Raw genomic sequence first — 71,038 nt, 5'->3', positions numbered from 1 at the left:
GATGGAAAGATTCATCTCAAGGGTGCATCAAGACCATTCTATGAAGTTGTGGCCTTGAAGAAGGTGATCCCCGAGGTCCCTTTTTCACTCAAAAAGGGTGAATATCCGGAGATCCGACATGAGATCCGAAGAAGAGGTTGGGAAGTTCTTACCAACCCCATTCAACAAGTCGGAATCTTGATGGTTCAAGAGTTCTATGCCAATGCATGGATCACCAAGAACCATGACCAAAGTGTGAACCCGAATCCAAAGAATTATCTTACTATGGTTCGGGGGAAATACTTGGATTTTAGTCCGGAAAGTGTGAGGGTGGCGTTCAACTTGCCTATGATGCAAGGAGATGAACATCCTTACACTAGAAGGGTCAACTTTGATCAAAGGTTGGACCAAGTCCTCACAGTCATATGTGAAGAGGGCGCCCAATGGAAGAGAGATTCAAGAGGAAAGCCGGTTCAATTAAGAAGGCATGACCTCAAGCCCGTGGCTAGAGGATGGTTAGAGTTCATACAACGCTCAATCATTCCCACTAGCAACCGGTCCGAAGTTACTATAGACCGGGCTATCATGATCCATAGCATCATGATTGGAGAAGAAATAGAGGTTCATGAGGTTATAGCCCAAGAACTCTATAAGGTGGCGGACAAGTCCTCTACCTTGGCAAGGTTAGCCTTTCCTCATCTCATTTGTCACCTCTGTTATTCAGTGGGAGTTGACATAGAGGGAGACACCCCCATTGAGGAGGACAAGCCCATCACTAAGAAGAGGATGGAGCACACAAGAGATCTCACTCATCATGAGATCCCTGAGATTCCTCAAGGGATGCACTTTCCTCCACAAGACTATTGGGAGCAATTGAACACCTCCCTAGGAGAATTGAGTTCCAACATGGGACAACTAAGGGTGGAGCATCAAGAACACTCCATCATCCTTCATGAGATTAGAGAAGATCAAAGAATCATGAGGGAGGAGCAACAAAGACAAGGAAGAGACATTGAGGAGCTCAAGCACTCCATAGGATCTTCAAGAGCAAGGAAGAGCCGCCATCACTAAGGTGGACCCGTTCCTTAATTTCCTTGTTCTTTATTCTTCTGTTTTTCGAATTTTATGCTTATATTTATCCATGTGTGTGTCTTGTAATCATTAGTGTCTTAGTGTCTATGCCTTAAAGTTATGAATGTCCTATGAATCCATCACCTTTCTTAAATAAAAACGTGCTTAATTGAAAAGATAAGAATTGCATGAATTTTGAATTTTATAACAGTTTAATTATCTTGATGTGGTGGCAATATTTTTGTTCTCTGAATGTATGCTTAAACAGTGCATATGTATCTTGAATTTGTGGTTCATGAATGTTGGCTCTTGAAAGAATGATGAAAAAGGAGACATGTTACTGAGGATCTGAAAAATCATAAAAATGATTCTTGAAGCAAGAAAAAAAGCATTTCTATTAAAAAAAAAACCGAAAAAAAAAAAGAAAACGAAAAAAAATAGAGAATAAGAGTTGTGATCCAAGGCAAATAAGAGTGTGCTTAAGAACCCTGGACACCTCTAATTGGGGACTTTAGCAAAGCTGAGTCACAATCTGAAAAGGTTCACCCAATTATGTGTCTGTGGCATGTATGTATCCGGTGGTAATACTGGAAGACAGAGTGCTTTGGGCCACAGCCAAGACTCAATAAGTAGCTTTATTCAAGAATCATCATACTTTACTAGGAGAATCATTAACACTATCTGGATTCTAAGTTCCTAAAGAAGCCAACCATTCTGAATTTCAAAGGATAGAGTGAGATGCCAAAACTATTCAGAGGCAAAAAGCTAAAAGCCCCGCTCATCTAATTAATACTGATCTTCATAGATGTTTTTGGAATTCATTGCATATTCTCTTCTTTTTATCTTATTTGATTTTCAGTTGCTTGAGGACAAGCAACAATTTAAGTTTGGTGTTGTGATGAGCGGATAATTTGTATGCTTTTTGGCATTGTTTTTAGTATGTTTTTGGTATGATCTAGTTAGTTTTTAGTATATTTTTATTAGTTTTTAGTTAAAATTCACTTTTCTGGACTTTACTATGAGTTTGTGTGTTTTTCTGTGATTTCAGGTATTTTCTGGCTGAAATTGAGGGACCTGAGCAAAAATCTGATTCAGAGACCAAAAAGGACTGCAGATGCTGTTGGATTCTGACCTCCCTGCACTCGAAGTGGATTTTCTGGAGCTACAGAAGCCCAATTGGCGCGCTCTCAACGGCGTTGGAAAGTAGACATCCTGGGCTTTCCAGCAATATATGATAGTCCATACTTTGCCCAAGATTTGATGGCCCAAACCGGCGTTCAAAGTCACCCTCAGAAATCCCAGCGTTAAACGCTGGAACTGGCACCCAAATGGGAGTTAAACGCCCAAACTGGCACTAAAGCTGGCGTTTAACTCCAAGAAGAGTCTCTGCACGAAAAATGCTTCATTGCTCAGCCCAAGCACACACCAAGTGGGCCCGGAAGAGGATTTTTATGTCATTTACTCATTTCTGTACACCTTAGGCTACTAGTTTTCTATAAGTAGGACCTTTGACTATTGTATTAGAAATCTTTTGATCACTTGAGATCTCTAGATCATCTTTGGACATTTTAGTCTTAGATCATTGGGAGGCTGGCCATTCGGCCATGCCTAGACCTCATGCTTATGTATTTTCAACGGTGGAGTTTCTACACACCATAGATTAAGGTGTGGAGCTCTGCTGTACCTCGAGTATTAATGCAATTACTATTGTTCTTCCATTCAATTCCGCTTGTTCTTGTTCTAAGATATCACTTGTTCTTCAACTTGATGAATGTGATGATCAGTGACACTCATCATCATTCTCACCCATGAACAAGGTGACTGACAACCATTCTTGTTCTACAAGCGATCTAGGCTCTAGTGAATATCTCTTGGATTCCTGATTGCACGATGCATGGTTGATCGCCTGACAACCGAGTGCTCGTCTGAGAAACGAGCCAACCATTCCGTGAGATCAGAGTCTTCGTGGTATAGGCGAGAACTGATGGCAGCATTCAAGAGAATCCGGAAGGTCTAACCTTGTCTGTGGTGTTCTGAGTAGGATTCAATGACTGAATGACTGTGACGTGCTTCAAACTCCTGAGGGCGGGGCGTTAGTGACAGACGCAAAAGAATCACTGGATTCTATTCCGGCCTGATTGAGAACCGACAGATGAATTCCGCTATGCTGTGACAGAGCATATGCAATCGCTTTCACTGAGAGGATGGGAGGTAGCCACTGACAACGGTGAAACCCTTGCTTAAGCTTGCCATGGAAAGGAGTAAGAAGGATTGGATGAAGACAGTAGGAAAGCAGAGAGAGACGGAAGGGAAAGCATCTTCATGCGCTTATCTGAAGTTCCTACCAATGAATTACATAAGTATCACTATCTTTATCTTTTATGTTATTTTCGTTCATCACCATTACCATTTGAGTTTGCCTGACTAAGATTTACAAGATGACCATAGCTTGCTTCAATACTAACAATCTCCGTGGGATCGACCCTTACTCGCGTAAGGTTTATTACTTGGACGACCCAGTGCACTTGCTGGTTAGTTGTGCGAAGTTGTGTAATGCCATGGTATTGAGCCACCAAGTTTTTGGGGTTCATGACCGGGGATTATGAGAGTTGTGAAAAAGTATTGTTCACAATTTCGCGCACCAAAAGCTCTATGTGATCTAGGGTCAGGGATAAATCTTATGCCACTCTCTATAATGGAGAAGCTGGGGATCATTGAGGTACAACCTGCCTTGTTCTCATTGCAATTGGCAGATAAGTCATTGAGACAAGCTTATGGGACAGTAGAGGACGTGTTAGTAAAGGTTGAAGGCCTTTACATCCCTGCTGATTTCATAATCCTAGACACTAGGAAGGAAGATGATGAATGCATCATCCTAGGAAGACCTTTCCTAGCCACAGCAGGAGCTGTGATAGATGTCAACAGAGGTGAATTAGTCCTTCAATTGAATGGGGACTACCTTGTGTTTAAGGCACATGGCCACCCCTCTGTGACAAAAGAGAGTAAGCATGAAGAGCTTCTCTCAGTTCAGAGTCAAGAAGAGCCCACACAGTCAAACTCTAAGTTTGGTGTTCAAACTCCATATCCAAACTCTAAGTTTGGTGTTGGGACCACACTAACATTGACCTGATCACCTTGTGGCTCCATGAGAGCCACTGTCAAGCTATTGACATTAAAGAAGCGCTTGTTGGGAGGCAACCCAATTTTATTTATCTAATTTTATTTTATTTTGTTTCCTTGTTATTTTTGTGTTTAATTAGGTACATGATCATGAGGAGTCACGAAAAAATAAAAAAATTAAAAACAGAGTCAAAAACAGAAGAAAAAAAATTGTTCACCATGGAGGTAGCGCAGACTGGCGTTCAACGCCAGTAAGATGCATCTGGCTGGCGTTCAACGCCAGAACAGAGCACCATTCTGGCGCTGAACGCCAGAAACAAGCAACATCCTGGCACTGAACGCCAGGAATGTGCCTGGAGGAGACAAGCTGGCGTTAAACGCCAGCAACAAGCATGAAACTGGCGTTCAACGCCAGAAACATGCATTACATGGGCGTTGAACGCCCAGAACGTGCACCAATGGGCGTTTGAACGCCAGAATGATGCACGAAGGCAATTTACATGCCTATATGGTGAAGGAATGGTATTTCTTTTCACCTCAGAATCTGTGGACCCCACAGGATCCCCACCTACCATATTCCCACCTTCTCTTTTAATCCTAATCACAGTCTCCTAATTCTAATCTCATTTCACTCCTTCCCATATCACACTTCCCAAAAACCTTCACCAATCACTTCAATTGCTCTTCCCAATTACCCCATTCACCATTCACATCACCCCACTCTTCCCCATAAACCCCACCTACCTTCATAAAATTCAAATTCACTTTCCCACCCATTCCCACCCAAAATGGCCGAATACCCACCCTCCCTCTCCCTATAAATACCCTTCCCTTCTACTTCATTTTTCACACACCACAACCCCTTCTTCTCCCACATAGCCGAACCTACTTCTTCCCCTTTCTCCCATATTCTCTTCTTCTTCTTCTACTCTTCTTTTCTTTCTTGCTCGAGGGCGAGCAAAATTTTAAGTTTGGTGTGGTAAAAGCATAAGCTTTTTGTTTTTCCATTACCATCAATGGCACCTAAGGCCGGAGTATCCTCTAAAAAAGGGAAAGGGAAGACAAAAGCTTCCACCTCCGAGTCATGGGAGAAGGAAAGATTCATCTCCAAGAGCCATCAAGACCACTTCTATGATGTGGTGGCAAAGAAGAAGGTGATCCCCGAGGTCCCTTTCAAGCTCAAAAAGAATGAGTATCCGGAAATCCGACATGAAATCCAAAGAAGAGGTTGGGAAGTCATAACCAACCCCATGCAACAAGTCAGAATATTGATGGTTCAAGAGTTCTATGCCAATGCATGGATCACTAGGAACCATGATCAAAGTATGAACCCGAATCCAAAGAACTATATCACAATGGTTCGGGGGAAATACTTAGATTTTAGTCCGGAAAATGTGAGGTTGGCGTTTCACTTGCCTATGATGCAAGGAGATGAACGCCCCTACACTAGAAGGGTCAACTTTAATCAAAGGTTGGACCAAGTCCTTATGGACATATGTGTGGAAGGAGCTCAATGGAGAATAGACTCCAAAGGCAAGCCAGTTCAACTAAGAAGACTGGATCTCAAGCCTGTGGCTAGAGGTGGTTGGAGTTCATCCAAAGATCCATCATTCCTACTAGCAACCGATCTGAAGTTACTGTGGATCGGGCCATCATGATCCATAGCATCATGATTGGAGAGGAAGTAGAAGTTCATGAGGTCATCTCCAATGAACTCTACAAAATAGCCGATAAGTCCTCCACCATGGCAAGGCTAGTTTTTCCTCACCTTATTTGCCATTTGTGCTACTCAGCTGGAGTCATCATAGAAGGAGATACCCCATTGAAGAAGACAAGCCCATCACCAAGAAAAGGATGGAGCAAGCAAGAGAAGCTCCTCACGGCCCTCAAGAAGTGCATGAGGAAGCTCATCATCAACAAATTCCTGAGATGCCTCAAGGAATGCACTTTCCTCCCAACAACTATTGGGAGCAACTCAATACCTCCTTAGAAGATTTGAGCCATAATGTTGAACAATTAAGGGTGGAACATCATGAACACTCCATCATTCTCCAAGAAATAAGAGAAGATCAAGGAGCAATGAGGGAGGAGCAACAAAGGCAAGGAAGGGACATAGAAGAGCTTAAGAACATCATTGGTCCTTCAAGAAGAAGACGCCACTAAAGGTGGATTCATTCCTTGTTCTTTATTTCTTTCTGTTTTCGGTTTTTAGTATTGTGTTTATTTATGTTTTGTGTCTTTATTTCATGATCATTAGTATGTAACCATGCCTTAAAGCTATGAATAAAATCCATTAATCCTTCACCTCTCTTAAATGAAAAATGTTTTAATTCAAAAGAACAAGAAGTACATAAATTTCGAATTTATCATTGAATTTAATTTAATTATATTGATGTGGTGACAATACTTTTGTTTTCTGAATGAATGATTGAACAGTGCATATGTCTTTTGATATTGATGTTTATGAGTGTTAAAATTGTTGGCTCTTGAAAGAATGATGAACAAAGAGAAATGTTATTGATGATCTGAAAAATCATGAAATTGATTCTTGAAGCAAGAAAAAGCAGTGAAAAAGGAAGCTTGCGAAAAAAAAAATGGCAAAAAAAAATAGAAAGAAAAAGAAGGAGCAGTAGAAAAAGCCAATAGCCCTTAAAACCAAAAGGCAAGGGTAAAAAGGATCCAAGGCTTTGAGCATCAATGGATAGGAGGGCCCAAGGAAATAAAATCCAGGCCTAAGCAGCTAAATCAAGCTGTCCCTAACCATGTGCTTGTGTCATGAAGGTCCAAGTGAAAAGCTTGAGACTGAGTCGTTAAAGTCGTGATCCAAAGCAAAAGAGTGTGCTTAAGAGCTCTGGACACCACTAACTGGGGACTCTAGCAAAGCTGAGTCACAATCTGAAAAGGTTCACCCAGTCATGTGTCTGTGGCATTTGTGTATCCGGTGGTAATACTGGAAAACAAAGTGCTTAGGGCCACGGCCAAGACTCATAAGTAGCTGTGTTCAAGAATCAACATGCTTAACTAGGAGAGTCAATAACACTATCCCAAATTCTAAGTTCCCAGAGACGCCAATCACTCTAAACTTCAAAGGAAAAAGTGAGATGTCAAAACTATTCAGAAGCAAAAAGCTACAAGTCCCGCTCATCTAATTAAATTAATATTCATTGATATTCTGGAATTTATAGTATATTCTTTTCTTTTTATCCTATTTGATTTTCAGTTGCTTGGGGACAAGCAACAATTTAAGTTTGATGTTGTGATGAGCGAATAATTTATACGCTTTTTGGCATTGTTTTTAAATAGTTTTTAGTAAGTTCAAGCTACTTTTAGGGATGTTTTCATTAGTTTTTATGTTAAATTCACATTTTTGGACTTTACTATGAGTTCGTGTGTTTTTCTGTGATTTCAGGTAAATTTTAGCTGAAATTGAGGGATTTGAGCAAAACTCTGAAGAAGGCTGACAAAAGGACTGCTGATGCTGTTGGAATCTGACCTCCCTGCACTCGAAATGGATTTTCTGGAGCTACAGAACTCCAATTGGCGCGCTCTCAACGGCGTTGGAAAGTAGACATCTAGAGCTTTCCAGCAATATATAATAGTCCATGCTTTATTCGAAGATTGACGACGTAACTTGGCGTTGAATGCCAAGTTCATGCTGCTGTCTGGAGTTAAACGCCAGAAAAACGTCATGATCCGGAGTTGAACGCCCAAAACACGTCATAACTCGAAGTTCAACTCCAAGAGAAGCCTTAGCTCGTGGATTGATCAAGCTCAGCCCAAACATACACCAAGTGGGCCCCGGAAATGAATTTATGCATCAATTACTTACTCATGTAAACCCTAGGAGCTAGTTATTATAAATAGAACATCTATCTATTGTATTAGACATCTTTTGACAGTTTAATCTCTTGAATATTCGGTCACTTGATCATGGAGAGGGCTGGCCATTCGGCCATGCCTGAACCTCTTTCACTTATGTATTTTCAACGGTGGAGTTTCTGCACACCATAGATTAAGGGTGTGGAGCTCTGCTGTACCTCAAGTATTAATGCAATTCTATTGTCTTTTATTCAATTCTCTCTTATTCTTATTCCAAGATATTCATTCGTACCCAAGAACATGATGAATGTGATGATAAGTAACCCTCATTATCATTCTCACTTATGAACGCACGTGATTGACAACCACTTCCGTTCTACATGCAACAAGAGCTTGAATGTGTATCTCTTAGATTCCCCAACAGAATCTTCGTGGTATAAGTTAGATAGATGGCGGCATTCATGAGGGTCTGGAAAGTCTAAACCTTGTCTATGGTATTCCGAGTAGGATTCTGTGATTGAATGACTGTGACGAGCTTCAAACTCCTGAAGGCTGGGCGTGATGACAAGCGCAAAAGAATCAAGGGATTCTATTCCAACCTGATTGAGAACCGACAGATGATTAGCCGTGTTGTGACAGAGCATAGGAACGTTTTCACTGAGAGGATGGGATGTAGCCATTGACAACGGTGATGCCCTACATACAGCTTGCCATGGAAAGGAGTAAGAAGGATTGAGTTGAAGCAATGGGAGAGCAGGCGTCCTTGAGCCATACGGTATCTCCATTCGCTTATCTGAAATTCCCACCAATGAATCTGCATGAGTACTCTATCCCTTTTATTATTTATTTTCTTATTTCTATTTTCGAAAACCCATAAACCAATTTAATCTGCCTAACTGAGATTTACAAGGTGACCATAGCTTGCTTCATACCAACAATCTCTGTGGGATCGACCCTTACTCACGTAAGGTATTACTTGGATGACCCAGTACACTTGCTGGTTAAGTTGAACGGAGTTATGATCACACCAGGGATTATTAAGATCCCAATTTATCACACCATGATCTCTTTGGGGTATTTTTGATTTCATACAAATACAAAGAGACCAACTTTGAGGATCACAATTTCGTCCACCACAAGCCGGTTCAACTAAGAATGCCTGATCTCAAACCCGTGGCTAGAGGATGGTTGGAGTTCATCCAACGCTCCATCATTCCTACTAGCTACCGGTCCGAAGTAACTGTGGATCAGGCTATCATGATCCATAGAATCATGATTGGAGAGGAAGTGAAGGTTCATGAGATCATACCTCTAGAACTATACAAGGTGGCTGACAAGACCTCCACTTTGGCAAGGTTAGCCTTCCTCATCTCATCTATCATTTATGCAATTCAGACGAAATTGCCATAGAGGAAGACATCATCATTGAAGAGGACAAGCCCATAACTAAAAAGAGGATGGAGCAAACAAGAGAGCCCACTCATGGACCTCAGCAAGAGCATGAAGAACTTCCTCATCAAGAAATCCCTGAGATGCCTCAAGGGATGTATTTTCCTCCATACAACTATTGGGAGCAACTCAGCAGCTCTTTAGGGGATTTGAGTTCCAATATGGAGCAACTAAGGATGGAGCACCAAGAGCACTCCATTATCCTCCATGAAATTAGAGAGGACCAAAGAGCCATGAGGTAGGAGCAACAAAGGCAAGGAATAGATATTGAGGAGCTCAAGCACTCCATAGGATCTTCAAGAGGAAGAACTAGCCGCCATCGCTAAGGTAGACCCGTTCTTTAATTTCCTTGTTCTTATTTTTCTATTTTTCGGTTTTTATGCTTTATGTTTTTGTCTGTGTTTGTGTCTTTATTACATGATCATTAGTGTTTAGTGTCTATGTCTTAAAGCTATGAATGTTCCATGAATCTTTTACCTTTCTTAAATGAAAAATGTTTCTATTTGCAAAAGAACAAGAAGTACATGAATTTCAAATTTTATCTTGAAATTAGTTTAATTATTTTGATGTGGTGGCAATACTTTTTGTTTTCTGAATGAATGCTTGAACAGTGCATATTTTGGATAGTGAAGTTTATGAATGTTAAAATTGTTGGCTCTTGAAAGAATGATGAAAAAAGAGAAATGTTATTGATAATCTGAAAAATCATAAAATTAATTCTTGAAGCAAGAAAAAGCAGTGAAAAACACAAAGCTTGCAGAAAAAAATGGCGAAAAATAAAGAAAAAGAAAGAAAAAGAAAAAGCCAATAGCTCTTTAAACCAAAAGGCAAGAGCAAAAAGCCAGTAACCCTTTAAACTAAAAGGCAAGGGTAAAAAGGATCCAAGGCTTTGAGCATTAATGGATAGGAGGGCCCAAAGGAATAAAATCCTGGCCTAAGCGGCTAATTCAAGCTGTCCCTAACCATGTGCTTGTGTCATGAAGGTCCAAGTGAAAAGCTTGAGACTGAGTGGTTAAAGTCGTGATCCAAAGCAAAAACAGTGTGCTTAAGAACTCTGGGGACTCTAGCAAAGCTGAGTCACAATCTGAAAAGGTTTACCCAGTTATGTGTCTATGGCATTTATGTATCTGGTGGTAATACTGGAAAACAAGATGCTTAGGGTCACGGCCAAGACTCATAAGTAGCTGTGTTCAAGAATCAACATACTAAACTAGGAGAATCAATAACACTATCTGAATTCTGAGTTCTTATGGATGCCAATCATTCTGAACTTCAAAGGATAAAGTAAGATGCCAAAACTGTTCAGAAACAAAAAGCTACTAGTCCCGCTCATCTAATTGGAACTAAACTTCATTGATATTTTGAAATTTATTGTATATTCTCTTCTTTTATCCTATTTTGTTTTTTGGTTGCTTGGGGACAAGCAACAATTTAAGATTGGTGTTGTGATGAGCCGATAATTTATACGCTTTTTGGCATTGTTTTTACATAGTTTTTAGTATGTTTTAGTTACTTTTTAGTATTTTTTTATTAGTTTTTATGCAAAAATCAAATTTCTCTGGACTTTACTATGAGTTTTTGTGTTTTTTTGTAATTTTAGGTATTTTCTGGCTGAAATTGAGGGACCTGAGCAAAAGTCTGATTCAGAGGCTGAGAAAGGACTGCAAATGCTGATGGATTCTGACCCTCCTACACTCGAAGTAGATTTTCTGCAGCTACAAGAGACCAATTGGCGCGCTCTCAATTGCGTTGGAACCTAGACATCTTGGGCTTTCCAGAAATATATAATAGTCCATACTTTGCCCGATATTTGATTGTCCAAAATGGCGTTAAAATGCCCACCAGAGACCCTTTTCTGGCGTAAAATGCCGGAACTGGCACCAGAGCTGGAGTTAAACGCCCAAACTGGCATCCATGCTGGCGTTTAACTCTAGAAAAGGCCTATGCATGTGTAAAGCTCAATGCTCAGCCCAATCACACACCAAGTGGGCCCCGGAAGTGGATTTCTGCACTATCTACACTTTGTTACTTAATTTCTGTAATCTCTAGTAACTAGTTTAGTATAAATAGCACTTTTGACTATTGTATTTCAGCTTTGGATCATCTTTTGAACTTTTGATCACTTGGAGGGAGGCTGGCCATTCGGCCATGCCTAGACCTTTTTCTCTTATGTATTTTCTATGGTGGAGTTTCTACACCTCATAGATTAAGGTGAGGAGCTCTGTTGTTCTTCATGAATTAATGCAAGTACTATTATTTCTCTTTCAATTCACGCCTACTTCTTCTCCAAGATATACTCTCGTACTTAATTCAGTTAAGTTAGAATGAAGGGGTGACCCGTGACAATCACCCACTATCTTCGTTACTCGCTTAGCCAAGATCCGCGTGCCTGACAACCACAAGCGGTCTACATGATGTTCAACGTAGTCATTGGATGACAGCTGGAGTATAATCTCTTGGGTCTCTGATCTCACGGATTTGACTCGCCTCTTCTGACAACAGAGCATTCAAAATCGTGAGATTAGAACCTTCGTGGTATAGGCTAGAACCAATTGGCAGCATTCCTGAGATCCGGAAAGTTTAAACCTTGTCTATGGTATTTCGAGTAGGATCTGGGAAGGGATGACTGTGATGAGCTTCAAACTCACGAGTGTTGGGTGCAGTGACAGTGTGCAAAAGGATAGAGAGATCCTATTCCGACACAAGTGAGAACCGATAGATGATTAGCCGTGCGAAAACCGTACCTGGACCATTTTCACTGAGAGGACGGATGGTAGCCATTGACAACAGTGATCCACCAACATACAGTTTGCCATGGAAGGAAGCACGCATGATTGGATGAAGACAATAGGAAAGCAGAGGTTCAGAAGCAACAAAGCATCTCCAAACACTTATCTGAAATTTCCACTAAAGAATTACATAAGTATCTTTATTTTATTTTATGTTTTATCTATCTTTTAACTATCAAAATCTCATAATCATTTGAATCCGCCTGGCTAACATTTACAAGATGACTGATAAACCACTGTTTTATGGTTTATTCTGTGCCTAATTGAGTGGATTTCATCCACTATTCTCACACTTATTCGTAGAATTCACATGTTTTACATTTTTCCTTCCTGATTTTGTGCTATGATTGAAAACATGTTTCTTTGGTCTTAATTTAGCTAATTTTAATCCTCTCTCATTACCATTCGATGCCTTGATATGTGTGTTAAGTGTTTTTAGAGACTATAGGGCAGGAATGGCTTAGAGGATGGAAAGGAAGCATGCAAAAGTGGAAGGAATACAAGAAACTGAAGGAACTGCTAAAGCTGTCCAGCCTGACCTCTTGGTACTAAATCGATCATAACTTGAGCTACAGAAGTCAAAATAACGCGGTTTTAGTTGCATTGGAAAGCTAACATCCGGGACTTCGCAACGATATATAATTTTCCATAGCTGCCTCGAAGATAGATGATGCACACGCGTGGATCACGCAAATGCGTGACCTGGCAAAAATCCAATCCACGCTCACGCGTGGACGACGCTCACGCATGACTTTGCCATGTGCTGGACGTATCAGAAATCACTGGGGGCGATTTCTGGGCTATTTTTCACCCAGTTTTTGGCCCAGAAAACACATATTAGAGGCTATAAAGTGGGGGAATTGATTCATTCATGAAGACAACTTTCATATTCATAATTTTATATTTTAGATGTAGTTTCTAGAGAGAGAGGCTCTCTCCTCTCTCTTAGGTTTTATGATTTAGGATTTCTCTTAGTTTATGGTTCATTTCTTCTCAATTCTAGGTTCAATGTTCCTTAATTTAGTTTCTTTTCTACTTTTAATTGTCTTAGTATTCTAATTTATCTATTTTCCCTTATTGATTACTTATGTTGCCAAATTGGTTTATGGATTCCTATGTTTGATTTGATTTTCTATTTAATACAAGTCGAGGTATTTTAGATTTATGATTGCTTTCTTTTATGATATAAATAATTTATATTTTTTCCTTTTGCTTTGGTTGAGTAATTGGTGACACTTGAGTTATCAAACTCAGCTGTTGATTGAAAATTGGAATTTGCTGATTGATTTGGATCCCTCTAAAGCTAATCTTTCCACAGTAGTTAACTAGGACTTGAGGAATCAAATTGATTAATCCACTTGACTTTCCTTTATTTAGTAAGGGTTAACTAAGTGGGAGCAATAAATAATTCTCATCACACCTGATAAGTTTTTGTACGAAAGGATTTTTGTTGGTTTAGAAGCTATACTTACAACGAGAGCTTATTTCTGTAAAATTCTAGACCACACAAGAAATCCGTTCATCAAAATGGCGCCGTTGCCGGGGAATTGCAAACATGTGCCTTATTGTTGGTTATTGTAAATATTTTCTTTTTACTTGTTTGTTAGTTTTAGGACTTAGTCGCGTATCTTTATTAGTTTTTGTTTTTCTTTTCTACTATGAACTCTCACCCCTTTGGCTACGAGCGTGGTTATAATTATGTTGCAGGAAGAGGAGATTATAATGACAACATGCACCATGGTTGGAATAATCAAAGATGGGAGGAGCCACAAGGATTTGATCAACCCTCTTGGCAACAACCCCCTCCAATATACCACAAGCAACAACCATTCCACGATGCATACCAAGATAATGGTTATGGTGGACCTTTACGTGACACTCAATACCCACCACAACATGTCTATGAACCCCCCCTCCTCGACATAGCTTTGAACCACCATACTCACAAGCCCCTTTTCACCATTCATCTTCATATGACCCTAACCTTTATCCACCACACCAACCACAATACGAACCATATGAACCATACATAGAACCACCACCTCAATGCACACCATCTCCATATCCTTAACAAGAATAACCACCTTCCTACCATGCACCCTTTCTCCAAAATGATGAACCCTCCTATCCACCCCAACCTCTACTGGATGACAACACCCTTGGTGTTACTCACCAAGGACAAACATAGCTTCATACCATACTTGCCTCTATCACTAGTCTAACCTCTACACTCCAAAATCTTATATCCCACATGGATCAACCTTCTACCTCCAATACTCAACCCTCAAGCTCTAGTACACCATCACCCTCTATGGAAGAACACCCACATCCATCAACCCAAGAGCAACACGATCCCAATTATGCTAGTGACATGGAATAAGAGAGAAGGGATCGTCTTAGGGACGCGATGGATTGGTTACACGCGGCCCTATTTTCAGAGGAGCAAGAGGAGGCCTAAAATGTGGAGGTAGGAGAGACCCTTGAAGATGAAGGAGTAGTTGAAGGGAGTTGTCATAGAAAAGAAATCATCAAGGAGGAGTACGATTTTATGCTAAAACAACTAGAGAAATCCGAAATTATCACAAAAGAGGAAGTGGTTGCAAACTTAGGAGATGCGGAACCTCCATGGGAAAGTCAAGTCATAGAGCCTCCTTCTAAGATGCTTGAAATTAATGTTACGGAGTGTGTACAACTTCCAAGGCATATCATGGTTGAAGACTTGGAAGAGGTTGATCAAGAGATGGAGATTCAAGAAGAAGAAGCACAACCTCCCATGCCCTTGGCAAGCAATGAAGAAGAAATTGAATTGGAAGAAAGCTACCAAGAGGAAGAGGTTGAAATTGAAGAAGCTTGCAAAGAGGTGGAAGAATTCAAAGAAGAGCACAAGGGAGTGGAGCTTGCGAGATCACTAGAAATACCTCCCCAAGGCCATTACCATCCAACACAACATTCAAGTGGGTAAAATACTTATCCTTAACCTTCACTTTCCCACTTGAATATGGGCTATTTGAGACGGATGGTCAGCTTAGAGCTCTTTTTGGCTTTAAGAGTAAGAGGGAGATGGTTAATGGTTGGCAACACAATCCTAGGTTCATTATGGCTGGGAGCTCAAAGTCTAAATGCAAGGGTTGGTGTAGAGCTCGGATGACTAGGTCTAGGAAGCTATTTGGATGCCTTAGTGAGAATTTGGATTGCTTACCACCCGGATGGAATCATGATGATCAACTTGAAGACGGGTGTAGAATCAAGATTTGGGATCCAGGAATATATGAGGATCACTTTTGGGAGCTCAAAGCTTATGAAGAACTCCATAAAAGCTTGAGGAAGTTACTTGGAATAGATAGAGCTTTATGGAAGTCCAAGCATTGGTGGAAATTTCAAGATGAGTTCAAGCACAAGCCACCATGACAAGGAGCTCATCAAATGTCCAACTTAAGGACTATAACTAAAAGTGCTAAGTGGGAGACAACCCACCATGGTATAATCGTTCCCTTTTATTCTTAATCTTATTTTATTTTATTTTTATTAGTGTTCATTCATAATTTTTGCATATTCACCTGCATTCTGCATTTGCATCTACATATTGCATAAAAAAAAGTGGCAGAGAGTTGTGTGGGAGCAATGCAAAAAGTGTTCCAATCGCACAAGCATCACCACGCGCACGCGTCCCTCACGCGTGCGCGTCACTTTGAACATTTGGCACTTCACGTGTACGCATCAATGACGCACACGCGTGACTTAGGAAAATCAGCGTAAAGAGGTGTCAGGCCGAAAGTTGTGCTGGCCTGGTGCGGGCACTGTGCCCAAGGCACAAATTCACCCACGCATACACGTCCCTAATGCGTGCGCGCCATTTTCAAATTCTGACCACTCACGTGTATGCGTCAATGATGCGCACGCATCACATGTTATTTTCGCACACACCCCAAGACAAACAGAGAGTTGTGCGCGCGTAAGGATGCCTTCGCGCGAGTAGCACAAACACGGTCACGCGTACGCATGACCGATGCCCACGCGTCACCTTCCAATTTTTGCGACCCATGCGAAAGCGTGGAGTACGCGTGCACGTCACTCACACAACACCAGCAGATCCCTGCGCCGCCACTTATCTTATCTTTTCTTTCTAATCCTAATTTATTCTATCTTTTCTTCTTTCTTCTTTCTTTCTTACTTCATCTCTTTAACTTCTCATCTTTCTTTTCTTTCATCCTATTTTACTTAATTTATTTGCATACTTTCATTCATTACATTTTAATTTTGTGCATATTTTTTATTTTCTTCTCTAAATTTATTATTTTTTCATTGGTGTTAAATTTTCTTAGTCAATTGTTGCATCTTTTCTTGCATTATTCAGGTGCTTCATGAATTATTTTCTTCTGATTGGGTATTATTATTCATAAGTCAATACTCATCTTTATAATACTGGTATTCCTTTTGCATTGATATGCACTTATACTATCTTGCATTACCCACACTCTCTCCCCTGTTGTTACAATTTTTGCACTATTGATATGTCGTTTGCTTCTATTATCTTCTCACATACATGTTGTAGCTACCATGTAATTCAGACTCTCATTATTTGGCATTAACCCAACCATATTTTATCTTTTTTCTATCTTTATTTTTGGATTACTTTTCTTTTTTTTCCTCTTCTTTCGGATGGCCACCAAGAAGGGAGAGGAAAAACTTCTTAATGGGGAGACAAACAAGTCCATCTGCACATTCTTTAGAGAAAGAGCTCACAACCCCCGTCCACTTGCACGTCTCAGCATGCACCGAGGACGGTGCAACCTTTGAGTGTGGGAAGGTCGATACCGACTTTCATGGGTTAGTTATTTTCTTCTCAACACCAATATTCAATTTTCTATGTTAATTTAGTTGTTGCATTTGCATGTTTGATTGCATATTTGTTTGATTTTGTGCATATTCTTCTACTACTACTTGGTCGAAGTAATATTTTCTTTTTTTCAAGACCCCTTTTTACAGTATTTCACTAATTTAAATCAAAATTTTTGTGTTAAAACTTGTTGGAAGTTATATTTGGAACATGAATTATAGCTAAGAACACAACCCTGTGAGATTTGAGCTTAATTACATGGTTACATTATTTAACCATAATATTTTATTCTTGTGTGTTTTCTTCTCTATAATTGTAATCTATATTTTGTTCCATTCTATATGTCCAATGTTTAGTGTATTTAAAATGCATGCATATGATTGAGGCCATTATTTGATTACTAGCCCACTTATCCCAAATAGCCTACCCTTTCATTCACCTTTGTTAGCCACTTTGAGCCTTTTAATCCCCATTTATTCTATATCTTACCACATCACTAGGCTTAAGCAGAAAAACAATTAAATTACCTTATTTGAATCTTTGGTTAGCTTAAGATAGAGATTGTGTATCAATTAAGTGTGGAAAACCGTGGGAACTTGGGTTGATAGGAAAGTGCTTAATTCTATTGATAAAATATTAGGAATTTGGGTACCTACTCATGTGAGACCAGAAAAAAATTAAAAAATCCATGTGCATTGATATGTTATGTTTACTTTTATATTTTTAATTCAAAAACAAAAAAACAAAAAAAAAAGAAAAAAAGAGAAAAAGAAAAAGAAAAAAATATATATATAATATAAATAAATAAATAAGGGGACAAAATTACCCCAATGTTAAGTTAATAAAAGATCAATGCATATGTGATACAAATTAAAAGAAAGGTTGATACATGAGTATATGATGCAAAAGTGAGAATTTTGGGTAGCTAGGCATGATTTAAAAAGTTATATAGAGTGTGTGTGTGTTTATGTGAGAGCTTATGTTAGTCAAGGATTCAATTTATAGCTCACTTAGCCATACATATATCCTCACCCTTACCTTAGCCCCATTACAACCTTGAAAAGACCTCATGATGTTTGCATTGGTATACTAGATATTTGTTGATTGGTTAGATGAAGAACAAAGTTTAGAAAGCATGACTAGAGAAGAGTAGAGTGATTAACCCTAAACACTTGAGCGATTAAAATGCATACACATTATCAGTGAGGGTTCAAAGCTTGATTCTATGTTCCCTGCTTTTATGAGCTATCTTCTTACAAGTTTATTTGTCTCTTATTGTGTGATTTGAATTAGTGGAATCTTATTTATATTTGTCTTGGAGAATTTATTTACTTTTAACCAAGTATGTAGAAGCATTTCACATTTAGTTGCAATCATATAAATAGGTTACATTTCATATATCATACCATTCCTCTTCACTCTTTTAGTTCTCTTGAGCTTAGCATGAGTACATGCTAATGTTTAAGTGTGGGGAGATTGATAAACTACCATTTTATGGTCTATCTTGTGCTAATTTGAATGGTTTTTATCAAGCCTTTGCACACTTATTCATATTATTTGCATGGTTTTACATTTTCCCTTTCTAACTTTGTGCTTTGATTGAAAACATGCTTCTTTGGGCCTTAAATTTGCTATGTTTAATCCTCTCTTATTACCATTCGATGCCTTGATATGTGTGTTAAGTGATTTCAGAGTTTATAGGGCAGGAATGGCTTAGAGGATAGAAATGAAGCATGCAAAAGTAAAAGGAATACAAGAAATTGAAGAAAAATACAAAAAAATTATTATGTTTAAGCTTTTATTTTTATTTTCGAAAAATACAAAAAAAATTAAAATCATAAAAACCAAAAACAAATGTGTTTCTTGTTTGAGTCTAGTGTCAAAAGTGTCATCATATTGTATGGGATGAGAACCGGGGGTTTTCAGCATGGTAAAGGTGCCACGCACAAAAGATATAAGGTCCTGGAAATGTTGATGCATTTGCATCTTAGCTAGATTAGCTGGTTATTTTAGTTAATTTTGGTTCAATTTCATGCATTTTATTTGGAATAAACAAGCACTTAGATGAATTTTATCTTCATGCACGTGTCAAGGACTAAGTGATTGTTGGTCAATTCTATGCAATTAACTCAAGACATTGTTGAATGAATGAATTATTAGAATTGGTTGCATAAGGAGACAGAGCTTTGATGAAATTTTGTGTGTGATCATGATAGGAAAAGTCCCTTTGGCGCTGCATTCTTGCAAGGAGCGCTCCTCCACCTGCCCAGGATAATGCTACGCTCACCTTCAAAAGCACTTTGTGCTTGTGTGAGCACGCACAACCCAGAATGCGTACGCACAGCCCAGTATGCATACGCACAGCAGGAACTACGCTCTTCATCCAAGAGCACTACGTTCTTCAACTAAGAGCGCCTGTGATACGGAAGTGGAAAAATTTAGCTGGCAACGCGTACGCTTAGGTGACGTGTACGCGTGAAAGGGATACTTTGAAGAACACGTGTACGCGTGGGCGACGCATACACGTGAGAGCAACATTTTTGAACAAGCATGCGCACGCATGGAAGAAGCAGCAGTGAGGAAGTGGCACTTTTGAAAGGCCACGCGTACGCATAAATGACGCATACGCGTGGGAGAGCGCTGAAGATGACACGCACGCGTATATTACGCGTACGCGTCACAAGTGCCAAAATGTTGAATGACGTGTACGCGTGGATGACGCGTACGCGTGGGCGACCACGCGTATGCATGAATGCACGAGCGCTACATTTTCCTCAAGAATGCCACGTTCTCCTGGGAGCATCCACACGGTACCAACTAAAATCTGACTTTGAGCAACTTGCAAGTGCACCTGAAGCCACTGAACCAGTATAAATAGGGGGCATCTTGAATCATTTGGGGACTTCTTCTGGATCTTCTTTTTCAGCTTCTTTTCTTTTAGATCTCTTTTGTACTTTTCGCACTTTTTGAATTTTCCTTTCTGCAATTAGACTTAATATCATTCTCAGTTTCACTTTCATTTAGAGTTCTCTTCTCTTTTTATTTTCTATGCTTAGTTTAATTTCCAGTTTTAAATTTCAATTTGTACTTGGAGCTACGAGTCACTAAACCCTACTTTCACTAGGGGAGGAGCTCTGTTGGTTTTAATGAATTGATAATTCTTCTCTTCTTCTTAATTCAAGTGATCTGTCTAAGAGAAAACTCTTGTGCTTCACAGATTCAATTACTATCAAGGGAGGAATTGAATCTATTTGAATTATGTGATGAACTTGAGAAAGGAGTCATAGAATTTATTTTCGGGTTTATCCTCTCATGATTCTCTTGATTGATATATTCTAGGTTGGTATGTGAGATGTAACCACCCTGAATTAAAATCCTGAGAGTTGTGTGGCATTTAGGATTAGCAATTGATCTTCACCTTTTTTCATGAGCAATTAGATCAAGAGATTGGCAATTATTTGTGACAAGAGAAATTGAATCACCAAGAGATTGGGATTCAATTATTCACAATCTACCATGGATCTATTCACATGATTGAGAAGGAAGTGATCAACATTAATTTATGAGAATTCAACATCTCTGATCCCTAGTGATCTCAACCATCCCAAGTTTTCACTTCAATTTCTTTTGAGTTTCTAATCACCCAATATCCATTTCCCTTGTTTCATTTCTGCAATTTAGAATTCCTGCCATTTACACTTCAGCTTTTACATTCTTGCAATTTTATGTTTCTTCAATTTACATTTCAGTTCTTACTTTCTTGCACTTTAAGTTTCTGCCATTTACATTTTCAGTTATTTAATTCATTCTCTTTTACTTTCAGTCATTTCAATTTCCTATCATTTATAATTCTGCACTTTATTTTCATGTTAAATATCTCAATAAATTACAAATTGCCTGCCTAACTAGGACACCCTTTAACTAAAAATTGCTTAATCCACTAATCCTTGTGAGATCGACCTCACTCTAAGTGAGTTTTATTACTTGGTACGACCCGGTATACTTTTCGGTGGTTCATACGTGAAATTAAAGCATCAAAGCCCAGCAAGCCCCGCAAGCTAAATTGAACCTAAAGCATCAAAGCCAACAAATTCTCAACATGTATGCTCAAGGTTTTTGAAAATCAAAGGGGTAGAGCAACTGGAGTGAGAATGAATCTTACGTATAAAATTTTTCCGGTAGATTCGTAGAGCTCGACGCGGTGGTCGCGTGGTCACAAACGGTGCAGCGATTAGAGATCGGAACAAGAAGTTACAGAGGTTTGATTGAGGTGTGACGTTAGGATTTTTGCTAGTAAATAATTTATAAAAATATTCGCGTTGTAGATATAGCTTCTAAACTAACAGAAATCCCTTCGTACAAAAGTTTTGGTTGTCACAAGTAACAAACCCCTTTAAAATTGATAACCGAGTATTTAAACATCGGGTCGTCTTCTCAAGGAATTGCAAGGAGGTATGTTCTTACTATTGGTTATGAAGATTATAAATCGGGGTTTTGAAGTTTGGGCAATGGGCATAGGTATATTTAAATGACAAGTAAAATAAATTAACAATAATAAAATCTCTTGGCAAGGTATAAGAACTGGAAGTCCTATCCTAGTTATCCTTATCAATTGTGATGAGAATTGGATTTTTCTCCCACTTTGTTAACCTCTAACTATGAAGGTAAGTCAAGTGGATGAATTAATTCGAATCCTCAAGTCCCAGTCTTTCCTTGGGAAAAGTTAGAGTTATTAGATCTCGAATCAATTCTTGAAGAATTCAAATTTTCAATCAACAATGAGTTTGATAACTCAAGAGTCACCAATTAATCAACCAAAGCCAAAAGGGAAAATATCTAAATTAAATTAAAAGCATTCATGTAAATAAAGCAATCAAACTACGTTTAAACATAAATTCAAATTCAACATAAAAGAGTTCATAAATTAAATTGGGAAAATAAGTAAAGAAAATATTAAACCTGGAATTCAGAAGAAAATTGTAAGTTGGAATAATAATAAATCCTAAATCCTTTAAGAGGAATTCTAATCCTAATCCTGAGAGAAGAGAGAACCTCTCTCTCTAAAAACTACATCTAAAATAATAAAAAGTGAATTATGAATAGCATGATTATGAATGGATGCAATCCCTCTACTTTATAGCCTCTAATCTGAGTTTTTTGGGCCGAAAACTGGGTCGAAAACAGCCCAGAAATCGCTGAAGAAGAAATCTGCCACGCTGGTTTTTCGTCACTGCGACGCGGCTGTATGGAGCACGTGGTCGCGTCACCTAGCGTTAGGGCAACTATGGCATATTATATATCAAATCGAAGCCCCAGACGTTAGCTTTTTAACGCAACTGGAACCTTGTCATTTGGACCTCTGTAGCAAAAGTTATAACCGTTTGAGTGCGAAGAGGTCAGGCTGGACAGCTTTGCAGTTCCTTCAACTTCTTGTATTCCTTCCACTTTTGCATGCTTCCTTTCCATCCTCTAAACCATTCCTGCCCTGTAATCCCTGAAACCACTTAACACACATATCAAGACATCTAATGGTAATAAGAGAGGATTAAACATAGGGAACTTAAGGCCAAAGAAGCATGTTTTCAATCAAAACACATAATTAGGAAGGCAAATGTAAAACCATGCAAATAGAATGAATAAGTGGGTAAAGAGTTGATAAAATCCACTCAATTGAGCACAAGATAAACCATGAAATAGTGGTTTATCAACCTTTTAGGCAACAACACCCTCCAAGATATCATGGACAACGACCATTCTATAATGCATACCTAGCTGAGAGATATGGTGGACAACCTTGTAACTACCAACAAGCCCCATCCCGTGCCTATAGACCATCCTCTCAACATAACCTCGAACCACCACACTCACAAGTTTCTCTTCACCATTCGCCACCATACGATACTTATCCACCCCAACACCAATCCAATTACTCCCAAGAACCACCACTCCCCCATACACCATACCCATATCCATCAAAGCCAGAATCACAGGTTCGCCTTGAAGAATCAATAAAACAACTTACTGCAACCCTTCATCAACTGGAGCAACCAATAAATCAATTATCTTCCAGACGTTCAGCCCCTCAACAGACTCCCATGGCTTTATGTGGAGAATCCAATGAAGAACGCAGTACAAAGAAGACGCTAGAAGCTCCAATGAACAGCATAGAGCATAACTTCGTACTGGAACAAGTAGAGGAAGCTGTCATTGCAGAAGAAGAATAGTTGGTTGAAGATTTAAGAGACGCCGAACCGCCACCTGAATCCAGAGTTATGGAGAATTTCGTCAAGGATGTTACAATTGATGCTGAGGAGGATTTTGCACCACCTCCATTGTAAATATCTTATGAAGAACTGAACGAAATAACCCAGGACAAAGGCTTCCTTGATGATGATGATCACGAGTCCTGTTCTCATAGTGACGAACTTGCATCCGCAAGTGAATTCTTTGAGACAGAAGAATCTTCCCCGAGTGAATATGAAGATGATGCTAAGGTAGATTTTTCTCAACCTCCAATATATGACTTGAGCGATGATAAGGGAGAAATTGAAGACTCTGATCAAGATATGGTTGAAGTGGAAGAATTCACAGAAGATTATAAGGGAGTAGAACTTACAGAACCACTGGAAATACCTATCCCAAGGCCATTACCGCCCAACACAAACTACAAGTGGGTAACACCTTTGCCTTTTATCTTTACTTTTCCACTCGAATATGGTTTACTTGAAACAGATGGCCAGCTTAGAGCTCTCTGCGGTTTTAAGAGGAAAAGGGATATGACTCGCACTCAGCGTTGGTATGCAAGATTTAATAAGGTTTTGCACTTCAACTTGAGGTGCAAGAATTGGTGTCAAGCTCAATTTAAAGGATCTCGGAAGCTGTTTGGTCACTGCAGTGAGAATTCGGATTACGCATCAACCGACTGGACCAATGTAGATCAAGACAAAGACGGGTGTAGAAGAAAAGTTTGGGATCCTGGAGTCTATTCTGACATTCAATACTCCGGGAGCCTACAAGCCTGTTTGAACTCACACAAGGGCTTTACGTACTTTGTTTGGGACCACGGAGGATGCTGGCATTCCAAACACTGGTGGAGATTTCTGGACGAATTCAAACATAAGCCACCATAATAGGAAGCTCATCCAATGTCCAACTTAAGGACTTTAACTAAAAGTGCTAGGTGGGAGACAACCCACCATGGTATGATCGACCCTTTTTCAGTTTTCACTTTTGTCTATTTTGTTTGTTCTTGAGTTTTGATTGAACCCGAAATTTTGCATAACATTCATGGCATCTGCATTTGCATCTTATTCTGCACAAAAAAAAAACGTGGCGTGTGACGCGACCGCATCGATCATGCGATCGCGTCAGTTGCGACAGAACATCTTCCACGCGTCTGCGTCACCCACGCGGTCGCGTGACTTGGAAATCGGCGTAAAGATCCAACGCCCAGAAAGTTGGGATGGAATCGTGCGGCCATTATGCGTTTCGCACAAAAGACCCACGCGATCGCGTCACACGCACATACACTAATCCCACGCGACAGCGTGAGCGACGCAATCGCGTCGCGCGGATTGCACACCACCCCAAAGGAGACAGAGAGTTGCGCTGACACGACGCCGGAATCATGCGTTTAGCACAATTTCAAGCGACGCGATCGCATGCCTCATGCGATCGCGTCAACCCCTCTTCTATCCGTTCCACGCGATCGCGCGACCCAGCGATCGCGTCAACCCCATTTCACCCCAGCCACGCGACCACGTGCTCCACGCGATCACGTGGATTTGAATTATAACCCCCTGTCACGCGAACCCTATCAGTCGCGCCCCCCTCCCGAAACCTTCTCCTCCCTCTCTTCTTCTCCAATCCAGCCACCTCCACCCAACCACCACCACCGCCACCGCCCGACGCCGTCAACCACCCAGACCCCGCTGCCGCACCACCCCTCCCCCATTCTTCCTCTTCTTCCCTCTTCTTCTTCCTCCACTGCCCCTGCCCCCTCCGCAATCACCACCACCCACCGCCGCCACCAACCGCCGCGTCCCACCAGCACCACCTCCCTTCCCCCCTTATTCCCCATACCCCGCCACTGCCCGAACCTCTGAACCACCCCTCCATCGCACCGGACGCCGCCGCAACCATCACCCAGCCGCTTTTTTTTGCCCCATTCTACTTCTTACGCCTACCAGGTTCCGACGAACGCCGCCTTTCTATCCTTCGCAGTTATTTTAAATTTTTTCTGTTTCTGTTCATCTTTAGGATAGATAAATATGCATGCTGTAGTGGATTTTTAGGTTGTTAGGTAGCTTAGGCTATGGTTAGTGGATTTAGGTCTGTTTACTTGCACCGTTCATGTTTATTGCTTTATGTTTTTGCAATCCTGCTGCTGCTCTGATGTTAGTTCATATGCTGCAAATTCTTATTTCATGTTGCTCTTTACACTTAATTTTCATGATTATATTCCTTATATGTAATTGCAAGCTTTAATTTTAATTCATATGAACTATTTGATTGCTGTTTATTTTTCAGGAATATCCAATTTTAGCCGGAATGCTGCCCAAATTTCTGTAAAACGTTCTCATTCATGTTTTGGTTTGGCATTTTGAACTCTGTTTTCCTCTGCTTTACCCAAACCATTTCATGAATGCCAAGGCAAGCTTCATTATCCTTTTTGATTTCTTGGTTCATAAACTACATCTGTGATGTTTGATTCCAATTTTTACTTCCTTTATATCTACTTGAATCAGCATCAACCTGTTTTCCTTGTTTGGTTATGAGTTACTTATAGTTCCTACCTGTGAATCCTTGTTACTTGGAATTTTTCATTATGTTACTTATCTTAACCCAATTTTTATCCTACTGACTTACTAATTCTAATTTCCTAAACTCTTTTTCAATACTAACCAAACTAATCTTTTAAAATATTTTCTCTAGCTTTTCACTTTCTTTTAACCTTCTAACCATGGCATAATGATAATTTTTCTATTTAACATGAATTCAATTACATTTTGGGTTGTGAATTTTTCTTTTGAACTTTTCACTCCTATACAATCCTTAATGCACATTTAATAAACTCATTTTCCTTATTTTATTTCTCCCTTGCCACTTTGTGTTTTCTTTGACTATATGCCTATTTGCTTTCCTATTTTTATATATCCTGGTTTTCCATTTTTCAGGATGTCTGCCTCCCAGAGGAAAGGAAAAGGCAAGGCTACTACTGGCAAGCGTAAAAGAGGAGAATCCTCCATGTCCATCATCGATCTGATGCATGACTCCTCCTGGAGGGAGAAGAACTTTACCCAACAGGAGAAAGCTGACCAGCTGCTCCCTGCCAATGATCCAGTGAAATTTGCAAACCGGTACTGTGAGCTAGAGTATCCGATGTTTGCAACCTCCAGGAACCTATACCTGGAGAGGACTCTGAAGATCCCAGGAGAACTCCAGCAATACACCACTGAGCAAATCAAACAAAGAGGCTGGTTCTTTTTGGAGAAAAATTTGGCTGAGGTGAACGCATCTTGGGTAAGGGAATTCTACTGCAACTACTTCTTGACTTCTCTGGATGCAGTACACCTAAGGGGAAAGCAGATTCTGGTCACTGAAGAGGCCATAGAGGACATTCTACAGCTCCCACCCAAGTCCGATCAGCCTGATGGTTACAAAAAAGCTGACGAGGACATGTGTTTCTTGAGGTTTGATTGGGATGCTGTCAAGGCAAGGATAGCCCTTGACCCGACTGTTTCGTGGAAAATGGGTCAGGATACCACCATGCCTAAGGGAATCAAGTGGATTTACTTAAATGATGAGGCTCGGTTATGGCATCAGATCCTGAGTAATTATGTGATGCCGAGTACTCATGAGACAGAGATTCCGGCTAGTATGATCACCCTCCTATGGTGTGTGATGGAGGGTAAGCACCTATACTTGCCACGATTTATCCGGCATTATATGGCCATGGTCTACGTCCGAGGCACTCTCCCTTTTCCCTATTTGGTGACACAGCTGGGCCGTCGAGCTGACGTGCCATGGGAGGATGCCGATGAGAGACCACCGGCTGCGGACTGTAGGAAGATCATTCCTCACAGTAGGAACTTCCTCGCTTTGGGCTACAGACCACCACCCTTCACTGCTACTGATGAGACAGCCCCACTGATGAACGGATAATTTATACGTTTTTTGGCGTTGTTTTTAGTATGTTTTTAGTATGTTTTAGTTAGTTTTTATTATATTTTTATTAGTTTTTAGTTAAAATCCACTTTTCTAGACATTACTATGAGTTTGTGTGTTTCTCTGTGATTTTTGGTATTTTCTGGCTAAAATTGAGGGACCTGAGCAAAAATCTGATTCAGAGGCTGAAAAGGACTGTAGATGCTGTTGGATTCGGACCTCCCTGCACTCGAAGTAGATTATCTGGAGCTACAAAAGCCCAATTGGCGTGCTCTCAACTGCGTTGGAAAGTAGACATTCTGGGATTTTCAGCAATATATAATAGTCCATACTTTGCCCGAGACTTGATGGCCCAAACAGGCATTCCAAGTCAGCTCAAGAATTCTGGCGTAAAACGCCGGAACTGGCACAAGAATGGGAGTTAAACGCCCAAACTGGCACAAAAGCTGGCGTTTAACTCCAAGAAGAGCCTCTACACGAAAATTCTTCAACGCTCAGCCCAAGCACACACCAAGTGGGCCTGGAAGTTGATTTTTATGTCATTTACTCATCTATGTAAACCCTAAGCTACTAGTTCTCTACAAATAGGACCTTTTGCTATTGTATTAGACATCTTGGTAGCTATCTTTGATCAGTCCTATGCTATCTTATATTAGATCTTGGTTCTTCTGGTTCCCTCTCTGGGGCCGAAGCCAATGATCACCATTATCACTTATGTATTTTCAATGGTGGAGTTTCTACACACCATAGATTAAGGTGTGGAGCTCTACTGTACCTCGAGTATTAATGCAATTACTATTGTTCTTCTATTCAATTCGGCTTATTCTTGTTCTAAGATATCACTTGTTCCTCAACTTGATGAATGTGATAATCCGTGACACTCATCATCATTCTCACCTATGAACGTGTGCCTGACAACCACCTCCGTTCTACCTTAGATTGAGTGGATATCTCTTGAATCCCTTAATTGGAATCTTCGTGGTATAAGCTAGAATTGATGGAGGCATTCAAGAGAATCCGGAAGGTCTAAACCTTGTCTGTGGTATTCTGAGTAGGATTCAAGGATTGAATGACTGTGATGAGTTTCAAACTCCTGAAGGCTGGGCGTTAGTGACAGACGCAAAAGAATCAATGGATTCTATTCCAACCTGATTGAGAACTGACAGATGATTAGATATGCTGTGACAGATCGCGTTGAACATTTTCACTGAGAGGACGAGATTGTAGCCACTGACAACGGTGATGCCCAACATACAGCTTGCCATGGAAAGGAGTAAGAAGGATTGGATGAAGACAGTAGGAAAGCAGAGAGACGGATGGGACAAAGCATCTCCATACGCTTATCTGAAATTCTCACCAATGAATTGCATAAGTATCTCTATCTTTATTTTATGCTTTATTCATTAATCATCTATAACCATTTGAATCTGCCTGACTGAGATTTACAAGATGACCATAGCTTGCTTCATACCAACAATCTTCATGGGATCGACCCTTACTCGCGTAAGGTTTATTACTTGGACGACCCAGTGCACTTGCTGGTTAGTTGTGCGAAGTTGTGATAAAGAGTTGAGATTGCAATTGAGCGTACCATGTTGATGGCATCATTGATGATCACAATTTCGTGCACCAAGTTTTTGGCGCCGTTGCCGGGGATTGTTTGAGTTTGGACAACTGACGGTTCATCTTGTTGCTTAGATTAAGTATTTTTCAGAATTTTTAAGAATGAATTTAGTGTTTCAAGGTGATGTTCTCATCATCACCAAAGCTGATTGATCTTTATCAATTTAGCTCTTGAATGTAATGTCCTACTGAAGCTTGGCTAGCCATGTCTAATTCCTTTAGACTAAAGCTTTAGACTAACATTGCATGATTCCTGGAATTCTTATTAAAAATTTTGAATCTCTTTATTTTCTTCTCCATATAATTTTCGAAAAATCCAAAAAAATTACAAAATCATAAAAACCAAAAATATTTTTTGTTTGAGTCTAGTGTCTCATTTTATGTTTGGTGTCAATTGCATGTTTCCGTTCTTCTTGCATTTATCATGTGTCTTCATTGATCTTCAAGTTGTTCTTGATGATTTACTTGCTCTAATCTTTAAATTCTCTTGTTTTGTGTGTTTTGTTGTTTCTCATATGCATTCTCAATTTGTTAGTGTCAGTAGTATAAAAACTTCTAAGTTTGGTGTCTTGCATGCATTGTTTATTTGATTTTAGTTGCATTTTGATTTTTTCTCATCATTAAAAATCCAAAAAATTTTTTAATTTGTGTCTTTTCAAGTCAATAATGCAGAGAATTGAAGATTCAGAACATACAGCAGAGGAATTACATAGAAAAAGCTGGGCGTTCAAAACGCCCAGTGAAGAAGGAAAACTGGCGTTTAAATGCTAGCCAGGGCACCTGACTGGGCGTTTAACGCCCAAAAGGGTAGCATTTTGGGTGTTAAACACCAGAATGTATACCATTCTGGGCGTTTAATGCCAAGATGGCACAAGAAGGAAGATTTTGTTTTCAATTCAAATTTTTTTCAAGTTTTCATAATTTTTCAAAATCAAATCTTTTTCAAATCATATCTTTTCAATCATATATTTTCAAAATCAATTTCTTTCCAATTTCAAATATACTTGCTAACAATTAATGATCTGATTCAACATTTCAAGTATGTTGCCTTTTCTGTTGAGAAAGGTTTAATGTTTGAATCATATCTTTTCTTGTTAGCCAAGTCATTGATTTTAAAAATCAAATCTTTTTAAATTGTTTTTCAATCATATCTTCTCAATCATATCTTTTTAAAACTATATATTTTCAATCATATCTTTTTAATCACATCTTTTTCAAAATAAGTTTTCAATCATATCTTTTTTATTTCTAATTTCAAAATCTTTTTCAAAAAACACTTTATCTCTTTCCCAATCATATTTTTCGAAAACCATTCTTCAATTTTTCAAAATGTTTTTAAAATCTTTTTAAATTTATTTTCAAAAATTTCTTCCCCTCTTCTCACATCCTTCTATTTATGGACTAACATGTACAATTCGAACTCTATCTTTCTAAGTTCGAATTCTTCTACCTCTTCCTTCTAGTTTTCTTTTTCCTCTGACACCTCAAGGAATCTCTATACTGTGACATAGAGGATTCCATATTTTCTTGTTCTCTTCTCTTTCATATGAGCAGGAGCAAAGACAAAAGCATTCTTGTTGAGGCTGACCCTAAACCTGAAAGGACCTTGAAGCGAAAACTAAGAGAAGTTAAAGCACAACTCTCTGTAGAGGACCTAACAGAAATCTTCAAAGAAGAAGACATGGCAGCCGAAAATAACAACAATGCCAACAATGCAAGGAAGGTGCTAGGTGACTTTACTGCACCTACTCCCGACTTCTATGGGAGAAGCATCTCTATCCCTGCCATTGGAGCAAACAACTTTGAGCTTAAGCCTCAATTAGTTTCTCTAATGCAACAGAATTGCAAGTTCCATGGACTTCCATTGGAAGATCCTCATCAGTTTTTAGCTGAATTCTTGCAAATCTGTGACAGAGGATTCTAAGCAGAGCCACTCTGACTTAGCAACCATGGTCTCTGATCTAATCAAAACCATTCAAAGTTTCATGACTGAAACAAGGTCCTCCATTAGAAACTTGGAGGCACAAGTGGGTCAGCTGAGTAAGAAAGTTACTGAACTCCCTCCTAGTACTCTTCCAAGCAATACAGAAGAGAATCCAAAAGGAGAGTGTAAGGCCATCAACATGGCTGAACTTGGAGAGGAGAAAGAGGCAGTGAGCGCCACTGAGGAAGACCTCAATGGACGTCCACTGGCCTCCAATGAGTTCCCTAATGAAGAACCATGGGAATCTGAGGCTCACACTGAGACCATAGAGATTCCATTGGATTTACTTCTGCCATTCATGAACTCTGATGAGTATTCTTCCTCTGAAGAGGATGAAGATGTCACTGAAGAGCAAGTTGCTAAGTACCTTGGAGCAATCATGAAGCTAAATGACAAGTTATTTGGTAATGAGACTTGGGAGGATGAACCCCTTTGCTCACCAAAGAGCTGGATAACTTGACTGGGCAGAGATTACCTCAAAAGAGACAGGACCCTGGGAAGTTCTTAATACCTTGTACAGTAGGCACCATGACCTTCAAGAAGGCTCTGTGTGACCTAGGGTCAAGCATAAATCTCATGCCTCTCTCTGTAATGGAGAAGCTAGGGATCTTTGAGGTGCAAGCTGCAAGAATCTCACTAGAGATGGCAGACAATTCAAGAAAATAAGCTTATGGACTTGTAGAGGATGTTCTGGTAAAGATTAAAGACCATTACATCCCTGCTGATTTCATAGTGGAAGTGCATGGATGAATCCATCATCCTTGGCAGACCCTTCCTAGCCACAACAAATGCTGTGATTGATGTTGACAGAGGAGAATTGATCATTCAAGTGAATGAAGAATCCTTTGTGTTTAAGGCTCAAGGATATCCCTCTGTAACCATGGAGAGGAAGCATGAAGAGCTTCTCTCAAAACAGAGTCAAACAGAGCCCTCACAGTCAAACTCTAAGTTTGGTGTTGGGAGGCCACAACCAAATTCTAAGTTTGGTGTTGAATCCCCACATTCAAACTCTAAGTTTGGTGTTGGGAGGACCCAGCATTGCTCTGAGTATCTGTGAGGCTCCATGAGAGCCCACTGTCAAGCTATTGACATTAAAGAAGCGCTTGTTGGGAGGCAACCCAATGTTATATTTATCTATTTTCTTTTGTTATTTTATGTTTTCTATAGGTTGATGATCATGGGAAGTCACAAAATCAATTGAAAAAGTAAAAATAGAATGAAAAACAGAAAGAAAAACAGCACACCCTGGAGGAAATTCCTGTTGGCGTTTAAACGCTAGTAAGGGCAGCAAATGGGCGTTTAACGCCCAGTCTGGCACCATTCTGGGCGTTTAACGCCAGAAAGGGGCACCAGACTGGCGTTAAACGCCAGGATAGGACAAGAAGTTGGTGTTAAATGCCAGAAATGGGCACCAGCCCGGCGTTTAATGCCAGAATTTGCATAAAGAGCATTTTTGCTCGCCACTTGGTGCAGGGATGACTTTTCCTTAACACCTCAGGATCTGTGGACCCCACAGGATCCCCACCCACCCCACCACTCTCTCTCTTCTTCACCTATTCACTAATCACCTCAATACCTCTTCCCCAAAAACCCCTCACCTATCAAATCCCACTATTCTCTTCACCACTCACATCCATCCTTCATAAAACCCCACCTACCTCACCATTCAAATTCAAACCACTTTCCCTCCCAAACCCACCCATAATGGCCAAATCATACACCCCCTCTCCACTCCTATACAAACCCATCTTCACTCCTTCATTTTCACACAACCTAAACACCACTTCTACCCCTTGGCCGAACCACAAAGCCACATCTATCTCATCTATTTCTTCTTCTTCTACTCTCTGCTTTCTTCTTTTGCTCGAGGACGAGCAAACTTTCTAAGTTTGGTGTGGTAAAAGCATTGCTTTTTGTTTTTCCATAACCATTTATGGCACCTAAGGCCGGAGAAACCTCTAGAAAGAGGAAAGGAAAGGCAAAAGCCTCCTCCTCCGAGTCATGGGAGATGGAGAGATCCATCTCAAGGGTGCATCAAGACCCCTTCTATGAAGTTGTGGCCATGAAAAAGGTGATCCCCGAGGTCCCTTTCAAACTCAAAAAGAGTGAATATCCGGAGATCTGACATGAGATCCGAAGAAGAGGTTGGGAAGTCCTTACCAACCCCATTCAACAAGTCAGAATCTTAATGGTTCAAGAGTTCTATATCAATGCATGGATCACCAAGAACCATGATCAAAGTGTGAACCCAGACCCAAAGAATTGGCTTACAATGGTTCGGGAAAAATGCTTAGATTTTAGTCCAAAAAATGTAAGGTTAGCATTCAACTTGCCCATGATGCAAGGAGATGAACACCCTTACACTAGAAAGGTCAACTTTGATCAAAGGTTGGACCAAGTCCTCATAGACATTTGTGAAAAGGGCGCTCAATGGAAGAGAGATTCAAGAGGGAAGCTGGTTCAACTGAGAAGGCATGACCTCAAGCCTGTGGCTAGAGGATGGTTGGAGTTTATCCAACGCTCAATCATTCCCACTAGCAACCGGTCCGAAGTTACTATAGACCGGGCCATCATGAATCATAGCATCATGATTGGAGAGGAAATAGAAGTTCATGAGGTTATATCCCAAGAACTTTATAAGGTGGCGGACAAGTCCTCTACCTTGGCAAGGTAAGCCTTTCCTCATCTCATTTGCCACCTCTGTTATTCAGTTGGAGTTGACATAGAGGGAGACATCCCCATTGATGAGGACAAGCCCATCACTAAGAAAAGGATGGAGCAAACAAGAGATCCCACTCATCATGAAATCCCTGAGATGCCTCAAGGGATGCACTTTCCTCCACAAAACTATTGGGAGCAAATCAACACCTCCCTAGGAGAATTGAGTTCCAACATTGGACAACTAAGGGTGGAGCACCAAGAATATTCTATTCTCCTCCATGAAATTAGAGAAGACCAAAGAGTCATGAGAGAGGAGCAACAAAGGCAAGGAAGAGACATTGAGGAGCTCAAGCACTCCATAAGATCTTCAAGAGGAAGAACAAGCCGCCATCACTAAGGTGGACCCGTTCTTTAATCCCCTTGTTCTTTAATTTCCTGTTTTTCAATTTTTTTTGCCTATGTTTATCTATGTTTGTGTCTTATGATCATTAGTGTCTTAGTGTCTATGCCTTAAAGTTATGAATGTCCTATGAATCCATCACCTTTCTTAAATGAAAAATGTTCTTAATTGGAAAAGAGAAGAATTGCATGAATTTTGAATTTTATAACAGATTAATTATTTTGATGTGGTGGAAATACTTTAACTTCTGAATGTATGCTTGAACAGTGCATATGTATTTTGAATTTGTTGTTCATGAATGTTGGCTCTTGAAAGAATGATGAAAAAGGAGACATGTTACTGAGGATCTGAAAAATCATAAAAATGATTCTTGAAGCAAGAAAAAGTAGTGAATTCAAAAAAAAAGAAATAATAAAGTTGTCCAAGGCAAAAAGAGTGTGCTTAAGAACCCTGGACACCTCTAATTGGGGACTCTAGCAAAGCTGAGTCACAATCTGAGAAGGTTCACCCATTTATGTGTCTGTGGCATGTTTGTATCCGGTGGTAATACTGGAAGACAGAGTGCTTTGGGCCACAGCCAAGACTCAAAAAGTAGCTATGTTCAAGAATCATCATACTTAACTAGGAGAATCAATAACACTATCTGGATTCTGAGTTCCTATAGAAGCCCATCATTCTGAATTTCAAAAGATAAAGTGAGATGCCAAAACTGTTCAGAGGCAAAAAGCTAAAAGCCCCGCTGGTGCACGAAATTGTGATCATCAATGGCGCCATCAACATGGTACGCTCAATTGCAATCTCAACTATTTATCACAACTTTGCATAACTAACCAGCAAGTGTACTGGGTCGTCCAAGTAATAAACCTTACGCGAGTAAGGGTCGATCCCACGGAGATTGTTGGTATGAAGCAAGCTATGATCACCTTGTAAATCTCAGTCAGGTAGACTCAAATGGTTATGGATGATGAATAAAACATAAAGATAAAGATAGAGATACTTATGTAATTCATTGGTAAGAATTTCAGATAAACGTATGGAGATGCTTTGTCCCTTCCGTCTCTCTGCTTTCCTACTGTCTTCATCCAATCCTTCTTACTCCTTTCCATGGCAAGCTGTATGTAGGGTTTCACTGTTGTCAATGGCTACCTCCCATCCTCTCAGTGAAAATGTTTAACGCACCCTGTCACGGCACGGCTAATCATCTGTCGGTTCTCAATCAGGTTGGAATAGAATCCAGTGATTCTTTTGCGTCTGTCACTAACGCCCAGCCTTCAGGAGTTTGAAGCCCGTCACAGTCATTCAATCATTGAATCTTACTCAGAATACCACAGACAAGGTTTAGACCTTCCGGATTCTCTTGAATGCCGCCATCAATTCTAGCTTATACCACGAAGATTCCGGTTAAGGAAATCCAAGAGATAAACATTCAAGCCTTGTTTGCTTGTAGAACGGAGGTGGTTGTCAGGCACACGTTCATAAGTGAGAATGATGATGAGCATCACATAATCATTACATTCATCATGTTCTTGGGTGCAAATGAATATCTTAGAACAAGAATAGGCTGAATTGAATAGAAGAACAATAGTAATTGCATTAATACTCGAGGTACAGCAGAGCTCCACACCTTAATCTATGGTGTGTAAAAACTCCACCGTTGAAAATACATAAGAACAAGGTCTAGGCATGGCCGTGAGGCCAGCCTCCCAATGATCTAAGAACGAACTAGACGTCCAAAGATGATCCTAAGATCAAAAGTGATCAAAAGATTATAATACAATAGCAAAAGGTCCTATTTGTAGAGAACTAGTAGCCTAGGGTTTACAGAGATGAGGAAATGACATAAAAATCCACTTCCGGGCCCACTTGGTGTGTGCTTGGGCTGAGCATTAAAGCATTTTCGTGTAGAGACTTTTCTTGGAGTTAAACGCCAGCTTTTGTGCCAGTTTGGGCGTTTAACTCCCATTCTTGTGCCAATTCCGGCGTTTAACACCGGGCAGTTTTGAGCTGATTTGGGATGCCGGTTTGGGCCATCAAATCTCGGACAAAGTATGGACTATTATACATTGCTGGAAAGCCCAGGATGTCTGCTTTCCAACGCCGTTGAGAGCGCGCCAATTGGGCTTCTGTAGCACCAGAAAATTCACTTCGAGTGCAGGGAGGTCAGAATCCAACAGCATTTGTAGTCCTTTTCAGCCTCTGAATCAGATTTTTGCTCAAGTCCCTCAATTTCAGCCAGAAAATACCTGAAATCACAGAAAAACACACAAACTCATAGTAAAGTTCAGAAAAGTGAATTTTAACTAAAACTAATAGAAATATACTAAAAACTAACTAAAATATACTAAAAACATACTAAAAACAATGCCAAAAAGCGTATAAATTATCCGCTCATCACAACACCAAACTTAAATTGTTGCTTGTCCCCAAGCAACTGAAAATCAAATAAGATAAAAAGAAGAGAATATGCAATGAACTCCAAAAAGATCTATGAAGATCAGTATTAATTAGATGAGCGGGGCTTTAGCTTTTTGCCTCTGAATAGTTTTGGCATCTCACTCTATCCTTTGAAATTCAGAATAATTGGCTTCCATAGGAACTCAGAATCCAGATAGTGTTATTGATTCTCCTAGTTAAGTATGATGATTCTTGAACACAGCTACTTTATGAGTCTTGGCCGTCGCCCAAAGCACTCTGTCTTCCAGTATTACCACCGGATACATACATGCCACAGACACATAATTGGGTGAACCTTTTCAGATTGTGACTCAGCTTTGCTAGAGTCCCCAATTAGAGGTGTCCAGGGTTCTTAAGCACACTCTTTTTGCCTTGGATCACACTTTTATTTCTTTCTTTTTCTTTCTTTTTCTCTTTCTCCTTTTTTTTTCGCTTCTTTTTTTTGTATTCACTGTTTTTTCTTGCTTCAAGAATCATTTTTATGATTTTTCAGATCCTCAGTAACATGTCTCCTTTTTCATCATTCTTTCAAGAGCCAACCATTCATGAACAACAAATTCAAAAGACATATGCACTGTTTAAACATACATTCAAAAAACAAAAGTATTGCCACCACATCAAAATAATTAATCTGTTATAAAATTTAAAATTCATGCAATTCTTCTCTTTTTCAATTAAGAACATTTTTCATTCAAGAAAGGTGATGGATTCATAGGACATTCATAACTTTAAGGCATAGACACTAAGACACTAATGATCATAAGACACAAACATGGATAGACATAAGCATGATTTTTCGAAAAACAAAAAAATAAAGAACAAGGGGATTAAAGAACGGGTCCACCTTAGTGATGGCGGCTTGTTCTTCCTCTTGAAGATCTTATGGAGTGCTTGAGCTCCTCAATGTCTCTTCCTTGCCTTTGTTGCTCCTCTCTCATGATTCTTTGATCTTCTCTAATTTCATGGAGGAGGATGGAATGTTCTTGGTGCTCCACCCTTAGTTGTCCCATGTTGGAACTTAATTCTCCTAGGGAGGTGTTGATTTGCTCCCAATAGTTTTGTGGAGGAAAGTGCATCCCTTGAGGCATCTCAGGGATTTCATGATGAGTGAGATCTCTTGTTTGCTCCATCCTTTTCTTAGTGATGGGCTTGTCCTCATCAATGGGGGTGTCTCCCTCTATGTCAACTCCAACTGAATAATAGAGGTGGCAAATGAGATGAGGAAAGGCTTACCTTGCCAAGGTAGAGGACTTGTCCGCCACCTTATAAAGTTCTTGGGCTATAACCTCATGAACTTCTACTTCCTCTCCAATCATGATGCTATGAATCATGATAGCTCGGTCTATACCCTAACTTCGGACCGGTTGCTAGTGGGAATGATTGAGCGTTGGATAAACTCCAACCATCCCCTAGCCACAGGCTTGAGGTCATGCCTTCTTAGTTGAACCGGCTTCCCTCTTGAGTCTCTCTTCCATTGAGCGCCCTCTTCACAAATGTCTATGAGGACTTGGTCCAACCTTTGATCAAAGTTGACCCTTCTAGTGTAAGGGTGTTCATCTCCTTGCATCATGGGCAAGTTAAATGCCAACCTTACATTTTTCGAACTAAAATCCAAGTATTTCCCCCGAACCATTGTAAGCCAATTCTTTGGGTCCGGGTTCACACTTTGATCATGGTTCTTGGTGATCCATGCATTTGCATAGAACTCTTGAACCATTAAGATTCCGACTTGTTGAATGGGGTTGGTAAGAACTTCCCAACCTCTTCTTCGGATCTCATGTCGGATCTCCGGATATTCACTCTTTTTGAGTTTGAAAGGGACCTCGGGGATCACCTTCTTCAAGGCCACAACTTCATAGAAGTGGTCTTGATGCACCCTTGAGATGAATCTCTCCATCTCCCATGACTCGGAGGTGGAAGCTTTTGCCTTCCCTTTCCTCTTTCTAGAGGTTTCTCCGGCCTTGGATGCCATAAATGGTTATGGAAAAACAAAAAGCAATGCTTTTACCACACCAAACTTAAAAGGTTTGCTCGTCCTCGAGCAAAAGAAGAAAGAAGAGAGTAGAAGAAGAAGAAATAAAGGAGATGGAGTTGGCTTTGTGGTTCGGCCAAAGTGGGAGAAGTAGTGTTTAGGTTGTGTGAAAATGAAGGAGTGAAGATGGGTTTATATAGGGGTGGAGAGAGGGGTAGGGTTCGGTTATGGGAGGGTGGGTTTGGGAGGAAAAGTGGTTTGAATTTGAATGGTGAGGCAGGTGAGGTTTTATGAAGGATGGATGTGAGTGGTGAAGAGAAAGATGGGATTTGATAGGTGAAGGGTTTTGGGGGAAGGGTGGTTAAGGTGATTGGTGAATGGGTGAAGAAGAAGAGAGAGGGTGGTGGGGTAGGTGGGGATCCTGTGGGGTCCACAGATCCTGAGGTGTCAAGGAAAAGTCATCCCTGCACCAAGTGGCGAGCAAAAATGCTCTTTATGCAAATTCTGGCGTTAAACGCCGGGCTGGTGCCCATTTCTGGCGTTTAACGCCAACTTCTTGCCCTATCCTGGCGTTTAACGCCAGTTTGGTGCCCCTTTCTGGCGTTAAACGCCCAGAATAGTGCCAGACTGGGCGTTAAACGCCCATTTGCTGCCCTTACTGGCGTTTAAACGCCAGCAAGGTCTTCCTCCAGGGTGTGCTGTTTTTCTTTTTGTTTTTGCTTTTTCAATTGATTTTGTGACTTCTCATGATCATCAACCTACAGAAAACATGAAATAACAAAGGAAAATGGATTAAATATAACATTGGGTTGCCTCCCAATAAGCGCTTCTTTAATGTCAGTAGCTTGATAGTGGGCTCTCATGGAGCATCACAGATACTCAGAGCAATGTTGGAACCTCCCAACACAAAACTTAGAATTTGAATGTGGGGGTTCAACACCAAACTTAGAAGTTGGTTGTGGCCTCCCAACACCAAACTTAAAGTTTGATTGTGGGGGCTCTGTTTGACTCTGTTTTGAGAGAAGCTCTTCATGCTTCTTCTCCATGGTGACAGAGGGATATCCTTGAGCCTTAAACACTAAGGATTCTTCATTCACTTGAATGATCAATTCTCCTCTGTCAATATCAATCACAGCATTTGTTGTGGCTAGGAAGGGTCTGCCAAGGATGATGGATTCATCCATGCACTTCCACTATGAAATCAGCAGGGATGTAATGGTCTTTAATCTTTACCAGAACATCCTCTACAAGTCCATAAGCTTATTTTCTTGAATTGTCTGCCATCTCTAGTGAGATTCTTGCAGCTTGCACCTCAAAGATCCCTAGCTTCTCCATTACAGAGAGAGGCATGAGATTTATGCTTGACCCTAGGTCACACAGAGCCTTCTTGAATGTCATGGTGCCTACTGTACAAGGTATTGAGAACTTCCCAGGGTCCTGTCTCTTTTGAGGTAATCTCTGCCCAGTCAAGTTATCCAGCTCTTTGGTGAGCAAAGGGGTTCATCCTCCCAAGTCTCATTACCAAATAACTTGTCATTTAGCTTCATGATTGCTCCAAGGTACTTGGCAACTTGCTCTTCAGTGACATACTCATCCTCTTCAAAGGAAGAATACTCATCAGAGCTCATGAATGGCAGAAGTAAATCCAATGGAATCTTTATAGTCTCAGTGTGAGCCTCAGATTCCCATGGTTCCTCATTGTGGAACTCACTGGAGGCCAGTGAACGTCCATTGAGGTCTTCCTCAGTGGCGTTCACTGCCTCTTCCTCCTCTCCAAATTCGGCCATGTAGGTCATGTTAATGGCCTTGCATTCTCCTTTTGGATTCTCTTCTGTATTGCTTGGAAGAGTACTAGGAGGGAGTTCAGTAATTTTCTTTCTTAGCTGACCCACTTGTGCCTCCAAGTTTCTAATGGAGGACCTTGTTTCAGTCATGAAACTTTGAGTGGTTTTGATTAGATCAGATACCATGGTTGCTAAGTCAGAGTGGCTCTGCTTAGAATTCTCTGTCTGTTGCTGAGAAGATGATGGAAAAGGCTTGCCATTGCTAAACCTGTTTCTTCCACCATTATTGTTGTTGAAACCTTGTTGAGGTCTCTGTTGATCCTTCCATGAGAGATTTGGATGATTTCTCCATGAAGGATTATAGGTGTTTCCATAGGGTTCTCCCATGTAATTCACCTCTTCCACTGAAGGGTTCTCAGGATCATAAGCTTCTTCTTCAGATGAAGCGTCCTTAGTACTGCCTGGTGCAGCTTGCATTCCAGACAGACTTTGAGAAATCATATTGACTTGCTGAGTCAATATTTTGTTCTGAGCCACTATGGCATTCAGAGTATCAATCTCAAGAACTTCTTTCTTCTGATTCGTCCCATTGTTCACAGGATTCCTTTCAGAAGTGTACATGAATTGGTTATTTGCAACCATTTCAATGAGCTCTTGAGCTTCTGTAGGCGTCTTCTTCAGATGAAGAGATCCTCCAGCAGAACTATCCAATGACATCTTGGACATTTCAGACAGACCATCATAGAAAATACCTATGATGCTCCATTCAGAAAGCATGTCAGAAGGACACTTTCTGATCAATTGTTTGTATCTTTCCCAAGCTTCATAGAGGGATTCACCTTCCTTCTGTCTGAAGGTTTGGACTTCCACTCTAAGCTTACTCAATTTTTGAGGTGGAAAGAACTTTGCCAAGAAGGCATTGACTAGCTTTTCCCAAGAGTTCAGGCTTTCTTTAGGTTGTGAGTCTAACCATATCCTAGCTCTGTCTCTTACAGCAAAAGGGAATAGCATAAATCTGTAGACCTCAGGGTCAACCCCATTAGTCTTGACAGTGTCACAGATTTGCATGAACTCAGCTAAAAACTGATGACGATCTTCCAATGGAAGTCCATGAAACTTCCAATTCTGTTGCATTAGAGAAACTAATTGAGGCTTAAGCTCAAAGTTGTTTGCTCCAATGGCAGGGATAGAGATGCTTCTCCCATAGAAGTCGGGAGTAGGTGCAGTAAAGTCACCCAGCACCTTCCTTGCATTGTTGGTATTGTTGTTGTTTCCGGCTGCCATGTCTTCTTCTTTGAAGATTTCTGTTAGGTCCTTTACAGAGAGTTGTGCCTTAGCTTCTCTTAGCTTTCGCTTCAAGGTCCTTTCATCCAGCCTCAACAAGAATGCTTTTGTCTTTGCTCCTGCTCATATGAAAGAGAAGAGAACAAGAAAATGTGGAATCCTCTATGTCACAGTATAGAAATTCCTTGAGGTGTCAGAGGAAAAGAAAATAGAAGGAGAGGTAGAAGAATTCGAACTTATCAAAAGAGATGGAGTTCGAATTGTGCATTGAAGAGTAGTGTTAGTCCATAAATAGAAGGATGTGAGAAGAGGGGAAGAAATTTTTGAAAATAAATTAAAAACATTTTGAAAACATTTTGAAAAACACTAATTGATTTTCGAAAACCAAGAGTGGAAAAGAAATCAAGTGATTTTTGAAAAAGATTTTGAAATTAGAAATCAAAAAGATATGATTGAAAAATATTTTGAAAAAGATGTGATTAAAAGATATGATTTAAAAGTTATGGTTTTAAAAAGATGTGATTGAGAAGATATGATTTGAAAAACAATTTGAAAAGATTTGATTTTAAAAAAGAAATGACTTGGCTAACAAGAAAAGATATGATTCAAACATTAAACCTTTCTTAACAGAAAAGGCAGCATACTTGAAATGTTGAATCAAATCATTAATTGTTAGCAAGTATCTTTGAAAATGGAAAGAATTTGATTTTGAAAAAGGTTTGATTGAAAAGATATGATTTGAAAAAGATTTGATTTTGAAAGATTTTGAAAACTTGAAAAAAATTTTGCATTAAAAACAGAATCTTCCCTCTTGTGCCATCCTGGCGTTAAACGCCCAGAATGGTGCACATTCTGGCATTTAACGCCCAAAGCTCTACCCTTTTGGGCGTTAAACGCCCAGCCAGGCACCCTGGCTGGCGTTTAAACGCCAGTTTTCCTTCTTCACTGGGCGTTTTGAACGCCCAGCTTTTTCTTATGTAATTCCTCTGCTGTATGTTTTGAATCTTCAATTCTCTGTATTATTGACTTGAAAAGACACAAATTAAAAATATTTTTGGATTTTTAATAATGAGGAATAATCAAAATGCAACTAAAATCAAATAACAATGCATGCAAGACACCAAACTTAGCAGTTTGTATACTACTGACACTAACAAAATGAGAATGCACATAACAAAACACTCAAGTCAAGAGAATTCAAAGATCAGAGCAATGAAATCATCAAGAACATCTTGAAGATCACTTAAGACACATGGATGAATGCAAGAAGAACAGAAACATGCAATTGACACCAAACTTAACATGAGACACTAGACTCAACAAGAAACATACAATATTTTTGGTTTTTATGATTTTGTAATTTTTTTTGGATTTTTCAAAAATTAAGTGGACAAGAAAATAAAGGTATCAAAATTCTTAATGAGAATTCCAGGAATCATGCAATGTTAGTCTAAAGCTTCAGTCTAAAGAAATTAGACATGGCTAGCCAAGCTTCAGCAGGACATTGCATTCAAGAGCTAAATTGATGAAGATCAATCAGCATTGGTGATGATAAGAACATCACCTTGAAACACTAGAATTCATTCTTAAAAACTCTGAAGAAAAATGCCTAATCTAAGCAACAAGATGAACCGTCAGTTGTCCAAACTCAAACAATCCCCGACAACGGCACCAAAAACTTGGTGCACGAAATTGTGATCATCAATGGCGCCATCAACATGGTACGCTCAATTGCAATCTCAACTATTTATCACAACTTCGCACAACTAACCAGCAAGTGTACTGGGTCATCCAAGTAATAAACCTTACGCGAGTAAGGGTCGATCCCACGGAGATTGTTGGTATGAAGCAAGCTATCGTCACCTTGTAAATCTCAGTCAGGCAGACTCAAATGGTTATGGATGATGAATAAAACATAAAGATAAATATAGAGATACTTATGTAATTCATTGGTAAGAATTTCAGATAAGCGTATGGAGATGCTTTGTCCCTTCCGTCTCTCTGCTTTCCTACTGTCTTCATCCAATCTTTCTTACTCCTTTCCATGGCAAGCTGTATGTAGGGTTTCACTATTGTCAGTGGCTACCTCCCATCCTCTCAGTGAAAATGTTCAACGCACCCTGTCATGGCACGGCTAATCATCTGTCGGTTCTCAATCAGGTTGGAATAGAATCCAGTGATTCTTTTGCGTCTGTCACTAACACCCAGCCTTCAGGAGTTTGAAGCCCGTCACAGTCATTCAATCATTGAATCCTACTCAGAATACCACAGACAAGGTTTAGACCTTCCGGATTCTCTTGAATGCCGCCATCAATTCTAGCTTATACCACGAAGATTCCGGTTAAGGAAATCCAAGAGATAAACATTCAAGCCTTGTTTGCTTGTAGAACGGAGGTGGTTGTCAGGCACACGTTCATAAGTGAGAATGATGATGAGTGTCACATAATCATCACATTCATCATGTTCTTGGGTGCAAATGAATATCTTAGAACAAGAATAGGCTGAATTGAATAGAAGAACAATAGTAATTGCATTAATACTCGAGGTACAGCAGAGCTCCATACCTTAATCTATGGTGTGTAAAAACTCCACCGTTGAAAATACATAAGAACAAGGTCTAGGCATGGCCGTGAGGCCAGCCTCCCAATAATCTAAGAATGAACTAGACGTCCAAAGATGATCCTAAGATCAAAAGTGATCAAAAGATTATAATACAATAGCAAAAGGTCCTATTTGTAGAGAACTAGTAGCCTAGGGTTTACAGAGATGACTAAATGACATAAAAATCCATTTCCGGGCCTACTTGGTGTGTGCTTGGGCAGAGCATTGAAGCATTTTCGTGTAGAGACTTCTCTTGGAGTTAAACGCCAGCTTTTGTGCCAGTTTGGGCGTTTAACTCCCATTCTTGTGCCAGTTCCGGCGTTTAACGCCGGGTAGTTTTGAGCTGATTTAGGACGCCGGTTTGGGCCATCAAATCTCGAGCAAAGTATGGACTATTATACATTGCTGGAAAGCCCAGGTTGTCTACTTTCCAACGCCGTTGAGAGCGCGCCAATTGGGCTGCTGACAACAGTGAAACCCTACACGAGCTTGCCATGGAAAGGAGTAAGAAGAATTAGATGAAGGCAGTAGGAAGGCAGAGAGACGGAAGGGAAGGCATCTTCATACGCTTATCTGAAGTTCCTACCAATGAATTACATAAGTATCTCTATCTTTACCTTTGTGTTATTTTCGTTCATCACTATATCCATTTGAGTTTGCCTGACTAAGATTTACAAGATGACCATAGCTTGCTTCAATACTAACAATCTCCGTGGGATCGACCCTTACTCACGTAAGGTTTATTACTTGGACGACCCAGTGCACCTGCTGGTTAGTTGTGCGAAGTTGTGTAATGCCATGGTATTGAGCTACCACGTTTTTGGAGCCATTACCGGGGGTTATGAGAGTTGTGAAAAAGTATTGTTCACAATTTCGCGCACCAATACCCAACATACAGCTTGCCGTGAAAAGGAGTAAGAAGGATTGCATGAAGACAGTAGGAAAGCAGAGAGACGGAAGGGACAAAGCATCTCCATACGCTTATCTGAAATTCTCACCAATGAATTGCATAAGTATCTCTATCTTTATTTTATGCTTTATTCATAAATCATCTATAACCATTTGAATCTGCCTGACTGAGATTTACAAGATGACCATAGCTTCCTTCATACCAACAATCTCTGTGGGATCGACCCTTACTCGCGTAAGGTTTATTACTTGGACGACCCAGTGCACTTGCTGGTTAGTTGTGCGAAGTTGTGATAAAGAGTTAAGATTGCAATTGAGCGTACCATGTTGATGGCGCCATTGATGATCACAATTTTGTGCACCACCCACCGTCCGCCGGACCCTCTTCCTCCACAGCTGCCCCTGCTGCCACCACTGCACCTCTACCTGCCTCAGAGCCAGTGTACTGCCTCGTGCACCGCTTGTTTCGACAACTAGATCAGATTGAGCGCCGTCACCGGCGCCGGTATGAGAGATCGGAGCGTCGCAACAAGCGACGCTATGAGCATCTGAAGCTGATGATCCGACAGGGCAGTGACATCCCCTCCGAGCCTGACAAACCATTAGAGCCATCAGAGGAGGAGGCGGATGAGCACGAGGAGGAGACTCATTCCCAGGAGGAGACCCATCCGCAGGCAGGCACAGAGCAGGCTGCTCCCCAGGCAGAGGTTCCACATCAGATTGAGGCTGCAGATCCTGAGATCCCGATCCAGTCAACACCTCCTCTACAGCAGCCAGATCCTCAGCCCACCACCACCGAGACTCCAGCTACTATTCCTACCAGTGATGACACCCCTTCACACCCGGCTTGACTGAGCATCAGGGACGATGCTCCATTTTAAGTGTGGGGAGGTCGCCATCTCTGGCGTATTATCTTGGTGAACCACTACAGACTCTTCTCTTTTATTTTGGATATTTTTCTGTATTTTTCTTTTCTATTGTTATTTTCTGAGTACTTATACATTGCTACTTTTATGTATTTCTACTCTTTTTCTGCATTTTGCATTTTTAGTTCATATTTTAGTTATTTAGTTTAGTTTGCAATTCTAACTTATTAATGGATTAATTAGTATAGTTTACCCTTTTGGCATATAATAGTTTAATTTGATCAAAATAAAAGGAGTAGACTAGAAAATTTAAACAAGATCAAAACAATCCATACATTTTGTATATAAAGTATTACATCATGTAGTTAAGTTAACAACATTTCATCAAGGAAGAACACTAAAACTTTAGCCATCTAATATATTTTATGTAGAACCTATGCACAATTACTCAAGAGGGGGGGTGAATTGAGTATTGCAACAACAATGAATCTTTTTGCGAAAGTTAAAGACAATATACAAAAGTGTTATTGTACTAGTATTTTTTCAAGAGCTTAACTCAATTGCTAAGCATTTATAAGGAGCTTTTACTTTCCAATAGACACCAACTCAAATAAATTGATCAAGCTTTTCACCAATCGGACTTAAGCTACTCCTTAAGTACTTACGAAGCTACTTTTCGATCACAATTTATTTGCTCAAAGGTAAAAGACAATAATATTGAAGAGATGAGTTTGGAGAGATGCAAACGCTATTTAGAGTGGTTCGGCACAATCCTTGTCCTACGTCCACTTTCTTTCTCAATCGCTATTGAGAAGTTCCACTATTGCCAAGCTTCAAGGTGCTCGCGCAAAACCTTTTACAATCCGAGTCCTTAGTTTCTAACACCTCACGGTATATGATCACCACTCGTATACTAACCCACTCCACTTAGAGATACCTTCTCTAAGATTTGCCTTGAGTACTTAGTATACCTCTTTGGTATCCTCACCGACTATAGTGTTTATAACTCTTGACTCAACCTTGGAGATCACACTCCAATTTACAAAGTGTACAAGAAAACAATTCTCAAAGAATTGTTGAGATGAAATGAGTACTCTCTAGAAGAGTGTATGATTACAAGTTTAGCACTATTGAACCAATTGATATTGCTCTCTCAAATTGTGTATTATAACACCTTAAAAAATGTGTAGAATGAAAGAATATGAACAAGATAGTTTGCAAATACTCAAGTATATGAAATAAGGCTTCAATCCATCTATTTATAGACTCCCCAAACCTTAGAAACGTTGGGGAGTTAATGGGATGGAGCCTTTTTGTCAAAACTAGCCGTTTTTTATGTTTTTGAATCATTTGCATCGATGCATAACACTTTGCATCGATGCAAATGTGTCTTTGAAGCTGAAATTTGAATTTTCAGCTAGGTTGCATCGATGCAAACATCTTTGCATCGATGCAACAAGTCGTTGCATGCTTTGCATCGATGCAAGATGAGTGTGCATCGATGCAAACCTTAAAGAATGGCTTAAAATCACTTCAAAATACTTAGGATTGATCTCAAACTTGTTGGAGTCAATTCCTATGCTTTTGTACCTTTGAAAACAAGTTTTAAACCATTTGGCTAGCATCGAATTGCAAGATGTGCATATGATATGATAATCAAAACATTTTGTGAGTGTGTGTTGAGAGATTTAGCAATTGGTTCTTAACAAGAAGTTACCTAAGTCCTAAGACACTATACTTGTCTTCAAATGTTGTGGACTTGAGTTTCTTGTTGTTGTTGTGTTGCTTTCAACTCTTCATTCCTCAACGTTGAATGTTGGTTGATCTTTCAACATGCTTGTTCATTCAAGTTGTTTGTTGGTTTGTCTTTCATGTCGTTTGTTGGTTTGTCATTCATCAAAACCTACGAATACAAACTTCGCATACAAGCAACATGATTTACATTTTATATTGAGAATAATGGGAAATTTTAACTAAACCTGTGTGACATATATGAATGATATATGATTTATGAGTCTGAGAACATATAGCTTGTGAGTTTTGAGCTTAATTGTATGGTTACATTTAAACCATAATATCTTATTCCTGTGTGTTCCATCCTTCTTTTTTATTCTGGTGTTCTTTGCTTTGTTTTAATCTATATGTCCGATTATAGAATATAGATACATACCAAGAGAGTGATTGAGGCCTTGTTTGATTTTAACTCACTTATCCCAAATAAAGCCTACCTTTTACATCACCCTTGTTAACCCCCTTGATCCTTTTAATCCCTTTTGTTTTATATCCACATTACTAACCTTAAGCAGAAAAACAAATTAAAAAATCTCAAGTTGAATCCTTGGTTAGCTTAAGATAGAAATAGTGTAATTGTTTAAGTGTGGGGAAACTTTTTGGGAACATGGATGATAGAAACAAAGGTAGAAAAGTTGAAAAGAATAAAGACATTTTGGGAAGCATGCTCATGTAAAATTAAAATAATTAATTACCATGTGCATTAAAAAAAAGTGCAAATTAAAGCAAATGCACATGGTATAAGAACAAAATATGAGCATGTGACATAAAAAGTGAAAAAATGTGGAAAAATAGGTAAAGAAGCTTTACTTTAGAAATTATGTATGTTAGGTGAGATCTTAGACTAATTAAGGATTCACTTATCAGCTCACTTAGCCTTATACATATACCATCACCTTTACCTTGGCCCCATTACAACTTTAATTAAAGACCTCATAATTTTTGGTATGTCTATATTTTATAATTGTTGATTAATTAGAGGAAGAACAAAGTTATAGAAAGTAAGGATAAAAAGAAGAATAAGAGTGATTAACCCAATAAACACTGAGTGATTGGAGAGTAAACACAAAATCCAGTGAGGGTTCAATAACTCATTAACATATATCTATGCTTAATTTACTAATTGTCTTGCAAGTTTATAAAATATTTTTCTCTCCCATCTCAATTGTAAAAGTGCTTTATCATTATCTAAGGTTGGCTATATATATATGATTCCTTGAGAATGTGAATTGATTTAACTACATGTAAGCTTTATATATGAGTGAATAAATTAGAATTGAATAATGCATTTAGTTAATTGCATTTAGATTAGAATTGCATTGCATGGCATCCAACCACTTCAAACCTTATTTTTTTACCTTGGACATAGCATGAGGACATGCTATTACTTAGTGTGGGGAGGTTGATAAACCCATATTTTATGATATATTTTGTGCTTAATCTGAATGATTTATTCAATCCTTCACCCACTTATTCATATTAATTGCATGGTTTTACTTTTCCTTCCTTATTATGTGATGTATGTGAAAAACATGTTTCCTATGCTTTAGAATTAATTATTTTAATTACCTTTATTTCCATTTGATGCCATGATTAGTGTGTTGAGTAGTTTCAGATCTTCTAAGGCAGGAATGACTTAAAGGATGGAAAAGGGAACATACAAAAATGGAAGGAAAGCGTAAAACGGAGTTTTTGGAGAAACAGGCATCCACGCGACCGCATGGACGACGCGACCGCGTGCCAAGAGCGAAGAAGCAGTGACGCGGCCGCATGACTGACGCGATCGCGCGCCTAAAGAAGAACACCTATGACGCGGCCGCATGACTGACGTGACCGCGCGACAAAGAAAACTCCAATTGACGCGACCGCGTGACCCACGCGGACGCGTGACAGAGGCCACGCACCAGAAATTGCAGAAAATGCTCATAGCGGATTCTGAAGCCCTTTTTGGCCCAAATCCAAGTCAAGAAGTCATAGACCAGAGGTTATGAAGTGGAGGAATGCATCCATTGAGGAAGAGCTCGGCATTTTTAGTTACTTTCTATGATTTAGATCTAGTTTGGAGAGAGGTTCTCTCCTCTCTCTCTTTAGGATTAGAATTTAGGATTTAGGACTTCTCTTAGTTTTAGGAGTGACTCTCAATCCCAGGTTCAATGTTCTTTTACTCTATGTTATTTCTTATTTTCAGACATTTGAATGCTTGCTTGTATTAGTTATGTTGCCTATTTGGCTTATGCTACATTCATGTTATGATTTTCTTATTTAATGCTATTTGAGGTATTTCAGTTTAATATTGCTTTCTTTATTTATGCCATTCATTATTCCCAATCTGAAGACAATTTTTATTCCAGCAGATTTAATTTCTTTTCCTTTTGGTCTTGGTTGAGAAATCAGTAACTCAGGAGTTATCTTAGCTCAACATAATTGATAACTGTTATCTTTGCTAATTGAACTGAACTTCAACAATCCCAACCTTTTCTTAGGAAATAAATAGGATTCGAAGGTCAACTAATTAGTCTCTTGACTTTCCTTTGCTTTAGCAAAGGTTGACTAAGTGGAATTAAGATTCAACTTTCATTATTATTGATAAGAATAACTAAGTCTGGACTTCCAATTTCTCATACCTTGCCAAAAATTTGCTTTACATTATTTATTTATTTTAACTGCCATTTAAATTATTTTCCATATTCATTCCTCATTCTTAAAACCCCCAATTTACAAACTCATAACCAATAATAAGAACATACCTCCCTGCAATTCCTTGAGAAAATGACCCGAGGTTTAAATACTTCGGTTATCAATTTATTTAGGGGTTTGTTACTTGTGACAACCAAAACGTTTGTACGAAGGGATTTCTGTTGGTTTAGAATCTATACTTACAACGCAACTTTATAAAATTCTTTACTAGCAAAAATCCTAACGTCAAAAAGAGCCCAAATCCCCGGCAACGGCGCCATTTTGATGAGAGAACTTTTGCGTGGTATAGAATTTAGAATAAATTCCTGTTGCAAGTATAGCTTCAAAACCAACAAAAGTCCTTTCATACAAACGTTTTGGTTGTCACAAGTAACAAACCCTAAATAAATTGATAACCGAAGTATTTAAATCTCGGGTCGTCTTCTCAAGGAATTGCAGGGAGGTATGTTCTTATTATTGGCTATAAAAAAAGGTAAAATTGGGGTTTTGAGAATGAGGAATAAATATGGCAAATAATTTAAATGACAATTAAAATAAATAAATACTGTAAAGCAAACCCTTTGGCAAGGTAGGAGAAATTGGGAGTCCAGACTTAGTTATTCTTATCAATAATAATGAAAGTTGAATCTTAATTCCACTTAGTCAACTTTTGCTAAAGCAAAGGAAAGTCAAGGGACTAATTAGTTGACCTTCAAATCCTATTTATTTCCTAAGAAAAGGTTAGGATTATTGAAGTTCAGTTCACTTAGCAAAGATAACAGTTATCAATTATGTTGAGCTAAGATAACTCCTGAGTTACTGATTTCTCAACCAAGACCAAAAGGAAAAGAAATTAAATCTGCTGGAATAAAAATTGTCTTCAGATTGGGAATAATCAATGGCATAAATAAATAAAGCAATATTAAACTGAAATACCTCAAATAGCATTAAATAAGAAAATCATAACAAGAATGTAGCATAAGCCAAATAGGCAACATAACTAATACAAGCAAGCATTCAAATGTCTGAAAATAAGAAATAACATAGAGTAAAAGAACATTGAACCTGGATTGAGAGTCACTCTTAAAACTAAGAGAAGTCCTAAATCCTAAATTCTAATCCTAAAGAGAGAGAGGAGAGAACCTCTCTCCAAACTAGATCTAAATCATAGAAAGTAACTAAAAATGCCGAGACTCCGTGAATGGATGCATTCCCACACCTCATAACCTCTGGTCTATGCCTTCTGGACTTGGATTTGGGCCAAAAAGGGCTTCAGAATCTGCTATGAGTGTTTTCTACAATTTCTGATGCGTGACCTCTGTCACGCGTCCGCGTGGGTCACGCGGTCGTGTTGATTGGAGTTTTCTTTGTCGCGCGGTCGCGTCAGTCATGCGGTGGTGCACGAAATTGTGATCATCAATGGCACTATCAACATGGTACGCTCAATTGCAATCTCAACTCTTTATCACAACTTTGCACAACTAACCAGCAAGTGCACTAGGTCGTCCAAGAAATAAACCTTACGCGAGTAAGGGTCGATCCCACGGAGATTGTTGGTATGAAGCAAGCTATGGTCATCTTGTAAATCTCAGTCAAACGGATTCAAATGGTTATGGAGGATTAATGATAAAAAGATAAATAAAACATAAAATAAAGATAGAGATACTTATGTAATTCATTGGTGAGAATTTCAGATAAGCGTATGGAGATGCTTTGTCCCTTCCGTCTCTCTGCTTTCCTACTATCTTCATCCAATCCTTCTTACTCCTTTCCATGACAAGCTATATGTTGGGCATCACCGTTGTCAATGGATACAGTCCCATCCTCTCAGTGAAAATGTTCAACGTGCTCAGTCACAACACGGCTATTCATCTGTCGGTTCTCGATCATGTCGGAATAGAATCCAGTGATTCTTTTGCGTCTGTCACTAACGCCCCACAATCGCAAGTTTGAAGCTCGTCACAGTCATTCAATCCTTGAATCCTACTCAGAATACCACAGACAAGGTTTAGACCTTCCGGATTCTCAAGAATGCCGCCATCAATTCTAGCTTATACCACGAAGATTCTGATTAAAGAATCCAAGAGATATCCACTCAATCTAAGGTAGAACGGAGGTGGTTGTCAGGCACACGTTCATAGGTGAGAATGATAATGAGTGTCACGGATCATCACATTCATCAAGTTGAGGAACAAGTGATATCTTAGAACAAGAATAAGCTGAATTGAATAGAACAACAATAGTAATTGCATTAATACTCGAGGTACAGCAGAGCTCCATACCTTAATCTATGGTGTGTAGAAACTCCACCGTTGAAAATACATAAGAACAAGGTCTAGGCATGGCCGAGAGGCCAGCCCCCATGATCTAAGAACTAGACGTCCAAAGATAGCTACCCAGATGACCTAAGAACTAGACGTCCAAAGATAAAAATACAATAGCAAAAGGTCTTATTTATAGAGAACTAGTAGCTTAGGATTTACAAATATGAGTAAATGACGTAAAAATCCACTTCCGGGCCCACTTGGTGTGTGCTTGGGCTGAGCATTGAAGCATTTTTGTGTAGAGACTTTTCTTGGAGTTAAACGCCAGTTTTTGTGCCAGTTTGGGCGTTTAACTCCAACTTCTGTGCCAGTTCCGGCGTTAAACGCCGAGCAGTCTTGAGCTGATTTTGAACGCCGGTTTGGGCCATCAAATCTCGGACAAAGTGTGGGCTATTATATATTGCTGGAAAGCCCAGGATGTCTACTTTCCAACGCAATTGAGAGCGCGCCAATTGGGCTTCTGTAGCTCCAGAAAATCCATTTTGAATGTAGGGAGGTCAGAATCCAACAGCATCTGCAGTCCTTTTTCATCTTCTGAATCAGATTTTTGCTTAGGTCCCTCAATTTCAGCCTGAAAATACCTGAAATCACAGAAAAACACACAAACTCGTAGTAAAGTCCAGAAAAGTGAATTTTAAATAAAAACTAATAAAAATATAATAAAAACTAACTAAAATATACTAAAAACATACTAAAAACAATGCCAAAAAGCGTATAAATTATCCGCTCATCATGCGGCCGCGTCATAGGTGTTCTTCTTTAGGCGCACGGTCGCGTCAGTCATGCGGCCGTGTCGCTGCTTCTTCGCTCTTGGCACGCGGTCACGTCGTCCATGCGGTCGCGTGGATGCCAGTTTCTCCAAAAACTCCGTTTTACGCTTTCCTTCCATTTTTGTATGTTCCCTTTTCCATCCTTTAAGTCATTCCTGCCTTAGAAGATCTGAAACTACTCAACACACTAATCATGGCATCGAATGGAAATAAAGGTAATTAAAATAATTAATTCTAAAGCATAGGAAACATGTTTTTCACATACATCACATAATAAGGGAGGGAAAGTAAAACCATGCAATTAATATGAATAAGTGGGTGAAGGATTAAATAAATCACTCAGATTAAGCACAAAATATATCATAAAATATGGGTTTATCAAGGTGCTAGGTTGGAACCTTCTCTTCTCTTCCCCTTAGCTTGTTTCAGTATTCTTGGCTGAATGTGGAAGGAGAGAGGAATTTCATTAAGTTACTTGGGCTGAAAGGGTTGGGCCTTGGGCCCATTTTGGGCCCGGTTCAACCGATTCGGTTCATTCGGTCCAATCTTGGATCAAATTCTTTGAAATTAGTTTCAAAATTTTTGTTTTAATTAGCTCTATCCTATTTTAATATAAAATTCATATTTTTAATTTTCTTTATTCAAATTTAATTTATTGACTAATCATTTACTAATTTTATGGGGTTTACAAGTAACATGATTGACAGAACTTGGGTAACAAGCAAATTGGTAAAGAGTTTTTGGAGGAAACTAATAGGCTGCGACCAAAGGCACCAATAATTAAGAGACCCCCTGGAAGACCAACCAAAAAAAAGGATTGTTGATGTGGTGGATGAGTCTCAAATGCCACCACAAGGTAATAAGGTGAAGAAGTCTTTCAAGTTACATGTAGTAAATGTGGACAGGAGGGATACTATCACAGGACTTGCAAAGGAGCACCTGCAAACCAAAATTGGCAACCAAAGAGAAAGAAGGCAAAGCAATAACAAAATAGAAACCAATCATCACAAGAACCTACAAATCAACCTCCAGAATAGGTTAAATGATTTTATTTGTTATGTTATATTCTAATTATTGTTTATATGCATGAAAGAAGCCGAGATGTTGTTTTCTATTTGCATAGGATGCGAAAGGAGTTCAACTAAATAATACTCAGAATGTTGTTTCCATACCACTGGATCCAGTGGTATCCCACTTTTTTATATTTTTGTAGTTAGTGATTTTTTCTAGTTATATTGATATTTTGTGTTCTCTGTAGTTGTATAGTGTCACTTTTGGCATATGGTGAAAATTGTAAGAGACCAAATTTTTGAAAATTAAATAGTAAGTTATTTTTAATTTATTATATTTGTTGATATTTTTATTTAAAGAAAATTATTTTTTTAAAAATAATTAAACTATATTTTAGGATACTTTAAGTTTAAAATCTATTAGGATTTATACAATTTTTTAAATAATTGAGTATTTTCATATTAGGAATTTAAAGTTTTAGTAATTGAAAATAATAAGAATTTTATACCATTTAAGTTAAATAATTGAAGGTTTTGATTAATTTTATGAACTAAAAGAAAATTTATTTATTTATTTCTATTTTTAAATTAGAGCTCTTAATTAAAAATAATTTGTAAGTTGAAAAGATAAATAGTATTCTTAAAGTTAATTATATTAGATTAAATTTAGTTTTAAATTAATACTCTACTTAATAGGCTATGCTTTTCTTATATTTTTGTAGTTAGTGATTTTTTCTAGTTATATTGATATTTTGTGTTCTCTGTGGTTGTATAGAGTCACTTTTGGTATATGGTGAAAATTGTAAGAGTCCAAATTTTTGAAAATTAAATAGTAAGTTATTTTAATTTATTATATTTGTTGATATTTTTATTTAAAGAAAATTATTTTCCTAAAAATAATTAAACTATATTTTAGGATACTTTAAGTTTAAAATCTATTAGGATTTATACAATTTTTTAAATAATCGAGTATTTTCATATTAGGAATTTAAAGTTTTAGTAATTGAAAATAATAAGAATTTTATACCATTTAAGTTGAATAATTGAAGGTTTTGATTAATTTTATGAACTAAAAAAATTTATTTATTTATTTCTAATATTAAATTAGAGCTCTTAATTAAAAATAATTTGTAAGTTGAAAAGATAAATAGTATTCTTAAAGTTAATTATATTGGATTAAATTTAGTTTTAAATTAATACTATACTCGAACCTTAATTTCAAAATCAAAATCCTAATTTCACCCTAATTCTCAAATTGGAATCCATAACCCTAATCCCCATTTTCCTTCCATCACCAACCAAAAGCTCCACATATAACCACCCACACTCCCATGAACGAAGAAGGAGAGAGATCCGAGAGAGCAAAGAGGAAGAGAGGGAAGAGCGTCATAGGAAGGAGCCTGGAACCGCCGTCGTCACCATCGCAGAGGAAGACCAGAACCGAGGGAGAGAACCGCGCGAGGAGAGGGTGGTGTCGCCGTCAAGGTCTTCATCATCGCCGTCCAAGGAGATTCACAAACAGAGGGAAGACGTGTTATTCTGCCCAGAGCCACCGCGGGAAGATCACTGTTTGCCGCCGATGTGACTCCTGTCGCCGCCAGATCTGTCGTCGTCGCCTCAAGTTGTTGCCGCCATCGAGCTTCAAAGAGAGAGAAGGAGCTCGCGGAGAGGGAGAAAATGTGATGAGACTCAGCTGTTGCTGCTTCCATTCTTCCAGCCGCTATCATGGTTATAGCCATCATGCATGGTCGCCGGGAGCAGCACTAACACCGTCGGAGTTCGCTGTTGCAGCTGCAGCTACTTCGTTCTGGGTTCCTTTCTTTGCGCAGTAAGTTGTTCTTGCCTTGAAACCCTCACTGCTAGCGTATAAGTATTATGTTATGTTTGGTTAAAAATTCTGAGGTTTCGGTAATGTAGGTCGAGTCCCTGTTGTTGTATGTCGCATTTAGAGTTGCGGTTGCTGCTACGTATAGTGGGTGAAGCTGTGGTTGTGGCTGCCGCTATCGCGGGACGAGAAAGAGGGGTTTTGATGCACTATATAGCTACTGGGTTTCGAATAGTCGAAGTAGAGGGTTTTCTTAAAAATTATTTTCTATTATAGAATTGTTATAAATAGATTTGAAGTGAAAAACATATTTCTGTGATTATGTGGGTCTTATGGATGTGTTTGATTGCTTGATGTGATGAAATTATTCATTGCTTGAGTGGTGTTTGGTTGTTAATAAAGATGAATTTGAAAAATTGATTTGATTGAATATTATGAAAAATGGTTTTCTTGGTTTTGGAGTTAATTTGATATTGAAAATGAATCGGCATTGGAATTTGTTTTTGTTGATTTGTCAGAAATGATATTTGAGAATGGTTTGAGAATATTGAATTTGGTATGTTGGATTTATCGAAAATGATTTTTGAGATTTGAAACTGGTTTGAAATAATGAAATTGGTCTGATTTTAGAAATTATTTGAAAAGAGTTTGAGAAATGGTTTGGTGGGACCCTTGAAGGGTGGCAAAGTCCGAATTTTAGAGGAGATACTGTAAGGATTTTATAATTTGATTTTGAGGTGGTTTTTTAGAAAGATTTAGATTTTTAAGGATTTTATAATTTGATTTTGAGTTATTAAGAAAATGATTTCGTTTTGAGTTTGATTTATTTAGAAAAGAATGAATTATGTTTTGAATCTGAATTATTGATAAACGGAATGAGAGGTGTGATGAATGAACGTGAGAATGAGGAATGATGATAATTGAAATTGAATGAAGAATGAGGAGGATTGATTTTAAAGTATGATTTTTGAATGAATTGAATGATATTGAGAATGGATTTGAAATTGAAATTGAATTTGATTGAGATACCTAGGTAGTAGCAAGGGTTGCAGTTCATCCCACTTGCTCTAAGTCAGTGATTGTGACGCCTGGATAGTTGCAACAGTAGTGGATTATTCAATTTGCTCCAGGTTCAATTCTTAAACACCCGACTGGGTAGTAGCACCAGTAGTGGTTTATTCCGCTTGTTCTGGGTTAAGCAGATACTAGTAGGGGGTTGTGGCTCAGACCCACTTGCTCTGCGATGGGATATTTCTGTCCATGGTTAACTAACAGGACATGCCGTGTTGGCTATGTAATCGACAGATGATATCATCAGCCATAGGACAGGCATGCATCATGTGCATTTGTATGCTTTGTTTGAGTTTGAATTTGTTTTAGTTTGCCTAATTACTTAACTTTTTTTAACTATTATCTAAGCTATTTGCTGTAACAGCTATCTATACCTAAACTTTCCTTGTCTGTTTTGTTTGTGTTTGTTCTGGTGTGGTACTTTTGAGATTGAGTATTGGTCCTGAATTGCAGATAGTATTGGTTGATTGCGTGATGGGCAAGAGACCGTGATTGGTTTCTGATTAAGGTTTAATTAAGTATGAAAAATCAAGTTAGTTCAGCATAGACTTAATGAACCTATGCTTGGAACATGTTAGGGGTATAATCGGTTTAGTTTGGTTCAGTTTTGGACCGAAAATCAACCGAACCAACCTGTTCGGTTTGCTGCTGTCTGGACAACCGAACCAATAGTGGTTTGGTTTAGTCAGTTTTTTCGATTTTTTGAAACCTAATATTCAGAATTTAAATTACCATAAAATCAAGTTTAAAACCATCAATAAATTTTTTTTGGTGACCAAACCATCAATAAATTAGAATAACAAGAGTATATCACATCCAAATTTAATACAAATTCAACTTGTCCCAACACTTAAACATTAACAGAACCATAAGTAATTCATTTTTAAAGCCAATCAACAGAATTTAAATGAACATACACATTCAGAGACAACTACCCATATATATTCAAAAAGACACTAAAAGGCAAAACCATTTTATTCAAAGTTTCTAACAAAGTAAACCTTTTCTTTCTCAAGCATTTCTATCCAATCAGACAGCACATGCCCTTTATAGAATATACAAGCTTGAAACTTCTAAGAAACAAGTTCGTTTTCCATGATTATAAATGTCAAAATAAACAAATGTAATAAAAGGGCAAAAGTATTACTGCCCGATGCTAATCCAATAATTATTGCAAAAACATGGTCTTTCTTTCATTAATCACAAATCAATCCTTCCAATCAAAACCCTATAAATCACAAAACAGATTCCACAAAAAATGCATTTTCCAAACTTTTTATAATCAGAAGGAAAAAGAAGTTCAACCCTAAATCCCTAATACTGACTAATATTATTGCATAAATAAGCCCTTTTATCGCAACTCAAGCAATCCAATCAAACCCTATAAATCACAAAAACCTCAACAACCACAGAAACACACTTTTCAACCCAGAATTACATATATGAACCAAAAACAATTAAAAGAAAAACATATCTAACCTCCGAAGAAGACATTGTTCAGTTGCATTTTGCAGGAGAGGGCTCGATGAAACGGTGACTGGAGTGCTGCTCGAGTTGGACTGCTCGGCCACTAGCGTCTTGCTCAGCGACGGACTGCTGCTCGGCGAATGGATTGCTGCTCGGCAACGGACTAGATTGGAGTGCTGCTTGGCTTTGGCTTTGTTGCGATGGCGACCCTGCGACGGCGATGAAGCGACCCTGGAACCGTGGAAGAATGGGAGATAGAAGTGTGGATGACTGGGTTTAGGGTTCGCGTGAATGGAGAAGAAGAAAGCTTGGGTTGTGCCGTAGTGGGCTTGTGGCTGCATTGCTTGGCCCTTTTATACCTAGGTTAAAGGGCAACTTAGTAAAAACACACGCTACTGAACCCTCACTCTTCGATTCGGTTCGGTTTCAGCAAAGACAACCGAAAACCGAACCGAACCGATCGGTTTAGTTCGGAAAAAACAAAAAACCGATTTTTTCGGTTTTTCTTTCAGTTGTTATAAAATTCTGTTCGATTCTGCGATAATTTTCGGTCCGATTCGGTAACTTACACCCCTAGAACATGTTGGTCATTCATACAGCTTAGGAAACTTTTTAAGATTTTCTTATACGAAAAGAAAGGTTTTAGACTTTGTAATTAGCTGATTTCTTTCAAAATGGTTTTGGATGTTTTTAAATATTAAATTGTTGGTTTTCAAAAGATTCATAAGATAGCGATAATCACAGAGTTTGAAAATAGTTTTCTTTTTTCTGAAATATCTTTTTATGACAATTCTGAAAACCCGTGGTGAAACCATGTGGTTAGATTCACAATCCCTACAGACTTCTCTTTTCAGGACGGATGAGGAAGCTTGCAGAGTTTTTGATAAGTTCTTAGATACGTTATTTTTGTTTGTATACATGTTATAGATTTTTCTCGCCTATATTATTATAATCTTGTAAGAGGGATAGGAATTATATGTTTTATATGTATACTATATTTATGAGCTACTTATGTAAGAAATTTTGTATATATGTATATGCTTGTTTGTTTTCAAAAATAAAAAAGTAGATCAAAAGCTCCTATTTTATTATTAAGTATACTACGTTGTCGTAATACTTCTCTCTATCAGAATAACGCAGCCGAAAACATGACACTCTGATAATAAGAGTATTACAGAAATTTCTAGAATTAGGTAATTATTGAGAATGTATTTTAGAGAATTTTTATATTTTGATTGGTACCACTTACATCTAAATAATGAATGAATAACCGAGAAAGATCCCATCTAAGTTCTTCAATGTCCCAAATTCTTGCATGATTGTATAAGTTCCACACTTACATTTAAGGTAATAAAACTTGGCCTTCTTCCCCTCACTTGCATTATTACTCGAATCCATTATAATCTTCCTCTAGCCACGGTGCTCTGGATTGCTGCTAGAGTTAGGGTTCAAAAAAGGAGTGGAATTTCACATCAAAATGCAAAATAACTTCTAAGCAAAGCGTCCTTAATTCCCAACGAATGGGCAACATTCCACGTCGGATGTGTCCGGCCTATGTCACACCTTAAACGTTACACCTCAACTTTTTCAAATGACACCTCAGCTTTTTCAAATGACTCTAAACGGAGACACTTAGAAGGGCTTATAGGGCTTATTTGTCTAATGGAAGATGGACAAAGGCCAATTTGACATTTTTTAAAAATTAGGGGCAGGTAGTCTAATTTTAAAAAGGAAAAGAACAGAGGCTGAAAAGGTTATTTCCTCTTTTTTAAAAGAACACTCTTTGGTGACCTCGAAATATATACAGAACCCTTCTCGAAACATTTTTTAAAAGAATAAAAAATATTAATCAACACTTGCACACCGAACACAATTGCATTAGAAAGAAATGCTCCATTAAAATAGCCGGAAAAACCATAAAAAAGAAATTTAATAAACCCTAACATATCTTCTAGTTGCAATTTACCACCTGAGGCTTGAGCAATCTTAATTTAAGTTTCACACACAACCCGGAGAATTGTAAACATGAACAGGGGCACTGTGGTCTAGAAGGCTGGATCACCATAACCACCACCTCCACCTCTACGGTAACCACCTTCCCCGTAACCACCACCACCACCAAAACCTCCGCCACCACCTCGAGGTCCAGAAGGCCTATCATTTGCATAGCTCACCCTGATCACTCGACCATTTAGATCCTGAAGAAATAGTGCATATCAGTAAGGGAAACCATTCTATTATGTCAAAATTTGGTACGAACAAGAAAGCATTCCAAGTTCCAACCTGCCCATCCATTGCAGTGAGTGCTGAGCTTGCAGACTCATCACTTGAGAAGTTGACAAATCCGAAACCTCTTGATCGTCCGGTGTCTCTATCAGTGACCACCCTTGCTGTAAACAAACAAAATCAGGAAAAAAAAATATCATCTCAGTATTCCAAACCAGAACAGTAACAGGCATAGTACACGTAAAATCTCATCTCATCTTTATCGGAGTTTTAAGACTAACCAACCCAAGGAAACCCATTAATCTCACCATTTGAGGGAGAGCTCCGATCACTCATTCACTAGAAAAATTCAGAACTCTCGTAACAATTAAGCAAGTGATCAGAGATCCCCTGCCTGAATTGATTATAGCAAACATAATCGTAATGCATGTTAGGTTCCTAACGGAGTATCTAACTGTCAATGAAGTGCTGTGATGATACCAAAGCAAACTGGAAAACACATGACCAAAATTGTGCAATATAAATACCACAGGAGAAGGTGAACTCACCATCAACCACATCCCCAAAGCCAGAGAATGCATCCCGAAGAGACTGGTCATCAACTCCATATGAAAGGCCTAAAAACGCAAAATCCAGCATAAGTAATTAGGGTAAAAAAGAAATCAGTGAACAGATACGTAGTTTATCTTGATAACTACGTTTTCAACAATAGTTAAATACCCCCAATGAAAAGCCTGTTTGAGGACATGCAGCGAATATAATTGAGCATTGATGGAGCAGATGCTAATCTGCTTCCTGAAGCACTTTGTCTCAAGAAATTTCCAAGTTTGTTACACAATGCCATGATGATTGTTAACCAAGCTTCACGCCTTCAGTGTTCCCTAAACCACCATATAGACCCACTATTATTATTATTATCAATAATCACACTAGCTACAAGAACTGAATGAAAAATTATACCACGTTATTTATATATTATGATGACACACATAAGAACAAAACGCAAACACACAAATTCCATTTAACAGGTATGCCATCATATCATAGAAAACCATCTAATCAATAATCACACTTACTAAAACAACTGAATGGAAAATAATACCACGTTACCAGTTTAAACAAGACAGGAAAAAAGAGGGAAAATTTTCAATTGTAAAATTAAGAATTTCCACAAACATTTAGCAGAGATAGAAAACTCAACAATATAACAGCAACTAAAGACTTGGTAAAAAGAAAACAATAAAATTTAAAAAAAAAATGAAAATAATGAAGTATAAACACACTGACGCAAAACAATGCCTGATGATCTTGCTGGACGGCGACGAAGACGATTCTCCTCTGACGCGACGAAGAAGGCGACGCTTCTGCCTCTGACGCGACGATTCTGCCTCTGACGCTAATCCTCAGGCGCGCGACGACGGCTCTGTGCTGACCTTGAGAGTGAGAGGGGAAAGCAGTGAGACGGGAGGAGCTTGGCGGTGAGAAGGGAGGAAGGCGGCGGACGGCGGTGAGAGGAGAGGGCGAAGGAATCTGTGAAAGGGTTTGAATTTTGCTGGTGCAGATAATCTGAGAAGAGAGGGAGTGACGGCAGTTATATTTAGGGTTTCCCAAAACTATCCGATAACATCCCTTAAAAAGAGGGTTCTTAGATAGTGGAATTCCAACGTGGCATCCACCACATTAATTCTCACAAGTTCTTTCTAAGGTGCATCCTAATATATGTAGTTTACATGGTCTATTCCTACATAATTCCGAGTGTCTGACTCATTCTTATGCATTTTCTTTGTCCATTTCCCTTGCTATCCAATCATGTCTACTGTTGCCTAATTTCAAAATTTCAAATTTTAAATTTTAAAATTTTCAAAGTTTCATAATATGCAATGTCTAGATGATTATTTATTCAATTTTTTTTTTCACACTCTTGCTCTCCCTTTTCTTAATATGAAAAACTCATTCAAATGTCTCCATTAACCATAATATCCCGGATAATAAATTCAATTTTCCTCACTTCTCACGCTTTGTGTCGTCGATTTAGTTAGCTGTGGTTGCAGATACTTTCGAACCGCCTTCATGCCGCCGCTGATGTGCGTTGATCCCAAACCTGCAATCGCGCTGCCGCCTGGGTTCTCGCCGCCTCGGTGATAGGTGGACTCCTCTGTCTAGGTTCTAAAGCTGCTTGTCCCTCTCAAGTAGTGACCGCTCTGCCCCCCGTATCCATTGGTTTGGTCTAGAGTACCGCCCCCAAATTTGGCAGATCGCCGGCAGATTCGGTGGAGCACGTAAAGTTTTCTGAGAATCCCTGACGATGATGACATCTCCTTTATCAACCTTGGCACCCTTCTCCCTCAACCTAGCGCTTCTCCGTTGTTGCCATAACAAGATCGACGCTACTTGTAGAAATAACCAGAGAGCGCTATTTGAAAAGTATTGAGTGTCGGGGCCACATAGAGCACATACAGTGAGACTATGAAAGCAGAGATCATAGCAACTGCGACCAGAACAGAGCGGGGAGATCTAACCGACGGCCAGAGCAGATTTTCATGGTTGTTATTTTTTGTGTTTTAATTAATAAATTAGATAAATTATGTGTATGATTATTATTTGTTTAATCTGCAAATTCTAATTTTTCAAAATTTAAATTTTGAATTGAGATTTGATTTTAAAAAAATTCATTTGTATATATTCATTTTCATCATCCTCACAGATCATGTTTTCCAATTCGTGGGCACCCGTCAAGAAGGTTCAGCTCTCGGAGTCCACGATCCAGAGACATTTTCTTGCCACGGCCAAATTTATGGGATCTCCAAGCTCCCATTTAGATTTGTGGTGCTCTAACTTCTTGCAATCCCTGACTCTACTGCTTTTTTTCTTAATAACAAGTGAATATGTATAATTTTGTGCATCTCTTACTGTACTGCTTTCTTTGTTGTAATCCCTTTTGTTTCGGTCTTCTTCCTTTTTGTTTTTAAGTCGGCACTTGATTGATGGATTATTGCGCTTATTTTTTATTTTAATTTTTTCTAATACTGATTTTATATTGTTTTAATTTGAGAGTGACATTACTATTATATTCTTCAATATGTTTTTTAAGCATATTTTAAAATTTTGATTTTCATTTCATATAACTTCTCTAGAATCTTATTTTTCCAATGCATTATTGACTAAGATTTTTAATATTCCTCCTTTTGAACACCATTTTTCTTTTATTATCTTTTTCTTAGGCTTTAGTATGAGATTGGGGTCTATTCTGATATGAAGAATTTTGAGCACAAGGCGCTTGATAGTAAATTTGATTATGTTGAGAAGTTTCTTTCTGCATTCACAAGGGTTGATGAGAATGAACATTCAACCTATATCTACATTAATTTGAATAAACAAGTAAGTTTCCATAAAATTTTTTAGCGGTGTAACTTTGTGTATGTTCTATTATGTCAGTCATTAATTATTCATTTCAATTATTCCTGTCTAAATATTTTATATCTGATTTGATTAGTAACTATGGTACCAAGACTTTAAATGTCCTCATGAAAGAACTGTGAATCGTTCTAGATTATTAAGGGACAAAAATAAAAATTGCTTTCTTTAGTGTGCATGCAGAAAATTTTTTATATCTCATTCAAAGCAAGATTCTACTTTTTAAAGAGTAAAAGAAAACAGAACGAAGAACAAATAAAACACAAAATTTGACAGTCTTTAGTTTCTTTTTCCTCACTTGAGAGTAGATGAATGAAACAGGATATGACTGAACTTATTAATAAAATTAACAGATCCTCCATTACCATTCAGTTTATTAATAAGATTTGAAGAATCACAAATGGGGCCACTATTTTATTTGTGGGTGAGTTCGTTCTGGTTTGTTTCCTTCTAGATTAATGGTATATATCAATTGCTTTACAACATTAGTATTTGATATTCTTTTTTCAGTGGTTATGTTTTAGTTAGATGAGGTGGATCTGGCTGGTGCAAAATTTGAACATTTATGGTTTGAAGTGAATATTTTTTTAAAAAAAAAAATCACGAAACTTTTTATCAAAGCCATTGCTTTTTTACTGCTTTAACTTTTTTAGCTTTCATTATTGTATATTCATGCTCTAACTACACATGCTATATTTTTCAGCTAATTTTTGTTTTCTTGAGATGATGAATTTGTCTCTTTATCTTGAAAAATTTATGTGTGGCAAATATATGCATTTAAACCATTTTTTCAATTTTTCTTTTCAAAGCCTCTATTTCTATAGAATTAAGATAGTTCTTTCTTAGACTCTTTCATTTTGAGAATCTATTATTCTACATAATGAGAGTTTAGAGATCAACCATTTTGCATTGTGTGCATTGTGCATTCTATTTACTAGAAAAATAACTAAAGTTCTCAAAACACTTGCTTACGTGACTGATAAATCTGATAGGAGAGCCCTTGAGCAATTAAGTGAGTAAGAAGATTCAGTACTTTGTTGTACTTAATGTTCTATGCTCTTTTTTCTTTTTCATTTCTGTTGAAGTCATATGCCTTCTCTTGCTTATTTGCTTTTCATAGAGTTATGTGCTGATTTGCCTATATATTATGACTTAATTTTTTTCATTTGATGGATATAATTTTGTTTTATTGTTATTGTTATTGTTATTGTTATTGTTATTGCAGCTTACTACTAATATTGGTTGAGAAAGCCTAGGATGGATCTATCTTAAGATTCACTTCTTTTAGTTTTATATAATGTGTTTAAAATTCCAGCGACATGGATTGAAGACCAAATGCAACAGATGAATCTGAAATTTTAACAAGGGTGTACTGTGTTTGAAGCTTGCTAATGAGGTAAACTATTGATGATTTATTATCTATTTTACAGGTATTTTATCGTTGTCATTGTAAGGTTTATGGGTCACGCTTCCAGATTGGCTTATTACTTAAAGCCTCACTAATTGATTGGGTTTGTAGTTGATGATAATTTTCTTGGTGCGACTTGATTTTGATTTGTCAGAGAACCTCACTGATTGTATGGATGTTCTGATAAAGAGATGAGCTGCAGGAAAATAAAAAACCAATATGCAGTACTATCATCATTACAAGATGTATGCTCTTTGACATAAATTTTGTATTGCTCATATACCATTTTTCTTTAGGATTTTGGAATGCACCTTTACTACCCTATGTTCTGAAGATTGTTAAGAATGAAATTATTGTCAAGAAAGAAATTATAGGCAAGAATGATCACTGAAGATTGTAAATTAGAAAGAATGCACCATATATGTATGAATGTTGTTATTTTTTATTAAATTATTAACCATGTGGCATGTATCATATTATGCTCTGTGTCTTTCTACTATTATCATGCAACCAATCATTATATAATTTAACATGTTATTTATAATGTTAATACTGCTTTGATACTGTTCAAGCACATTTAGTGAGATAAACTTAGTTATATTGTTTATTTAGCTCCATTTGCCTGATCCTTAAGTGTTGCATCCAATTGCACAATCTTTCCTCATGTATGCAATTGTTAAATTTTGGATTCTGTCACGAATTCTATCATTTTTTTTCCTGCTTTAGTTAGTAATTTTCTTTCTTTGAATAATGGTTAATTTCAGGGGTTTGTTTGCCATGGTAATGGATGCAAGAAGTTAAGAAATCTGATACTAAGTGACTGTTATTTATTAAGTCACAAGGGTTTGGGAGTAATTGCTACCGGATGCAAGGAACTTACACATCTTGAAATCAATGGATGTCACAACATTTGAGCTTTGGGCCTAGAATCTGTTAGAAGATTTTTCTGTTTATTCTTTGTTATTGTTTGCTGTGTTTGTTTCTCTGTGTATTGCTAATATACCATTTCATTGCTTTTTGTTTCCTGTATAACATATTATTTTTTTAATTTGTTCTCAATCTGGCTTATGTGTTTGTTACATATCTTTGGTTGCTACAAACATTAGCTAAATATATGTGATTCAGGCATTCGTCTATTTATTTTTTAATCTTTTGCTTTTTTTTTGGATTTATTGCAAGTTGAATAGAACTTTATATCATTGTTGGTTCTAACTTTTTTCTTTTTCTCTTTTCAGGTTTTTTTTTTCAGATTTTTTTTATTATTTGATTCATTGACTAAAATATTTGAGATTGCTTAGTGCTCGAGTTTTCAGACAGATTTAAACTATAAATATAGCTAAGTTTGAGTATAGTTTTGATAATTTAGGATTAGGTATATTTTAAATTGTACTCAAAAAATAAAAAATAGGATTAATTTCGAGTAATGTACCTTTATCTTATCATAATTGTTTTATTTTGTTTTAATTTTTCATATTAGTAGAATGATTGGTTTTATGCTTTGTTCAACTAAAAGATCACTTGAAATAAAAAAGATCATGTTAATGAAGATAAGTAGTCTAAAGTAAAAGGTAAAGTGGTGTACAGAATAGAAAAAAAATAGTATAAGAAAAAGCTAATGGAGATATATTGCTAATTGATTAGTAAATATTATACAATTCGTTATAGAAAAAGTAGATGTCAAAGATGAGGATTTAAAAGTGGTATTAGATAACAAGGAAAACTCAAAAGTCAAAGAACATGTAATTCGGAATTGCGGTTCTTGAAGGACAAGACTACAAAATAATTAACCTCAAACATATAAACTCAAAAGGCAAATTAAAAATAAAAAGACTGAACTGGTTCTATTCTGAAAGGAAAATGAATGAGTTAGATGTTACGAGAATATATGATTTGCTAAGAAAAATGACATAATGTCGATCAAAACAGAATGTTTAATGTTAATGATTTTAGAGGCAAAATGATGAGATATGCATGAAGGGCATGAACACTAGGAGACTATTTTAGAACTGAATCCGTTCTAAAAGTAGAGTGATGTTGTTAGATTTTTTTTTTCTTAGTTGATTTGATTACTACACCTATCTAAAAGTTGGAAGAATTATTCTTCTAACATATTTTTGATATATATATTAATCACTTTACTGTTAAAAATTTTAGGGTGAAACGATAGTTGATATCAGTATAGAATTTATCCTTTTTGTATTTAATAATAGAATTTAAATTATACAAATTTTAAAACTAAATGCTTGAAACTTAAATCAAGAACAAATTAGTTGAGGACAATATAAGCTTATGTTTAAAGAGAACATAGGATTTTAATTTTTTTTAATAGTCTATCTACTATTATAAAATTACGTAAATTAAATTATTATAAAAAATATTTTGTATTCTAAAAATTTATTATTATTAACTATTAGTTATTCAATTATGTAAGTTAATTAAATACTAATTCTATGTATTACTATTTCAATTAACATATATAATATATTTAACGATTTTTTATTATTTCTATGTCATGCCTGTGCAACGCATGGGTCATGCACTAGTATATACATAGACTAGAGTACCAAAAGTCCAAAAATGACGAAAATTTACGATTACAAAGAGTCACTTAAATATTTATGAAAATATATATTATAAAATTTAATTTAAAATTTAATATAAAATTTATCATTTTAATTTTTTATGTTTGGTCTTATTTTAATTTATATTTAAATTATTTTTAATAATTTTAATTAAATTTTAAAAATTTAACTAAAATAAAAATATAAAATTATTAAATTTTGAATTATATATCATATTTAAAAAATATTATACACTAAAAATTATTTGCAATAGAAAAATTAGAATTTTGGGAATATGAAAATTGAGGATTTTGTGTATTTAGATTGAGACAAAAATTAAATTTTTATAAAAAATTGAGAAAAGAATTTACGTTAAATTAATTCGGATCCATTTTTCTACCAAATTGATAAGAAGATAATAAAAAAATAGAGTAATAAAATTCAAGCTGGGTACATCTAATTTATTTGAGTATATTTTAATTAGATTTTTGTTAAGTTTAATTACTATATTGGTTCTTATAATTTTATCAAACTATATTTTTTTCTTTTTAATTAGATCTTTATATCATATCAAATTTTGTAACTAAGTCCCTATCGTGACAAAAATGTTGAAATTAACAAAATATTTTATTAAACTATATAGAATATTTAGTCAAGTGTTAGGCATATTTGTTTTGTTTAATAGAATATTATGTTAATTCTAACATTTTTGTTACGGCAAGGACTTAATTACAAAATCTAAAATGGTATAGAGATTCAATTAAAAAAATATTGGGACCTAATTAAAAATTCAATAAAACTATAAGGACCCACATAGTAATTAAATCTTTTGTTATAATGTTACAGTAAATGTTACAATGTTAATTTAATGGAAGTTTAATGGATTATATAAGCGTCACCATTTCACTCATTGCTTTTCAAAAGGATATGGTATTTATAAGAACTGAGTTTAATTAATTGTTTAATTAAATAATTAATATTGTCCAAAATAGGATCTGAAAATTTAGAATGAGAATTTGAGAATTTAAATATGATTTTTGGACTCAATAGATTTTTTTGAGTTAGAAAATGTATTTTCTGCGAAAAAATCGAGAAAAATCGCGAACTGGCAGCCGAACCGATCGAACCGGTTTAAATCTGCCGGGTACTGTACGAAAAAAATTTAAAACAATAAAAAATTTTAAAAAAATATTAGAAATGAAAAACCGGGTGTTAATTTTAAAGGTTTGACCTAAAGTTGGGTCAAACGGGCTAAAAACGCTAACGGATTGGACTGGACCCAAATTGAGCCCAAACCCAACATACATAAACACCCAATTTGACCCATTTCAACATCATAAAACACATGAACACAACCCTAGCAGCTGCATTGAGGAAGAGAGACTACACTATTCATCCTCTTCTTCAATTGCTTATAACTTGAGTTACAGAGCTCCGATCGTCGCACCGTTTGCGGCCACGCGTTCCTCGTGAAGAGCTCTACAAAATCCACCCAAGAAAATGGTGAGGTAATCACTAAATTCTTCTCATTTCTTCTCTCCAAAATTTTGAAATTTTTGGGTTATGCGTTAAGTGAATTTTTGTGATTTTGAGTGTTTAGGTGCACTCTAACCTTTGATTGACGTTAGAATTGGCTTCTAAAACTGTTGGGTAAGGTAAGAGGTCTTGAACTCTTGTGAAATTTTAATTATGATAAATCCTAGGTTGATTAGTTATGATTTATGTGTATTATAGCTTGAGGTTGTGATTATTGGCAATTATTGGAGCTTGTTGGAGTTAAATTGGTGGCTTGCTTGTGGTTGGAAGTTTAGCTTGTGTTCAATTGGGGGTTTGGTTCATATTGGGAATCGGCTAAGGTATGGTTTCGGTTTCCTCTTTGTAATATATAATATTCATGGACACTTAAGCTAGTGACCCATAGGATAGGATTGGATTGTATTGGTTGTTTGGTTTGTTGAGATATGATGAATGATGAATGATGAATGATGAATTGATGAGCTTTGGCTATGTTGATGGAAGTGTTGTATGATGATAAATTGCAATGTTGATGTTGATGGCTTGATATTGGAGATTGAGATTGATATCGATTATAATGATGGTTGGTAAGGGTGAAATGATATTTGATTAATGTGTTAGTGAAAATATGAATGTATTACCATGTATTTGATAATGAGAATTTATGATCTCATAAGGTGGAGGGGTGAATTGAGGTATGGCAAACGGTAAGATTTGATGTGGGATGGAGTTAATGTGGTTTTGGTTGGTTTGAGTTGTGTAAATTGGGAATTTGGTAATTTGTGAACTTTTGGTAAAATGAAAATTTTGGTGAACTTTTATGAATCATATCTTGAGCTATCTTACTTGAAATTCAATGATTTTTATACCAAATTAAAGATGATTGAACAAGCTTTAAAATGGTTTAAGTTTTGTGAAAATCCGATTTTGGTAGAGGAAGATATGATTGTGGAAAGTTTGGTGTCAAAATCAGAAATTTTGCAATGTTGCAGAATTTTGTGATTTCTGGTTTGTGTCCGCACGCACAGCCTTGTGCACACACACACCCCTATGATTTTCGAACCTGTGCGCACGCACAGCTTTGGGCGTACGAACACACAGGGAAGACCTTTTGTTTAGAGCGCTAGCACAACCTGTGCGTGCACATAACCAATGGAGTTTTACAACCTGTGTGCACGCACAGCCCTGTGCGCACGCACACGTTGGGAAGG

The 71,038-nt window shown here is 38.0% G+C and overlaps 1 protein-coding gene, 1 long non-coding RNA gene and 1 other non-coding gene across 6 annotated transcripts; 2 read left to right on the top strand and 1 right to left on the bottom strand.

Moving 5' to 3' along the window:
• Positions 1-40,880: 40,880 nt before the first annotated feature.
• LOC112700141 (small nucleolar RNA R71) lies at positions 40,881-40,988 on the top strand. The gene has a single exon (XR_003153059.1). It is a non-coding gene; the product is annotated as a small nucleolar RNA R71 (small nucleolar RNA).
• Positions 40,989-60,559: 19,571 nt separating this feature from the next.
• Positions 60,560-62,672, bottom strand: LOC112696516 (glycine-rich RNA-binding protein 2, mitochondrial). Of its 3 annotated transcripts, none has more exons than XM_025749312.2 (5): positions 62,217-62,672; positions 61,650-61,810; positions 61,478-61,546; positions 60,987-61,093; positions 60,560-60,901 (listed from the first exon to the last, which is right to left on the bottom strand). In XM_025749312.2, the coding sequence occupies exons 2-5, from the start codon at positions 61,771-61,773 to the stop codon at positions 60,749-60,751; spliced, it is 453 nt and encodes a 150-aa protein (XP_025605097.1). In that variant the 5' UTR covers positions 61,774-61,810; positions 62,217-62,672; the 3' UTR covers positions 60,560-60,748. The 3 variants fall into 3 exon arrangements, with proteins under 3 accessions (XP_025605097.1, XP_025605098.1, XP_025605099.1); XM_025749313.3 differs by having other exon boundaries at positions 62,213-62,620; XM_025749314.3 differs by having other exon boundaries at positions 62,229-62,618.
• A 4-nt stretch (positions 62,673-62,676) lies between these two features.
• Positions 62,677-66,879, top strand: LOC112696517 (uncharacterized). Of its 2 annotated transcripts, XR_003150730.3 has the most exons (6): positions 62,677-63,472; positions 63,634-63,755; positions 64,151-64,307; positions 65,659-65,739; positions 65,906-65,996; positions 66,516-66,879. It is a non-coding gene; the product is annotated as an uncharacterized lncRNA (long non-coding RNA). The 2 variants fall into 2 exon arrangements; XR_003150732.3 differs by lacking the exon at positions 65,906-65,996.
• The last annotated feature ends 4,159 nt before the right edge of the window (positions 66,880-71,038 follow it).

This window comes from Arachis hypogaea, chromosome 6 (genome assembly GCF_003086295.3).
Source record: "Arachis hypogaea cultivar Tifrunner chromosome 6, arahy.Tifrunner.gnm2.J5K5, whole genome shotgun sequence".
Taxonomy (NCBI): Eukaryota; Viridiplantae; Streptophyta; class Magnoliopsida; order Fabales; family Fabaceae; genus Arachis; species Arachis hypogaea.
This window is presented reverse-complemented; position numbering and strand designations above follow the sequence as displayed.

What these genes read in the sequence shown, in the direction of transcription:
- LOC112696516 (XM_025749312.2), bottom strand. Translation starts at nt 61,773, where the DNA reads ATGGCATTGTGTAACAAACTTGGAAATTTCTTGAGACAAAGTGCTTCA. An exon ending in AAACAGGCTTTTCATTGGGG is followed by an intron (nt 61,547 to 61,649) that starts GTATTTAACTAT and finishes TTGCGTTTTTAG; the next exon opens with GCCTTTCATATGGAGTTGAT. An exon ending in CTTTGGGGATGTGGTTGATG is followed by an intron (nt 61,094 to 61,477) that starts GTGAGTTCACCT and finishes GTTTGTTTACAG; the next exon opens with CAAGGGTGGTCACTGATAGA.